The sequence below is a fragment of the Silene latifolia genome, chromosome 11 (genome assembly GCF_048544455.1).
Source record: "Silene latifolia isolate original U9 population chromosome 11, ASM4854445v1, whole genome shotgun sequence".
Classification (NCBI taxonomy): Eukaryota; Viridiplantae; Streptophyta; class Magnoliopsida; order Caryophyllales; family Caryophyllaceae; genus Silene; species Silene latifolia.
This window is the reverse complement of record NC_133536.1, coordinates 28,432,562-28,504,650: the sequence shown is the minus strand read 5'-3', so window position 1 is coordinate 28,504,650 and position 72,089 is coordinate 28,432,562. Positions and strand designations below refer to the sequence as shown.

The 72,089-nt window shown below is 36.9% G+C and overlaps 4 protein-coding genes across 4 annotated transcripts; 3 read left to right on the top strand and 1 right to left on the bottom strand.

Annotated features, from left to right (window-relative positions):
• Positions 1–29,111: 29,111 nt before the first annotated feature.
• LOC141611463 (uncharacterized protein At4g15970-like) lies at positions 29,112–33,825 on the top strand. Its single transcript, XM_074429995.1, has 3 exons — positions 29,112–29,360; positions 31,210–31,584; positions 33,193–33,825. The coding sequence occupies exons 1-3, from the start codon at positions 29,154–29,156 to the stop codon at positions 33,664–33,666; spliced, it is 1,056 nt and encodes a 351-aa protein (XP_074286096.1). The 5' UTR covers positions 29,112–29,153; the 3' UTR covers positions 33,667–33,825.
• Positions 33,821–38,372, bottom strand: LOC141611464 (cysteine-rich receptor-like protein kinase 43). Its single transcript, XM_074429996.1, has 6 exons — positions 38,102–38,372; positions 36,819–37,016; positions 35,412–35,541; positions 35,037–35,164; positions 34,565–34,661; positions 33,821–34,266 (listed from the first exon to the last, which is right to left on the bottom strand). Exons 2-6 carry the CDS (start codon positions 37,011–37,013, stop codon positions 33,956–33,958), a joined length of 861 nt encoding a protein of 286 aa, XP_074286097.1. The 5' UTR covers positions 37,014–37,016; positions 38,102–38,372; the 3' UTR covers positions 33,821–33,955.
• Positions 38,373–45,622: 7,250 nt separating this feature from the next.
• Positions 45,623–52,335, top strand: LOC141611462 (BRAP2 RING ZnF UBP domain-containing protein 2). The gene is made up of 12 exons (XM_074429994.1): positions 45,623–45,868; positions 48,062–48,177; positions 48,266–48,374; positions 48,474–48,588; positions 48,698–48,795; positions 49,451–49,557; positions 49,906–50,155; positions 50,355–50,408; positions 50,531–50,674; positions 50,836–50,900; positions 51,157–51,211; positions 51,289–52,335. The coding sequence occupies exons 1-12, from the start codon at positions 45,686–45,688 to the stop codon at positions 51,445–51,447; spliced, it is 1,455 nt and encodes a 484-aa protein (XP_074286095.1). The 5' UTR covers positions 45,623–45,685; the 3' UTR covers positions 51,448–52,335.
• A 768-nt stretch (positions 52,336–53,103) lies between these two features.
• On the top strand, positions 53,104–55,483 carry LOC141611460 (flotillin-like protein 6). Its single transcript, XM_074429993.1, has 3 exons — positions 53,104–53,749; positions 54,338–54,733; positions 54,814–55,483. Exons 1-3 carry the CDS (start codon positions 53,204–53,206, stop codon positions 55,339–55,341), a joined length of 1,470 nt encoding a protein of 489 aa, XP_074286094.1. The 5' UTR covers positions 53,104–53,203; the 3' UTR covers positions 55,342–55,483.
• Positions 55,484–72,089: the final 16,606 nt, after the last annotated feature.

Genomic DNA, 72,089 nt, shown 5'->3' with positions numbered 1-72,089 from the left:
GTATTTCTAAACAGCATGGAAATTTTGTGTAGGGGACAAAAAAGACGGATAAGCCTAAGTCCCCAGTCATACCTGCTACTACTGCCTCATTATTGAAAGAGCAGGTTGATGAGATATTTAGTTAAGTACTCTTTTATTTTTATTACTCCAACTAGCTAGCTAGGATATGTTACCTTTGGATTTTTTATTATTTTAATTATCTACATGTATAGGCTGGTGGTAGTAGCACAAAATCAGAGAAGCATTATTTCCCCGCACTGAAAGATGTTAGGAGTATAAACTCCACACAATATTCTGGTAAGGATTTCATGCTAAAAGTAAGAACGGAGATGATGAGGAAACTGTATTCATCGGAGGCTAGCAATCGCATAGCAAATGAGCAATTGATAATTATTCCACTCGAGGAGCATATTTTAGGGGTTGAGCGCGAAGCAATTCTGTCATGGGAGATGCTAGCCATTTGGGCTGGCCTAAACGAGATTGATGTTCAACACCTATTTGTTTGGATGAAGTAAGTTTCTTAATAAATTATTTCATATTCTAATATTCTGACTACTAGATAGTATTTTAAATACCGGAATTAATACCGTAATAATGTAGGATATTGAAATTGAGGGTGATCCCCGAGAACAAGATTCCATGTGATCAATACGGATTTATGTGCCCCTATGTTTTATCTATGCATATCACGATTTTTTCGTTCGAAGATCGGGTAGATTATATTGCTCAGCAATTGGCGACACCCAAGAAGCTGGTTTTTGCCCCTTATAATGAAAACGGGTAATAAACAAATTAATATTACGTTTCCCCCTACAATTGCATTTTCATAACTAATATATGTACTTGTTAATAATGATGATGTCTCTTGATGTAGGAGTCATTGGGTGCTAGCAGCCATCATGCCGACAAAGAAGAAAGTTTTTTGGTTGGACTCTTTGCATAGACAACCAAGCGAGACTTTTAAGGGCTTGATTATTAAGTAAGTTTATAATACTGATTTATTTATAATAACATTAAGTTTCAATTTTTATTTATAGCAAAAAGCTCATTTTTGCCCCAAAAATATGAGTTTCTGCCTCTTTTTTTTTTTTTTAAAAAAAAGGGTCTTTGAGAAGAAAAGAGCTACCGAGCAGGATCAACCCACGAAAGATTCTGATGATGCCCCTACTTTTATTACGATAACAGGGGTACGTGCTCAAATACAATACCTTAAGTGCAAAAATCTGTCTTTAATAATAATACAATACCTAAAGTGCAAGATTATGATGTGGGGCTTCTCTCGTCTCTTCGTTTTTTATGTAATAATAGGTCCCTCTCCAGCCGGATAGCATACAATGTGGATACTACGTTTGTCGGTTCATGTTGGAGATTATTATGCTAAGATATATCTTTATTCCAGAAAAGATTAGTAATTTAATAATGTGTTTATTACCTTTTTTAAATTAGAGCTGATGTTGTCTTGTTTGCTGCTATACCATGATGTTGCTATGCTGAATGATGTATGTTGTTATAATAATGTCTTGTCTTTGTTTTTTCCGCAGTATGTAATCAGCGCGCCACAAGAACTTCAGCATTACAAATGGCACCAAATAGACGAGGTAAGGGACATGTTGGGCAAATACGTCTTAGAACATAGCAATGCTGAAGGCTAAATGCATGATACTCATAACTTAGGTCAACTTAGTAAATTTTTGTTGAAGTTAGGGAATGATCTTAGTTCATGTAAAGTGATCAAATTGTAAGTATATATGATGCTGTTGTTGTGGTTGAATTGAATCTATTGAGTTCTGATAAACCCAGCTGTGATTTATCTTGGTCTTTGATATATCTTTAGTCTTTGATATATGCAGGATTTTGAATGGCATGAAACAAATTTAATTTTTAAAAAAATTAGGAGTTTGTAATAAAAACGGTTACTAAAACAAAAACCGTTGTAAATACCTTTCACAAATACCCGCCATAATATTCAACAACAGGTTTTAAATGAAAAACCGTTGTTACTAACAATTTCAACAACGGTTATGTGACACGTATACACGTTGTCAAAAGTCGTCACAATTTTGGTGGGAAAGATATAACAACGGGTTTTTATATTATAACCGTTGTTATATTATTCCCACCAAAATTTTGACAAACTTTCCACAACGACTTACTCGCAACAACAACGACTTTTAACCGTTGTGAATAATTTCCACAACGGTTTTATTAAATAACATAACCGTTGTAAATACCTTTTACAACGGCCGCTTTAACAATGTCCGCTTTTTGTTTTTACAACGGTTTTTACCCGTTGTTGTAGCCTGTATCTGTAGTAGTGTTCTCACTCTAAAAACTAGTAGACACATTTTTTTTATCTTGAGTCGGAAATGGGTGACGATAACCCATTTTTCCGATACATGTGTGAATCGTATACTAATGAAAATTACGATGGAAAGCAATTCGAAAATGATTGGAATGCTGAACAACATTATCGATATTACAATGAGTATGATAGTTATGATCGAGGCGAGGGAAGTGGTTATATTTACGATGATAACAACACGGGTAACACGGAAAGGGGAAGCGGATTTGGTTACGATTACAACAACACGGAGGATAAGGTATTAATCTTGTATTTTAATTTAAATCACGTTTTTTTATGTTGATTAGCAAAAAAAATTGAATTCGGTCAAATATATGATTCTGCCCAGGCAAACACGTGTGAAAAACACGTTAAAACCCAGGCAAAATTGTGTAAAACACACGAATTGGCCCAGGCCTGAACGTGTGGATCACACGAAACTGGCCAGGCCTAAACGTGTGATCTACATGATTTAGCCCAGGCGGTTTCGTGTTTTTCACATGTTTTGGCCCAAGCATATCCGTGTTTTTTTACATGTTTTGGCCCATGCCATTTCTTGTTTTTTACACGTATAGGCCATTTTTTTATTCATTCGTTATTTATTTAAAATTTAGGAAAATGATGAGGAAGCTGATGGAGACGGTATTGATTATAATGATAAATTTGTCTTTGATTATACGTTTCATACATTCGAAGAAGCATTTGATCATATTAATGAGGTTGCTTATGGGTTGGGTTTTCACTTGATAAAATTTAAGTATCACATGGAAAAAAGTCCTCCGTATAAAATTGTTGCACGTGAGCGTAGTAAACCTTACAAAAGTAATGCAAAGGATCCTGAAAAACCGCAAAGAAAGTCAAAAACAAAGAGATTAAAGTGTCCATTTGCAGTAAGGGTGATAAATAGAAGAGTTGGTGAGTGGGAAGTAGTTCCTAAGTGCGGATTTCATAATCATAATTTTGGAAAGTATCTTGAAGGTCACTACAACGAAAACGCGGGAAACTGACGGAAAAATTAAGGCCATACTGACGGCTTTTCCGTCGGTATTTCAATTTCCTGACGGAAATTCCGTCAGGAATCAGGGTCAGCTTATTTCGTCAGTAAAAAACCTGTCCTGACGGAATTTCCGTCGGTTTATCAAAAAACTGACGGATATGTGACGGGAAATCCGTCTTTATTTTCAGCTCAAAAGTGACGGAATTTCCGTCAGTTTTTTGCATTAGTGACGGAAATTCCGTCGGTGGCCTCTGACACGTGGATTTTTATGTGATTTCAGGGAAAATGGGGATGATAGCTAGTGACGGAATTTCCGTCAGTTTTCTCACTTTACTGACGGAATTTCCGTCAGTTCTATGGACACGTGGCACTTTCCTCTTGAAACTCGAAAAATGGAGAGGGACAGCAGTGACGGAAATTCCGTCGGTATTTTAAAATTACTGACGGAATTTCCGTCAGATTTATTAAATAACAGGCCTGGAAACAAAGCTGACTTGCGCCCCCAGCCCACGATGCGTTTTTGCATCGTTTCAAATACAGCCACGATGCCTATTTGCATCGTTTCCAATATAACCAAAACCTGCAAAACACATCCAATCGTCGACCGCCAAGCGGGAATCCATTTTCACGTCGACCGCTAATGCGGGAATCAATAGACAACAAAAGAGAAGGGGACGCAAATTGTTTTACATAAAAAGATAGTCAAATTTGTACATTGTCTTACAAATTAAACACGAAAGAGAATTGTCTTACCATGTTTTTCATACTCCCTACTAGACGACAATACTAACCAACCTAAAGGCTCTAACTTATTATAGGCTCAATAAAACTACCACTACCTCCAAACCCGTCATCACCACCCCCAAAGTCATCCCGTCTATATGGAGGAAATTGTGAACACGTGTTTGGGGGTTGAGATGCTTGCATATCAGCCCAAGCCTTTTTCATTGCCGCCATTTGTTCAGCCTGTTCACGAACCTGTCTTTCAAGAGCAACTCGAGCGGCTCGCTCATCATTCATTTGGGTGGAAAGCTGTGAAATCATGCTAGGAGCATAAGACAAAGACCGTCGGCCAGCTTTGTTAGGAGGAAGATCATACCATATTTGGGCCCCTGTATCTCCGGTCCCAAACATCCGGTTCTTCTCGTCAAAGCCTCCTACAGCCATGTAGTAGGCCCGAATCTCGTCGGGAGACTGTCCAGGTGGCAATGGTTGACTCATCTCCGCTTGGAAATCACGCTGAAAAAATAGAAAATCGTCATAAATGATATATATATACCTATCTTTATAAGAAAGAGATTATCGTTCTTTGTAATAAAAATAAATATTAAATTAAATACAAGAATTTACCTCAATATCAGCCGCTCGAGGGTTAACCCACTCGCCCTTCTTATTTTTCTTCGTCTTCATGAACATCTTGTGGGGGGTGGCCTCTTGACCCTGAAATTAGTATGGAAACAAGTAAAATCAAGAATATATTTGTCAATCATATATATTAACCACTTTTTAAAAGCAATATAAACAATACTTACCAATTCCTTGAAAGCATCGGAGCAACTCTTCCGACCAAGAGTGTGGGTGCCCAATGCTTTCCCATCTTTCCCACCCGACTTCCTATTTGCCGTGTTGATTTTCGAATGTTTGGCAAAAGTAGGATCATTTGGCCTATTCCTAAGGTTCTCCAACCAAGTAGCAGGCACCCACTTTGGCGGTTTCTTGTTATATTTTAGTCCATTAATAAGAGTGGTAATCCGCCTCGTTACCCTCGCCTGCCACTCAGGCACAGGATCATACTCAGGATCGATGGATCTTACATGACTCTGTTTCAAAAACAAGTGTGAAATTAGTTATATAAAACTTATGAAAATTCTTATAAACTTAAGAAAATTATTATAAACTTAAGAAAATTATTATTGAAAAACATAATTACCGCAAAGTAATTCCACATCTTAAATATTTGTGCGTTACTTGCTTCACCCCACTTAGTGAAGTAATCATCTCCTGTGTTACGGGTGAACGACCAAGTAACATATTTCTTGATTGGTTCGTCATCCCACCTGAAAAACACATAAATATTTGAAATTAAAACTGTAAATGTTAAGTTTTTTAAAAATTAAAAAATTAACATAAACTTACCAAAAATGATCTGGCCGAGCACGGGCCGCTGAGAGAGTCACCTGCATGTTCTTCTGTCTTCGTGATGGAGGATCAGGATCTTCCTCATTCTCAACCTCGTTGATACCCGTCGTTGTGAGTACCAAAGATAAAATTTATAATTCCTATTAAAACTAACCTAGGCTAGTGGTAACAGGGTCGATCCGCAAGGAGGCAGTTGTAAACTTTAGTTGTCTAATGATTAGTCTGAGGTAACTAATATGGGGGTTGATTTGAATTGTTCTATAGCTAATGGCAATAAAAGGAAAATAAACTAAAATACGAATTTAAACAGATAAGAGAAGGGTACTAGGATGATCGGGTCATTATAGCTTCGGCGGCAGCAAACTAAGACGGTCTAAATCAAACACAAGTAAGGCGGGAAATAAGAGGTCCTCTCGGTCCACTCCTAACAAATAGCATCTCTCGATCTCGCTATAGGTCCCTAATGCCACTAATACTAACTTTCGTTCTGAAAAGCGACTAATGGTCTAAACTATACCTATCTCTCGATCTTAGCACAGTTTAGTCGATTTAATTGACGGTCAAGCAACCTACCCTACCTTTCGGTCTAATGGGTCAGTCACAAAATAGGTATCTAACTGGTCGCATGCATTCGATTCATTAAATACAAGATTAAAAACAATTAAAACGAAGGTAACCTTACAAGGTCAGTCGATCGACCAACAATGTCAGTCGATCGACTGACACGCGGGTTCAGTCCGTGATCAATCTAATGCCGCCTAGCCATAAATCGCCTACATCCTAGCACTAACTATTTAGCTACTCATGGCAAAGGTAAAAACAGCAATAAAACTCATGACTATTACGGAATTCATACTAAAAATAAATAACAATGATGGTGAAGCGATAATTGGCTTGGGAATGCTAACTATCCATTCTATGCTAACAATAAAAGTAAAACAAATAAAACTGAAATTAAACAGGAACAATACCGAATTGCAGGGGAAAGATTGATTATTAAGAACCGAATTCCGATGCTTACAAATAACCCAAACCCTAATTATTCGATAAGGAACTTGAATGAAAACTTAATACTAAAACTTGATTTGAAATTCTGAATAAAAGACTTGATGATAAAACTTCGATCCTAAACTGATGGTTTGATGCTACGTTATATAGGAAATATACGCAGCAACTTATTCCAAAACCTAAACACAATGGGCCTTAGTTCTCGATCTTTTAATTCTCGTCTGAAACAGCGATGTGGTCGATCGACTGGGTCTCAGCTACAGTAGCTTCTGGATCCCGATAGATGGTCGATCGACTGGCAAGGCTGGTCGATCGACTGGATGAGCTGCTACTTGACTTCTCTAAACTCGTGGACTTGTCTTTTGGGCCTTGGATTGCGCACCAAGCTCGCTCCTTAAGTGATTCTTTTACGTCATTTGCAATGCAGATCACTCGGGGGCGGATTTGGCCTGATTTCCCGTCGAATTCTTCACATTTCTGCAATAAAGTACAAAATACGGAAGTAGACGGAAAATAGAGAAATAGGGGCATATATAGCACATTTGAGCTCTGAAATGCGTGTAAAAAGAGATGTAAAACATCATATAAATGACACGCATCACTCGTCGTCCTCCCGATTCTGTTGAGATGCATTTGCATTACTATTGCTCCCAAAAACACGGCGAAAAATGTTCGGCATAATCACTGCATGAAAACAATTCAAATTGTTAGTTCAAAAAAAAATCGTTAGTTCAAAACAACCATTTCTGCAGGGTAATTACAATTGAAACAAACACTAACTATGGAAAACTGTGAACTAATTACCACTTGCCTCTTCTTTAATGCATTTTATTGGCTGAATTGAGAGGTTTCTTATAACCAAACCTTGGAAATTGAAACATACTATTGATGTTAAGCTAAAACGACATGTATAAAACAAAAAACCAAATAGCCTAGAACGACAAGTAATAAAAAACGGAGGGCAAATTTTATTGAATGTTTAATAATTGTACAATTACAACTAGTCCTCCTCACTATCACAATCACTAAAAATCAAAACAGGTTCATCTTCTGAAAAAAGAACTCCTACTTCTTCCTCTGATTCCTCATTTTCGTATCTAATAAGTTCTTCAACTTCATCTTCATCCCCTTCTTCTCCGACGTCTATGTCATATTCCCCTTGACCTTTTTCCACTGTCACTTCGTATACATCTTCATCCTCTATATCTTCCAACAAAATCGGTGAAATTGAGTGATCATTCACAACCACATCTTCTTGAAAGACACTTTCTTCAATAGGAGTATCAACTTGTGATCTTGCCTTGATTTTAAAAACCGCGGACCACTGAATACCTTGATTACCTTTCTTAATGGTTGGATAAGGAGCATAACAAACTTGATCGACTTGAAAAGCTGCCACAAATGGGTTATGTCCACGAAGTTTCTTTTTCTCGTTTACATCTACAAGTCCATAAACCTTATGGATACTAAGTCCTTGTGGGGAATTATCAAGTCAATCACATTTAAACAATATAACCCTATAAACCCTTTGCTCGGCATAATAAGAAAGCTCAATTACTTCATTTAGGGTTCCATAGTAGTCCAACCCTTCAGTTGAATTCACAGAAACCCCATTGCTTAACGTAGACTTTGAAACATCAACTCCCTCCTTAAAAGCTCGAAACTTATAGCCGTTGATGGAATACCGTCTCCAAGACTTCACCATGTTACTAGGACCCAATGCTAAAGCTATTATTAGACGATCCTTCAATCTATGAACCTATGAATAAAAAAATGTTAATTAAGTTGTTATATTTTTTTCAATATCTAATAATAAATCTAAATGTATAGTTCAATTTCAAAGAAAATGTATCATCACTTACTTGATGATTTCGGAACCATTTCGGAAAACTTTTGTCATGTGATGCCCAAACATCATCAGAGGATGTGACATCAGGAAAATTGATTTTGATATGTGCCTCAAATTCCCTATAAGTAGGGAAAGCATGTTTTAGTTATGTACTAATTACCTATAAATTCGATCTAATTTCATAATTAAAAAACAATTGAGTAATGATGAAGTATTAACTTACTTTTCATAAGTCTCTAAAAAATCTCCACAGTTCCTTAGCACATAACAATGAGCTTCTTCATACTCTTTCTCAGTTAAGTACCTTTGTATACATTTCCCGGTTGTAGTTCCCATGTCATCATTGAACAACTTAGGTAACTTAGATTTCAACTGGTCATCGGAATTTACACCAACATCTAAGTCTTTTGCTTTTGTGTCAATGCGATCTTCGAAATAAAAAGAACAGAAATTTGAAATTTCCTCTAACAAAAAAGCGTTGCATATTGAACCCTCCACCCGAGCTTTGTTGCCAATCTTTTTTTTTTTATATGATTAAGAAATCTCTCAAATGGATACATCCATCGATATTGAACAGGTCCTCCAACTTTCGCTTCATAAGGTAGGTGAAGAGGCAAAATGCTCCATGGAATTGCAAAAAGACGGGGGAAATATCTTCTCTAACTTGCATATTATCTCCGCAATGTTTGACTCCAGACGTTCCATAGAATCAACTCTAATCGTAGAAGTACACAGGTCTCTAAAAAATTGGTTTATCTAAGTTATTGCATTCCAAGGACCTGTCGGGAGCAACTCTGTCAAGGCAACGGGGAGTAGTCGTTCCATAAAGACATGACAATCATGACTTTTCATGGAATGTAACACCATCTTTTTATGGTCAACACACCGACTCAAATCTGAAGCATAACCATCCGGAAATTTTAAGTTAGCAACCCAGTCACATAGAGCCTTTTTCTTCGCGGTTGATAAAACAAACCTAGATGATGTGGTCCGTTTATAGCAAAGTTCATTAAAGTCTTCATTACCCTTAGGGTCAAATTTAGTTTTACCTGGTACATCCATGATGGTGTTGATAAGTTGTTCAAAAAAAATTTTCTCAATGTGCATAACATCCAAGTTGTGTCGAATCAAAGAACGTTTTCCAAAGAGGGAAGTTCCCAGAATATGCTTTGTTTCCACGAACCTTCATTCTGATCTTTCAATCTTTTCAATTCTTTATCAGAAGCATCAACTATTTTAGGCAAGTCTTTTACGGATTCCCACACTTCATCACCCGTTAGTTTCGATGCGGCTATGCGATTCTCAGTTTTTCTGTTTTTAAGAAAATGCTTACAATTGTCGCGGAAAGGATGATCAGGTCTTAAGAACTCACGGTGACAATCAAACCAACAAACCTTTTTGCTATTTTTAAGCCAAAAAGATCTATGATCATTTTCTGGACAATAAGGACAGGCACGATATCCACTTGTGGACCAACCAGAAAGCATGTCATATGCCGGGAAATCGTTGATCGTCCACATTAATGCAGCCTTTAATTGAAAATTTTGTTTCTTAGAGACATCATAGGTGTCCACGCCGGTTTTCCAAAGTTGTTTCAACTCTTTGATCAACGGTTGGAGGAAAACATCTAAATTTGACTTCGGGTTCTTAGGACCGGAACTAGTCTGAGATAAGAACATAAATTGTCTCTTCATGCATAACCAAGGAGGTAAGTTGTACGGAGTCACAATCACGGGCCAACAAGAGTATTTCGTCCCAAACTGCCCAAAAGGTTGAAATCCATCCGTACACAAACCTAGCCTAACATTCCGGGGTTCACTTGCAAAATCTGGATGCTCTCTATCGAAATGCTTCCACGCTTCTCCATCACTTGGATGTGCCATTGTCCCCCTTTCTCTTAATCGAGAGTTTTTGTAGTGCCAACTCATCTCACCTGCTATGTGCTTGGTTGCATATAGTCGTTGTAACCTTGGCGCAAGCGGGAAATAAGTTACTGGTTTACTTGGAATTCGCCTCCCACTTGAATTCGTTTTAGCTTTATACCGAGATGCACGACACTTTGTACATTCTTCAAGATTAGAATTTTCCTCCCAGAAAAGCATGCATCCATTGAGACATGCATCAATCTTTTCATGGGGTAGTTGGAGTCCCTTCATAACTTTTTTAATCTCATTAAAATTGCGCTCCATTTGATTTTCCTTTGGAATTATGTCACCAACGAACGACACAAAACCATTAGCGCATCTAAGAGATATGTTGTTCTCACATTTGAGTGATAACAACCTAGCAGCTGCTTGCAACAAACTCATATCACTTCCCTCAAACACCGGCTGTTCGGTTTGCTCTAACATTTTAAAGAACGAAGAAACTTGGGGGTTCGGGGTTTCATAACGCACTTCTTCATCGTTAAGGTCATCAGGATTAAGTCGATCCTCCAAAATTTGGTCAACAGTATCATGCAATGCATTTTCCACGAACTCACGGTAAGGATTCTCACTAGCATTTATACTAGGTAGTTTCTCACCGTGATATGTCCATACATAATAATTATCGGCGAAACCATACGACCAAAGATGAATTTGAACATCTGTTTTCCTTTTAAAACCTAGGTTTTTGCATTTCTTACACGGACACCTCATTTCACCTAAATTCTTGAACTCACTACTTCCTTCTGCGAATTTAATAAACTCTTTAACCCCCTCTACAAATGCTTTCTTGGGTTTCTTTTTTTCGTCTAATCTTTCATACATCCACTGCCGTTCTAATCTTTTCATGTTATTATGTATCTACACTGTTCCGAGTGTAATTTCGGAGCAGTGTTGTTACCACGTGAGCTTGTTGAATGATGTCGTTGCTTGACTCTTCCTTTCGCTCTTTCCTGTTTAAGATAAACAAACTGAGGACTCGGCTTGGGGCCAAGTGTACTCACTCCGACGCTCAAGTCAGTAAACTTAGAGAGATAAGTTGTATGTTACTTGGCGAAGTATATTTTAGAGAGTTAAGGGAGTTTTATACCAGATTATGTGGTTTTAGGTTTGATTTGTGATAGATTTCGGATCCTTTTCTCGTTGAGAGAAGTGGAGTATTTATAGACTTTCACCTTTTGTCACGTAATGGCCAATTGGCCAAGTGGCAGAGCAGGTGGAAAGACCGTTCTAACCTCGGTCGGGTGACTCATGGCAGGCCGGCAGGCCTGGTTGACTTCATGCCAAGGGAACTGGATGTGAGTACACGGATATGTCTCTCGGCTGGCTAGTTGCCGGGGCTGAGACCCAAGTGACAGGCCGGCATGCCTCGTCGGCTAGGCCGTCCTTCTTGTTGACTTGTTGTCTTTTATCTTTGACCTTGGTCAATATGTTGACTCGGTCAGTGGGTGCAGAATATGCCCCATCAATTTGCCCTCAGCGTAGTCTATGACGTGGTATGGGCTCCGATGCGTGTTTGAGCGTATATTCTGCGCATGTTTGAACTTCTCCATCGGCTTCTTCTTCTTCGGTTTTGTTGGGGCTGGTGTCCTTTACAGTTAGTGCAAGGACTTACAAATCTCTAAAAGGATCAAAGGGTATACTTTTGTATTATAATCAGTTGGTCCACGTTTATCAATAACGGTTGGCTTGCTAGATAAGTTTGACGTTATTGTCATACAGATGGCGGTGATCAACTGGTCCCTAAAAGTCACACCTATAGGATACGTTTGAGAGATGTGACAAGATGAAAATACGATCATGTTGATGCCAAATTTGACTAACCAGTTAGTCCGAGTTATTTGACTAATAATTAGTCAAAATGTGATGTTGAGATATTTTATTTAATACGGATTAAATAATAACGGCTAAGGCGAATTAAGCAATTAATTCGTAAATTGAATATAAACGATTTATATTTGATTAATGTATATTGAATAAATTAATTATACAATATTGTCTTTGTCGGACATGTATTAACATTTCAACTAATCCGTGTTATTAGTTAATGTTATAATTACCGATAACCGATGACAATTTATAATTAAAAACCCGTCGTATACGTTTTAGCCATTCAAGTCGGATCACGAGTTTAATAAGGAGGAAGTGGGAAGCCCACCCCCTCCCTATTGAAACCCACGGTCCGAATGGGTAGAACAAAAAGGAGAGTTTCTTCTCCTTTCTAACCTAATTTCATTTGCAAAACTAAATTAGGGTTTTGAGAGACATTTTTCCTCTCGAAATTCAGATCTCACATCTAAAGAAAACTCACATCAAGTTCTCTCAATATTGCAAGGCAATTAGAGAACACATTTCTAGCACAAGGGCATATTCTCAGACGATCTTGGGTGCAACAATTAGGAGGAGATCTACTTTGATCTCTCATTGCCGAATTGCACTAGGACCGAAGGTTAATTCTTGTGCTTTATCGTTTTTCATTGTTTTTCGTTTATGACAATAAATCACGTATTAAATTTGCGTTATAGTCCTATAATTTAAGGGTTTTATACGGATATTACCCCACAAGTGGTATCAAAGCGAGGCCACGTAAATTTTTCTATGTGTTTTTCATTAAACGAATTTGAATCGATAAATTTTGGCATAAAAAAAATTGTAAACCGTGTGGTTTTTGGTCTCGGCATTTTTTTTTGTTTGTCACGGCCTGTTTTTTTTTATGCTTTGGAAATCGTGCTTTTGTTTTCCGTCTGATCAGACGATGTTTTGTTTTCAATCATTCTTTGCATATTGTTATTGTAATCGATATTCATAGCAATATGTTAAAGATTCACCAATTGTAGTTTCAATTCTATACGGATTAGATTAAATTGCAATTGGTTTTAACAAATCGACCTTGGTTTTGTTTGTTGAGGCTCTCGGTTTTCATGTGTACCGTTTGTTTTTTTTTGTTTTTCTTTGTTTTTTGAGCTCTCGGCATTTCAGCTCCAAAATAAAAAAAAAAAAAAAAATTTTACTGGTACTGTTCACGGCAGACGTGAAGAAAAAAAAATTTGAGTTTTAATTTTTTTTTTTTGGCCTTAACATGTGCATAATACGGATTTATGCATTCGCTTGATAGTGAAACGGTTCACTCACGTACCATTTAGTTATTTTAAAACGATTTAAAGTAACGGATTATCACGGATTAAAATTAAACTGATAGAAGCGGTTTTATCACATGATTTTAATTATCTTTGGTGGTTTGGATAAATTTAACATAATTACGGAATTATGTCACGAATAAATTTTATTTTTAGTTGATGCATTTTTTCGTTATTGTTGAATGCCTTGAATGCTTTTTATTACGTATTTATTCAATTTTACAAACAGTTGTAACTTAGTGTGGCCTTAGTAGAACGTGTTACCGTAATGATGGAACACGGTCTTGGTTGTATTTTGAGATCTCGTATCTCCATTTTGGATTTTTCACTTGTAATTACAGTTTTTGGATTTAGAATGTAAATAGGTTTATATTTGTAAATTTTAAATTGTAATTTTTGAGAAGACCAAAGATGGAGACCGGATGCTCACTCCCGCTACATGGATCAAGATGGAACATCAAGACAAGCTTCTCGGGTCCAACGGTGGATTCCAAAGTTGTTTTATGTTCTTTTTATTAGGATAGACCACACTAGGAATTTTTATTTACGTATTGCATTCTTTTATTTATTTTTCGTAACGATAATATGCATCATATTCCGCCTAAAAAACAAACCACCTAATATTTGCATGAAAACCGTCTCATGTAGAGGTCACGCGTTAGTTTTCTATGACATTCTTATGTCACACGATCATTTTAAGCCATCACCCAAATTAATTCATTCACGCAGTTGCTAGATTTTTCGTTCACTTAAAATGAATTAAAACTAAGTTGATGGGATCTTCCTCGTATAAACAAAATTGAGAACAGTCTTTATAGGTCAAACTCCAATGAGTCCCTTCTTCGTCGGTAGGCATAATATGACCCCTTCTACGTCGGGTAAGTTGGAACTGATTGACCTATTTTATCTCAACACTATGGTCACTCGTACGATCCTGTGATCATGGTGGACTATAGATAGGATTTACGGAAATCTATCGACCAAGAATTCTTACGGAAGAATTAGCTAAACAGTTGGCTTATCAATTTACAGAAATTGAGTCTTGGGATCACTTGTATTATTCTTGAGGGAGATCAATTATGCAAGTGCAATGAGTCTACACGTTAAAATGAATTTTAAATAGACTTAAATCACCTCGATGAGTTGCTTATTTCGTTTTTGTTTTTCTTTCTTTTTCAGTGTAGAACACGATCTATTTAACTGCTATAACGAAATGGCTGGTCCTACTAACGACCCAATGCCAAGTGCCACATTGGACCGTGAGTCCTGGCTTCGGATCTTCATGAATCGGATGAATCGGTCTACTCGATCGAAGAATGATGGATCAAACTTCGCGGATCGGGAGGCGGCATTACGGAATGCCGCGTTGTGACGGAAGCTCAAATATCTAATAGAGCCCATCCCGCCAAACCCAGGTCCCACGGCTAGAGCTAATGAGATCGCCAAGTTTAACGATTTCTGTATGGAAGCGGGTGCGATTAAAAACGTACTCATTTTTGCAATGGAACCCAATTTGCAGAAACGCTTCATAGCCCATGGTGCAAACAAGATTTTCACCACGCTCACTAAGGAATTCTCGAAAGCACCGAGAATCGTGACCTATGAGCATACCACTCGCTTCTTTGATGTGAGACTCCAGAAGGGCCAACCAGTTAGCCCTCACATTCTCAGCATGATTGAGAATGTCGAGAAGCTGGAGACGTTTGATTGTAAAATCAGCGAGAACATTGTGATTGACCGCATGCTTCATTCACTCCACGATGGTTTTGCGCTCTTTAGAGCGAATTACTATATGAATGATTTGAAGAAAAGTCCCCATGAACGGCACTCCCTTCTCGTACATGCACCGAGAAGGACATGAAGTTCGGTGGGAGCATGAAACAGGATGTTCTCGTTGTGTCAAACAAGGGCAAGGGTAAGGGCAAAGCTAAAGCAGACCTAGCAAAGAGGTAAGGCGAAGTTCAAGAAGTCGAGGTTCGGGTAAGAGTGGTCCTGGTGAGTCGAGCAACTCATCAGGCGCGACAAAGAGCAAGGATGGTAACATGGAGTGTCACCATTGCCACAAGACTGGGCATTGGAGGCGTACATGTCCCGTATACCATGAGGACATAAAGGCAGGTCGCGTTAAACCTGTTGGTATGTTTTCTTCCTCTTCTACTTTTATTCATATGATTGAGATTAACCACGCAAGTTACGGAACTTGGGTACTAGATACTGGTTGTGGTTCTCATCTGTGTAATCATGTGCAGGGGCTCCGAAACATCGAACCCCTCGTAAAGGGTGAGGTGGACCTGCGTGTCGGGAATGGAGCACGAGTGGCTGCCGTCTCGAGGGGAACATATGTGATCCAGCTTCCTAGCGGATTTGAGTTATTTTTATATAACTGCTATTATGTACCCAGTCTTTCTAAGAACATTATTTCAGTTTCTGCACTTGATAAACTTGGTTTTTCATTTGTAATAGAGAATAATACTTGCATTTTCTCATTACACGATATGATTTACGGCAAGGCAGTCTCCATGAATGGAATTTAAGTTTTAGATCAGACCACCGAAATATTACACGTAATGAATAAAAAGTTAAAGGTTGGTGACAAAGATCAAACGTATCTATGGCACTGCCGAATGGGACACATTAATGAGAAACGCGTTAAACAGCTCATACAGAATGGAGCCATCTCGGCCTTTGATTTTCAATCATTTGGCACGTGTGAATCATGTCTCATCGGTAAGATGACTCGTATTTCTTTCAAAGGTGTTGGAATGCGCGCTGCTGACCTATTAGGACTCATACACACGGATGTATGTGGTCCTATGTCAATCACCGCACGAGAAGGCTATAGGTATTTCATCACTTTCACGGACGATTTAAGTAGATATGGCTATGTCTACTTAATGAAGCACAAAAGTGAATCCTTTGAGAAATTCAAAGAATACCAAAAAAGGGGTCCTTAACCCTTGGGTAGAAAGATTAAAAAAACAGTTCAGATCGTGGTGGCGAGTATCTTTCTCACGAGTTTGATCAACACCTTAAGGACTGTGGGATTGCCTTACAGTTAACTCCACCTGGAACACCTCAGTTAAATGGTGTGTCCGAACGGAGAAATCGAACACTACTTGATATGGTTCGATCCATGATGAGTCACACCGTGTTGCCTGACTCGTTATGGGGTTATGCTCTTTTGTCAGCCGCTCTAATACTTAACCGAAGTCCGTCTAAAGCTGTTGACAAGACTCCATATGAACTATGGAAGGGAACGATCCCTAACTTGTCCTTTATATGGGTTTGGGGCTGCGAGGCTTATGTCAAGTGGAGACACGAGGATAAGCTCGGCCCGCGATCGGTCAAGACATACTTTATAGGTTATCCTAAAGGAACATTTGGTCATTACTTCTATTCGCCAACCGAACAACGTGTTTTTGTTGCGGCTAGTGCGACATTTTTAGAGAAGCAATTTCTCGAGAATGCAAAGAGTGATAGAACCTTCGAACTGTCGGAGATTCCAGAACCAAGTACCGAGCAACCATTGGAGGAACCAGTTCCTTCAATCCCGGCTGCGGTTAATATTCCTGAGGAACCTAGGAGGTCGGGAAGAGTCTCTATTCCTCCGGACAGATACATTGGTATGGTCGAGGAACATGACATAGATGACATTCTACTCTTAACGAGTAGTGAACCCGCAACCTATAAAGGTGCCATGACTAGTTCTGACTCAAAGCTATGGCTTGAGGCCATGCAATCCGAGATGGACTCCATGTATGAGAACAACGTATGGGATCTTGTTGACTTACCTGCTAAGGTTCGTCCCCTTCAATGCAAATGGCTTTACAAGATAAAGCATTTTGTGGAAGGTCAACAAGATATCTATAAAGCACGACTAGTTGCTAAAGGTTTCACCCAAGTGCCAGGTCTGCACTACGATGAAATTTTTGCACCCGTAGTCATGCTGCGATCCATTCGGATTATCTTAGCGATTGCCGCTTTTCATGACTATGAAATTTGGCAGATGGATGTGAAAACCGCCTTCTTAAACGGCTTTTTGGAGGAAGAGTTGTACATGGTACAACCCGAAGGTTTCATCGATCCTCAACATCCTAAGAAAGTATGCAAGCTTAAGCGTTCCATTTATGGACTTAAGCAAGCATCTCGGAGTTGGAATCATCGCTTCGACCAAGTGATTAAAGAAAATGGATTTACTCGATCGGTCGAGGAACCATGTCTTTATATCAAGTCGAGTGGGAGCAAGATTGTCTTCCTAATATTGTATGTCGATGACATACTCCTGATTGGGAATGACATACCTCTCTTAACTTCGGTGAAAGTATGGTTGAAAAACCATTTCCAGATGAAAGATCTGGGTGAGGCACAAAGAATTTTGGGCATCCGTATCTATCGAGATAGATCGCGTCGGATGTTATCTCTCAGTCAGGAGTCTTATATAGACAAGGTCCTAGAGAGATTCAGCATGACTAACTCCAAAAAGGGGTTTCTTCCTATGGCTCCAGGGGTGCATTTGAGCAAGTCTCAGGCACCAGAGACACCGGAAGAGAAAGAGCGCATGACACGGATTCCTTATGCTTCGGCTATAGGATCAATCATGTATGCCATGATATGCACACGTCCGGACGTGGCATATGCATTGAGTATGACAAGTCGATTCCAACAGCATCCAGGTGATTCACATTGGATGGTTGTCAAGAACATTCTTAAGTACCTACGGAGGACTAAATATTGGGCATTGACTTATGGAGGCGATCAAAAGCTATGCGCAACCGGTTACGCAGATGCTAGCTTCCAAACGGATCGAGATGACTCGAAATCTCAGTCTGGATTCGTTTTTACTCTTAATGGCACCTATGATCACCTGGAAGAGTTCCAAACAAAGTGTTACAAACAGATTCTACGACCGAGTCCGAGTACTATGCCGCGTCTGAAGCTGCAAAGGAAGCGATATGGATGCGTCAATTCTTACAAGGACTATCTGTAGTGCCTAGTTCGAATGATCCGATCACCATCTATTGTGACAATAGAGGTGCCATCTTCCAGGCTAAGGAGCCCAAGTCTAGCAACAAATCTAGGCATGTACAACGGAAAGCTCATCTAATCCGAGATTACGTGGAGCAAAACGAAGTAGTGATAGAAAAGATTGCTACAGATGATAATATAGCAGATCCTCTCACTAAACCATTACGACAAGATAAGCATGAAGGGCATGTTAATTCCATGGGAATTAAACGTGTTCCTGAGTTGTAGTACTCTTTTATGGATTAGATTCATTCCCTTTTGTACTCTGTATGACATCATCGTTTTGATATTTATATATTTTGTTTTTCATGTGGAATTGTACGACAATTTTGAACACCACAAAGTGAACTGAACAAACATTATATTTTTCAGTCCTTAATTGCCCACATGAGCTGATAACTCTGGCAATTATTTTGTGACGTTGGTTGATGGTGGGTTCAACGAGCCATAAGTCAACCGGTTGACTGACCAATCACAAAGGCGAGTTATACGGATATCTCGTAGGACACAACTGTGACATCGACGTGGAGTCCTAAATGTTTTATAACATTCGGTGCCAGGTCGTGGATAGGACCTCCATGGTGATCCTAAGAGTCGATTCTTTTTACTATCGACTGTCTCTTGAGACTAAGGCAGATTTTGGGTGACTTTGGTTTCTTTCTCACGGTCATCCGTAACAGGGGGCCAAGTAGATTTTTTCTGGGTCATTTCATGCTGTGCTTAGATCGGAAGGAGTCGAGTTGTAGGAAATATTCAGCCTTTATCAGGTACTCGATATTTCTCAGGGCCACTCGAGGAGCTGTAACTGAAATGCATGGCCATGCTCGGATACGGATTCGTTTTATTAGTTAAGTTACTCTCTAGTCGGGGAAACCACTCTTGATCCAGATCGATTGTAAAATACGACCTTTGCGGATCCAGATCTGCAAATTGTTTTACATTGAGTGGGAGAAATTTTAAATGAATATGAGAATCGGTTATCGCACATACACTTGTACGGACAAGTGGGAGTTTGTTGGAGGTGGTGTCCTCCAGTTAGTGCGGATAACGTCATTGCACATACACTTGTACGGACAAGTGGGAGCTTGTTGGTGCTGGTGTCCTTTACAGTTAGTGCAAGGACTTACAAATCTCTAAAAGGATCAAAGGGTATACTTTTGTATTATAATCAGTTGGTCCACGTTTATCAATAACGGTTGGCTTGCTAGATAAGTTTGACGTTATTGTCATACAGATGGCGGTGATCAACTGGTCCCTAAAAGTCACACCTATAGGATACGTTTGAGAGATGTGACAAAGTATGAAAATACAAATCATGTTGATGCCAAATTTGACTAACCGGTTAGTCCGAGTTATTTGACTAATAATTAGTCAAAATGTGATGTTGAGATATTTTATTTAATACGGATTAAATAATAACGGCTAAGGCGAATTAAGCAATTAATTCGTAAATTGAATATAAACGATTTATATTTGATTAATGTATATTGAATAAATTAATTATACAATATTGTCTTTGTCGGACATGTATTAACATTTCAACTAATCCGTGTTATTAGTTAATGTTATAATTACCGATAACCGATGACAATTTATAATTAAAAACCCGTCGTATACGTTTTAGCCATTCAAGTCGGATCACGAGTTTAATAAGGAGGAAGTGGAAAGCCCACCCCCTCCCTATTGAAACCCACGGACCGAATGGGTAGAACAAAAAGGAGAGTTTCTTCTCCTTTCTAACCTAATTTCATTTGCAAAACTAAATTAGGGTTTTGAGAGACATTTTTCCTCTCGAAATTCAGATCTCACATCTAAAGAAAACTCACATCAAGTTCTCTCAATATTGCAAGGCAATTAGAGAACACATTTCTAGCACAAGGGCATATTCTCAGACGATCTTGGGTGCAACAATTAGGAGGAGATCTACTTTGATCTCTCATTGCCGAATTGCACTAGGACCGAAGGTTAATTCTTGTGCTTTATCGTTTTTCATTGTTTTTCGTTTATGACAATAAATCACGTATTAAATTTGCGTTATAGTCCTATAATTTAAGGGTTTTATACGGATATTACCCCACAAGTGGTATCAGAGCGAGGCCACGTAAATTTTTCTATGTGTTTTTCATTAAACGAATTTGAATCGATAAATTTTGGCATAAAAAAAAATTGTAAACCGTGTGGTTTTTGGTCTCGGCATTTTTTTTTGTTTGTCACGGCCTGTTTTTTTTTTATGCTTTGGAAATCGTGCTTTTGTTTTCCGTCTGATCAGACGATGTTTTGTTTTCAATCGTTCTTTGCATATTGTTATTGTAATCGATATTCATAGCAATATGTTAAAGATTCACCAATTGTAGTTTCAATTCTATACGGATTAGATTAAATTGCAATTGGTTTTAACAAATTGACCTTGGTTTTGTTTGTTGAGGCTCTCGGTTTTCATGTGTACCGTTTGTTTTTTTTTTTTCTTTGTTTTTTGAGCTCTCGGCATTTCAGCTCCAAAATAAAAAAAAAAAAAATTTTACGGGTACTGTTCACGGCAGACGTGAAGAAAAAAAAAATGAGTTTTAATTTTTTTTTTTTTGGCCTTAACATGTGCATAATACGGATTTATGCATTCGCTTGATAGTGAAACGGTTCACTCACGTACCATTTAGTTATTTTAAAACGATTTAAAGTAACGGATTATCACGGATTAAAATTAAACTGATAGAAGCGGTTTTATCACATGATTTTAATTATCTTTGGTGGTTTGGATAAATTTAACATAATTACGGAATTATGTCACGAATAAATTTTATTTTTAGTTGATGCATTTTTTCGTTATTGTTGAATGCCTTGAATGCTTTTTATTACGTATTTATTCAATTTTACAAACAGTTGTAACTTAGTGTGGCCTTAGTAGAACGTGTTACCGTAATGATGGAACACGGTCTTGGTTGTATTTTGAGATCTCGTATCTCCGTTTTGGATTTTTCACTTGTAATTACAGTTTTTGGATTTAGAATGTAAATAGGTTTATATTTGTAAATTTTAAATTGTAATTTTTGAGAAGACCAAAGATGGAGACCGGATGCTCACTCCCGCTACATGGATCAAGATGGAACATCAAGACAAGCTTCTCGGGTCCAACGGTGGATTCCAAAGTTGTTTTATGTTCTTTTTATTAGGATAGGCCACACTAGGAATTTTTATTTACGTATTGCATTCTTTTATTTATTTTTCGTAACGATAATATGCATCATATTCCGCCTAAAAACCAAACCACCTAATATTTGCATGAAAACTGTCTCATGTAGAGGTCACGCGTTAGTTTTCTATGACATTCTTATGTCACACGATCATTTTAAGCCATCACCCAAATTAATTCATTCACGCAGTTGCTAGATTTTTCGTTCACTTAAAATGAATTAAAACTAAGTTGATGGGATCTTCCTCGTATAAACAAAATTGAGAACAGTCTTTATAGGTCAAACTCCAATGAGTCCCTTCTTCGTCGGTGGGCATAATATGACCCCTTCTACGTCGGGTAAGTTGGAACTGATTGACCTATTTTATCTCAACACTATGGTCACTCGTACGATCCTGTGATCATGGTGGACTATAGATAGGATTTACGGAAATCTATCGACCAAGAATTCTTACGGAAGAATTAGATGCATACAATAAAACCGTCACAACATACATTTAAACAAAATTGGCTTCTATCCTAAGTCAACATGCATCAACATCAACAATAATTCAACAATAATTAAAACAATAACTAATATTCTAATTCAATTAAGATAATTAAACAAAAAACAATTAAAAGAGAAAATACCTAATTAGTTCAACAAAGAAAAAAATGAAAAAGAAGGATGAGAAAGAGGGAAGTGGCGGCAGGGGGCGGCGGTAAGGGCGGCGACAGGAGGCGGCAGTAGTGGCGGTGGGAGGCTATGGAGAAAAAAAATTAAAAACAATTAAAGAATAAGGAAAAAGAGAAAGGAGAAAAGAAGAAAAACAAATAAAATTACCTTATAGTGATGGCGACGGCGTGGTGGTGTTGTTGGTGGTGGTGGCGGCGCCGGAAGTGGAGGAGGGTGGTGGTGGTGTCGGGTTTTAAGGTGGTGGAGGAGGGTTTGGCGATTTTTAATTTGGGGGAAAAAATTGGTAAAGTGATACGGGATGTTCCCGTGGTTGAGATAAAAGGAGCCACTGACGGAATATCCGTCAGTATAAAAAAAAACTGACGGAATATCCGTCAGTATATTAAAAAGACTGACGGAATATCCGTCACTGAGACCTTTATCAAGACAATAATGCAGAAACTTTACACGTCACACTATATGGACAAGTGACGGAATTTCCGTCAGTTTTATCCAATTACTGACGGAATATCCGTCAGTGCCTTAATTATTGTGCCAGCCTGTCACAACAGAATCAAAATAATTATTGACCCACTGACGGAATATCCGTCAGTTTTATCTAAATACTGACGGAAATTCCGTCAGTTGTACTAAATACTTTCCAGCTGTACTCCAATTTTGCGTGTGAAACCCACTGACGGATATTCCGTCAGTATTAAGGAATTACTGACGGGATATCCGTCACAGCTTTTTTGGCGCCTTTGACTTGGTCAACACGCCAATAGATACTGACGAGATATCCGTCAGGAAACGTTACTGACGGAAATTCCGTCACAAATCCGTCAGTATCCCGTGTTTTCTGACGGTCTCTTTTTTCCGTCGGTAGGGCCGTCACTAACCCGCGTTTTTTTTGTAGTGGGTCATACACGTAAAGCAAAGTTAACTGATGAGCATAAAGAATTTATTAAGCAACAGCGACAGTCTCATGTGAAACCTGGGATGGTTAGACATGCATTTACTCTTAGGTTTCCTGATCAGCCGACTCCAATTTTGAAACAAATTTACAATGAGAATGCCCGGTTGAGTGCAAAGGATAAGGACGGGAGGAATATTGTGCACTATATGTTACATCTAGTGAACAAATCTAATTATCTCAGTGAATACGTGGTGGAGGGGGAAGAAAAGGTTCTTACACATGTTTGGTTTGCTCATCCTGAGGGTGTAGAGATGTTAAAAGCGTGGCCCGATGTTATTCTTATCGACTGTACATACAAGACGAACAAGTACGACCTTATATTGGTTCAATGTGTAGGCGTTACACTTGTTGGAAAATTTTTTTTAATAGGTTACGCGTTAATTAAGACGGAAAGTAGTGATGGTTAGATTTGGGTTCTGAGAAGGTTGGAGTCATTGTTGGGACCAGATGTGAAACCAACGGTCTTTGTCACTGATCACGAGCGTGGTCTAATTTCTGCACTCCCCGTAATATTTCGCACGTCCTATCATTTTTTGTGCCTATTTCACATTTACAATGCAGTTGAGGCCAAAGCAACAATCATGGAAAAGAATGGTAATTTTGGGAAAGCGGTAGCACATGGCGCTTGGAGAAAAGTTATTGAAGCTAAAACGTTTGATGAATGTAAGTTGGAGTGGAATGAGCTGAAAATGAAATATGCCCAGGCACGAACATGTGGAAAACACGTTTCAGCCCAGGCACGAACATGTGATTTACACGTTTCAGCCCAGGCACGAACATGTAAACCACGTGTTTCCTCCCAGGCCCGAACGTGTAAAACACATGTTCCTGCCCAGGCCCAAACGTGTAAATCACATGTTTCTGCCAGGCCATTTTCGTGTAATTCACACATTGGGGCCAAAATCGATTTTTTTTTCCCGGGTTCAAATCGACAGTTTTCGTAGATCTATGCAAATTTGGCTCTAATCTCGTCACATATTACCTATCCTAAGTCACCCTATAAACTAATCTACACTAATTTAACAAAATTAAAAAAATTGCAAAAATTAAAGAAACAAACATACCTTATTGTTAAATTGGTTGTTGTTGTTGATAATAAATTGTTGTTGATGATGAATTGGGTTTAGGGTTTAATGTTGATGTTGTTGTTGATAAATTGGTGGGTGGGTTTTGTTGTTGCTGCTGCTGTCCCGTTTTTCTTGTTTTTTCAAGCGGATTTGAATTTCTTGTTTTTTTGAAGCGGGTTTTGAAGCGGAAATAGTTTGAACACGGAAATGAAAATAAAGGGAGTGATGGTGTATAAAGTAGCAAAGGGCAAAATAGTAAAATTAGGGGCGGCTTTTAGCAAAACTAGGGGCGACGTTTACAGGGGCGAAGCTAGTAGGTCAGTAGGTGGCAAGGGGTAGCCGCCGCTACCCCCAAACAAACAAAAAATCAGTTTGAACGACGATACTTTGCTACCCCTAATCTGAGTATTTAGGAATAAATAGAATAAAACGCATATAATTAATGGTGAAATTGGTGTGTCTCAGTGGTAGGATGAGTGGTACACTGGTACTCCAACTAGTTGACAAGGGTTCGAGCCTTGCCAGACTCATAATGGCGTCTTTTTTTTCCTTTTTTTTTTCTTTTTCAAATGCCTCATCAAATGATTCTTTTAATGGATGGTCGAGTAATCTCAAATAAATTTCGTTAAACCCTGCCAACTTTACGGTAACAATTTAATAATTAGCTTCTCGCCTTTGATTAATTTCTTATTTTTTGCAATATCGTTGATGTCCATTCTATTTGTGTAATCGGGACTTTGTTTTCTATTTTACTTAAAAGATTATGTTTGTTATATTTGTCTAGATCGTAAAGTATTAAAATTGTATAAAAAAATAAAATGAAGATAAGCTGTCAATTATATGGTGAAGATTTGAAGTCATTACGTAGCAATGGTTACGCGTTTTATGTGTCGGAAAGCTATATAATCCGAATTATAAGCGAACAATAAAGTATTTTAAATTTTTTTATGTTATGCAACAAATTTTTTTCGTGAATCCCATTTTTTCTTAACAATATTTTTTTGCTACCCCATACATAAAATCCTAGCTTTGCCACTGGACGTTTACCAAACCCCTAAACTTTACCCACATTAAAATAGATAACAATACTAATTGACTTAAAAGTAAATACTATGAAAAACTTAAGCTAGGATATGACTCATTTTAGGGAAAAAGAAGTGTTGGACGTTCTTCCTTGTACGTCTTTTTTTCTCAATCAACGATCATCATAACAGTCCTAGTATTACCTTTGGAATTTGTAGGCCATAGGCCCCGTATTAAGTATGTATAGTAGTTGGGCTTAGTATAATCCCAACCTTAATTACTGTATGTATTATAAATACGTTATGAAATGAATGGAAGAGGCAGAACTTTATATCATACACACTTTAAGGTCCTATTCTTTCTGGCTTATTTTCGGCTCACTTCAGTTCAGCTCAGCTCTATTCATTTCAGTTCAGTTCAGTTCAGCTCAGCTTTATTCAGTTCAGTTCAGCTCAGCTCAGCTCCATTCATTTCAGCTCAGCTCAACTCAGCTCACTTCAGTTCAGCTCCACTAAATTCAGCCAATTTCAATTTTGCAAATCTTAAAATTAATAATTTTATTAATATTATATTATTATTATTATTATTATTATTATTATTATTATTATGGTTATTAAAATCAATAATCTTCATATGAATACAATTAATACTATTACTAATATTATTATTAATAAGAATATGAATATTAATTAATAATAATACTAGTTTAGATCCCGCGCAATGAATGTGCGATATTTATAGAGTTACTAATATAGACCTTGTGCAATATATGCATGGTATTTATAGAATTTTATTTTTTAGTGTATTATTTATAGAATTTAAATTGACAATTCACTTATTTTTCATGTTTCTCCTTATTGTATTTTGATTAGAGAAATAAATATAAATTTAAATCGTAAGAAGTAATAAAATGAGTATTTTTTTATTTTATTTTTTTAGTTTTATTACTGAGAAATTAATGATGTTAATTTACAAATATTTACTAATAACATATTTTTTAGCTGCAAATTTTTATCATAAAAGTCAATGAATTTTAACAAATATTTACTAATACCATATTTTTTAGACGCAAATTTTTATCGTAAAAGTCAATGAATTTTAACAAATATGTACTAATACCATATTTTTTAGCCGCAACTTCTTATCATAAAAAAGTAACTAAATTTTTATCAATAAGTTTATTAAAAGAAAAACATCCTTATCTTAAAAAAATCGGAGATAAATTTGTCAGAATGTGAAATATTAAATGTTATAAATATTTAAATACGGAGTATAAAAGATTATATCCATTTATAACTTATCATGTCTACACATATAGTATATGCTAAAAATGCCAAGCAATATTCTAGGAAATATGTTTAGGCGGAAAAAGTTAGAGTTTCGCTTATTCATTTAGTAATTATTCATAACATTATAATTTTAATAGTACTATTATTAATACATAATACCTAATTATTATTTTCATATACAAATTGTGCTCTTTCACATACACTTTATCATAATGTTCTATTTTGTACCCTTTTCACCTAAAACTGAACCAAGTGAACTCTTAAATCAATATTTTTCCCTAAAACTTAATTTAATTGCTCAAATTACTTAAAACTTACAAGATGGATTCTAATTTATCAAATAATAAATTAATTTACTTGTTATCAATTATTAATATTATTTGTTGAGTTTTAATTAATCAACCAAATTTTATTTATTTGTTAAAGATGAAATTAGGGCCTGTCAATTTTTATTTATCTAATTAATTAAATTAGGATTGTTAGTGCTTCATGGTGGCTACATAATCAATCAAATTAGGATGATAAACGACTAGACTTTGAATATCAATCTAGCAAATCGGTGCTCCATTATTTCACCTAATTAGATTGATGGTGAACCGTGGTTTATGGTGGCTACCTAGTTAATCACTCGGATTAATATAATTACTAGTATTAATATTTTTCTTCTTCTTCTTCTTCTTCTTCTTCTTCTTCTTCTTCTTCTGCTGTTGCTGCTAATAATAATAATAATAATAATAATAATAATAATAATAATAATAATGCCTTCTCATTTCTTTTTTTCCCTATATGGACGAATACAAATGAGTTTAACTTTCTTGCAAAAAAAAAAAATAATAATAATAATAATAATAATAATAATAATAATAATAATTATTATTATTATTATTATTATTATTATTATTATTATTATTATTTCAGTTCAATTCAGCTCCAATCAGCTTAGTTCAGTTCAACTTTATTCAGTTTAGTTCAGTTCAGCTCAGCTCAGTTCAGTTCAGTTCAACTCAGCTCAGTTCAGTTCAGTTCAACTCCATTCAGTTCAGCTCAGTTCAGTTCAGCTCTAAAAAAGCTAGAAAGAACAGGGCCTAACACATCACTATCTTTTTGGGCGATTATCTGAATAGTTATTGATGAGACTATTAATTACTTAGAAGCTGATCTTCACGGCAGAAGTTCACACGCGATAAATTAGTAACATGGACAAGCAATTTGGGAAGGGATATGATAAATCCCGCGCACATTTTTACTTAATCCCGCGCATTTTTACGCCCTATTCCGAGTCTACCCCCTCCATTTCACACATCACCAAAGAGACACAAATCAAAAACCCCAAAAATATCCCCATTGGACCACCGGATTCCTTACCTGAAACTGACCGGCGATGAGACAGGGAAGGGAACGTCGGCATCGGGAGGTCGACGGCGATGGTGGTTGACGGCAAAACATGATTGGGTCGTTGAAATTGTGTCGAAGATAAGGGGAAATGGGATTGCGTGAATTTGATTAGATTTTACTGATTTCCATATGTTAATTGAAATGTCAAGAATTCCATTAATGCTAAGAGATGGGTTGCTGTGTTTTTCTATCAATGATGATACTCGCCTGCATATCACGCTCTATCCATTTCATTGTTATACTGACTGAATTGCAAATTACCAGAAACAATCAAACCCTAATTGTATAATTTGTTTTCTCTTTTTTATTAAAAAACACATTCATTATATCGATTAAGCGATTTTTATTAATAAAATTGTTGATAAAACATTGAAATTACTTTCGACATATGCGAATTAAGATTCATAATCTACGAATTACTAATGAATTAGTTTGGTTTTCATAGGGGAGAAGGTTTAGAACATTTTTAATTTGTTTTTTAAGAAGAAGGGTAAGATTGGAATAACAGGGGTAAAGTGCGCGTGATTTAGTAAAACCTTGCGCGGGATTTAGCAAATACGTTTGGGAATATGAATGGTGCGAGCTTGTTCCAACCTTGATAAAAGAGCTCTCATTTCAGCTCGCATACAATTACAAACTCCGCAAGAGAAAGGGAAAGTAGAGACGAAATTGCCGAAGTCGTCTCGAAATATTCCACCACACCCAACATCACCCAATTTAATGATTGGAATAAAAGAGCTCTTATCACTTAAACTAACTCTTGTTCTCGCCCAGCAACACACAAATTAAAAAGCTAGTTTTCTACTATAGTAAAATCTACTTACTATTTTTCGATTTAGTTAAAGCGTTTGTAACCTCCCTTTTTAACGACCGGTGTGTGATGTCAAATGATGTATTAATAATGGAATGAATATCTTATTTATGATGGAGATATAGTATTTGTATTATGATATCATAATATTTACGTTATTTACAAGTTGTTTGACTTTAAAACTTGTTGAAAGAAATCAATGACATGATAACCTACCATATATAAGAATATTAATCTCTTGTCTTAAGTAACCCAAATTAGAGGATACCTAAACTACTAATCCATTATAAACACACGAAAAAGAAAGCAACAAGGAACACAAAACAAAAATGAGCATGTTGAAAACTACTTCATTAATAAAATCCCTTGATTTTGCAAAGACTTCAAAGGTTTTGGTTTCATTTTCAACTGTTGTTGTTGCCTTTGGATTCATTTATTGTGTTTTATTCAACAATTATGGAGGGTTTCTACCTTCTTTTAACTCCTCTTGTATCAATGGCAATGGCATAGCTACTTCATCATCTCGAGTCGATACGGTGAGTTTCATAAGTTTATTTCATTTATTCTTATGTTTTTGCTCTAATTATGTGGAGAATTTGAATAATTAACGTAACATTATTGAATGATTTAGGTAACTTTATTTTGTCAACGATAGCAATAAGATTACTACTCCATGCATGCAATTAGATACACAAAAATGTTTGATACACCGATCAATTATAATTAGATACAACGATCAAGGAGTGAGAGGAGAGGACCATTTGTGAATTGTGATTGTAGTTAAATGGATGACAAATAGACAATAGAGTGGGGATGATCAAATTACACATAAAAAACCTTCTTCATATAGAAAGGTAAACAAATTAATAAATTAAAGCACCGTAAAATGAAATTGATCGACAAACAAATAACTGGGACTGAGGGAGTACTATCAAACATTTCTTGTAAGTAGTTATGTACGTTAATTCATTAATTATTTTTGATGATTGATATTCTGTAAAATCGCTATGACATTATGTAATAATTATTATATCATTAAATTATTATCATTAAATTGGATATATGCCTATATGGTACACGTACATTACTACAAGTTGTAAGAAATAAGGTCATTGTAGATCATATACAATTGCAATAATGACAGCAATCTTAGTTTAATTTGATTTTTCTTCTTTGTTGAAATTAAAATTCAATGTATACTGGTACGCACCAATCGGAAATTGTTGACCTAGCTGTGAATTGTACAGTCATACAAGATTCTTCGTTGCATGAATTTTTAATAAGCAGAAGACTAGTCGGCCAAGGTGGAAGCGTTTAGAATGAGTAGAACAATCAATAATTCAAGATAATAGGTCCCAAATACGATTCCCTCTTCCCCGATATTGTATAGTCCATTTGACTCATTTGATACAAAAAAATTAGTAAAACAGTTAGCCATTATTTTTAAATTTTTACTTTTTTAAAATATTGTCCGGTCTTTCTAACTTTAAACAATTAAACTTAACAATAGTAAGGATTTTCGTGTGTCAGAAATATTTGAGATTTTAAGTTCCTATTTAGTAAATAGGACATATTGCCTAAAAATTAGTACATTTATTTAAGATAACAAGTAGATTGATCAATCATCATGTATGTTTATTACATGTGTTTGATAACTAGTAAATTTTGATAGTAAATTGATGCAAATTTACTATTTTCAAAATAACGTCATTAATCGTATATATTTACCAAGTACGTTTTCTTTATTGCATATAAAACGTGAATACGTGATCATCAAACCTGTTATTGAAATATTTCTAATCATAATTTTACGACCGTTATATATTCTACCTAAATGCAACTTCCATCGATGGCCAAATAGGGTCTTGCTCTCCATGTTTATGTCAAAATTTAGAATTAGTCACATTTGGAAATTAATCAACATTTAGAATATGATGTCATATTACTAATGTTCAAACTTCAAAGGTATACGTAACTGTACACAAGTACAATTATTCAATTAATTAATGATTACGTATTAAGGAGTATAGTGCCAACCATTGCATATACGTTAAAACGCTCTTACAAAGTTACATGTAAGTCACATGATTTCATAGCTTTATTTCTTCTGTCGTAAATCATATACTCGTATATTCCTTGTCCATACTGAAGATGTCTTTGTCTAGTGGTTAAGACGGATGTATTATAGACAATAGGTACTAGATTCGACTCACTCCTCCCCTCTATTATAATGCCACTAAGTGCGCGTTTCGTTAGACAAAACAAAATCATATACTCCGTTGTTATTAACATTAAATACTTGTAATTAATACTCTATATGTCCCAGCTACTATATATTGATCAGAAAGGAAGGAGTATCTAATTAATATAAACCACGTATATCAGGTAATTCCAGATGAGTATTACGAGCTAAGAAAAGTTTTAAAGGCAGCCGCGACAAAAGATAACACGGTAATTCTAGCGACTTTGAATGAGGCATGGGCGGCACCAAATTCCATATTTGACCTCTTCCTTGAGAGCTTCAGAATAGGAAATAACACGGCCAGGCTCCTTGACCATCTACTTGTCATTGCCGTCGACGACAAAGCCTATAACCGGTGCCGGTCATCGGTGTCTCATTGTTATTTTCTTAAAACTAATCACTCATCTGAAAATGCTGGTCAAGCTGATTTTATGAGTCCACATTATTTGGACATTATATGGCAAAGGCTTGCCTTCTCGCACACCATTTTAACTCTGGGTTACAACTTTATCAACACGGTAATATTCTATCACTCTCCTTTCAAATGAATTTTATACGTTTTATTAAAATATGTGTCACGCATGTTAAACAAACGAAAGTACTCCGTATTAGCTTATATTTTCATGAATACTTTGTAAGAAACATCTAATTAGTTATTCATGAAATACGATAATGTGGTAGTTCTTACTCAACTTATAATCATTAGTAAGACGGGTGTTTCTTTTATCAATGTATTAATAAGAGAATGTTATTATTTGAACAAAACTTTCTCTTGTTAATATGCAATGTAACAAAATGTTACAACTTAATAAAAATGTTTTTAGATTTGTTATTAGAATGAAATGGTTATAATTTAAAGGGTAAGTTTCACTCTTATTTAACCATGATGGGAGGATAATATTATTATGTTGTGTGCTCTCCCTTTGCTTATAAACTTACAACATAATATTAACCTTCTATCAAGGTTAATTAAGAGTGAAACTCACCCTTTAAATTGTTACCGTTTTGTTTTAATAACAAATCAATTTGAAAACATGTTTTATTAAGTTGTAACATTTTAACATTACATTGCATATTATCTTCAAATAATAACATTCTCTTGTTAATACATTAATAAAAAATAAAAATAAAAAAACTTTCTTACTAATGATCATAAGTTAATTAGTAAAAACTAAAACATCTTATTTCATGAATAACTAATGAGTTTTCTACGTGGTATCCTTATGTTTCTTCTAATTCTACTTGGTACAATGGTACCCCTCATTTTTTAAAAACACTAGTGGTATTCCTAAACTTAGTAAGTTAGTAAATACGGAGTAGTTCTTAAATTACCGAATTTACTAAAAAACGAGTTTTCAAATAGTTAAATTTTGTAAAGAAAATAGGGATAATTCTCATGGTACTCTGTGTTTTGAACTTTTTCAAGTGCTACCCAAGTTTTTAAGAATGTGCTCGTGGTATCGCCCAACTTTCAAAACTGTGCACCATCTATCCTTAGGTCATAACTCTGTAATATTTTAACGGTAAACAATTTAATTGACTTCTTGACTTGTTTGGGGGAAAATTAATTAGAGTAACTACTTTTTGAAGCTCTACAACTAACTATTACTTGCACGGTTGCACCAAATAATTCTGAGGTTACAAGTATCAGTTGAGGGGTACCATAAGCACATTCTTAAAAACTTGAGTACCACGTGAAAAAGTTCAAAACCCAGGGGTATCAAGAGAATTATCCCATTAAAATATATCTACACGATTTAAACGATATTTATGTTAATAAGAACATGACAACGTTTTAAAAGAGGGAGATTACTGCCTTTTGGGTATTTTGAGAAGTTTTCATCAAGTTTCAGGGTACCAGCAGTGATGTTTTTGGAAAATCGAATGTTACCACGTAGAATTCGAAAAAATATGAGGGTACCATATAGAAAACCCATGACTAATTAGATGTTTCTTACATACTTCAACATTTGTTATAATTGTACAAGTAATTAAACTGATTTCAGATAGAGAAAATTATTTTTATCAAGAATTCATGTTCTCCTTTGACAATAGTCTTATAACTTTGCTTCTCTGTTCGATCTTTTTTAAAAAAAATTAAATAATATTTATTTTACGTTGTCTAGGATACAGATGTAATGTGGTTTCGAGATCCATTACCGATTTTCACACAAGAATTTGACTTCCAATTATCATGCGACAGCTTCAACGGCAAGGAGAACGATTTTAAAAACCATCCCAATGTAGGATTAATGTATATAAAATCCAACAATCGTACAATCAAATTTTACGATTTCTGGGTAAAAGCACGACCCTATTTTCCTAAAAGGCACGAGCAAGATGTGTTCAATGTTCTTAAACATGGCCAATATATAAAGGAAATTGGATTAAAAGTAAGGTTCATGGATACAAATTATTTCGGAGGGTTTTGCACACCCAGCAAAGATTTCAACAAGGTTTGCACCATGCATGCGAATTGTCGAGTCGGATTGCCAAGGAAAATTGCTGATCTTAATACTACACTTGAAGATTGGAAGAACTACACTTTATCGTCGAATAAAACATCGACACGATTCAAATGGAGGATCGAAAATGCATAGCATGTGTTTTGCTGGTTTTGTATTTTACTTCTTTCTTACGCACTTTTTCGGCCGTTGTCATCATCGTTGTACATTTGTACCTTTCTTCCTTGTAAACACTTGTCATTTCAATTATATTGTTCGACAATGTACCTCTTGTCTTTACGCTTGTTCGTTTCAGCTAAATATCTGTACTGTTCAGCGGAATTCAAGCAACCAAATTCGAACAACTTGTTGATCTAAATACAACAAGAAGCTCTAACTTACGATACATATGTACAGAAGGCAGCGAATTAACATCAACTATTAGTTAACATCGGGTAGCTAAGCTTAATAAAATTAAGTCTTTGTGGAAACTTTTCAGGTCGAGTTGAGAATCCTTCTTCAGACAATTGAAGATCATTTCCGTCAACTTTCCTGATTCCCTTTTTTGCCCATATGATGCATGGACAAGATTCTTCTTTTCCTTAAACAGAGGAACGTATAAATCGAGGATGTGGTGAAGAGAAACGGATTGACCTTCCCCTTCTTCCATGGCAAAAGCGGTCCTGCCGTCCTTGGTGATAAGCTGTAGAGCAAGAAGTCCGAATGCAAACACATCAGCTTGTACAGTAGCCACACCTGTTGGTCAAGAATGAATGAGAGGCGAGTCATGACACTGGCGACATGGAAAAATGATTTGTGTCAAACTGTGTACTAGCAGCTTAGGAGAAGAAAATATACTCGTTGCCAACACACAACATAAGTTGAGTACTGAGTACTGCAAAAAGCAAAAGAATACTCGATATCCATTGCCATAAAAGTTTGAAGGTTACTATGACCTCATATTAAGGTGGTATTGGCCGCATTTACTGCACTAGGATTGAAATTAGGTCGGACCAAGTGACCAACTAATGTATACAAACACAGAATAACATACCTTCTTGTTTTGCAGTATAATATCTCGGATTAGAGTTGATGCTTCTTTCGCCTTCCACTACGCATTGCCTAAAATCAATGACTTTAGGCACAAAATCCTGTAAAATGCTTACCACTGCTTGTATCAGTTGAATCAAATGGCAGTAGAGATACAAGAAAGAGACACAAGACAAAAAAATTCTGAAACCATTTTTTTTTTTCCAGAATCTTTGGCTCCATTGGAAATATGGAATAAAGCAAAATGGCTCGCTAAAGTGGTTGCTCTTCTTTCTCTTGTGAAGTAGTGGTCCTTCGATGCAGTTCTCGACGCAATTTTCATATTGGGTCATTCGGAAACAACCTCTTTGTGTTGTTAACACAAGGGTAAGGCTGTGTACATCCGACCCCCCCCCCCCTTACCCCACAATTTGTGGGAGCCATTGAGGCACTGGGGTAATGTTGTTGTTGTTGTTGTAAAGAGTACAATAAAGTACCTCAGTCACTAATACATTGTTGGTGCTGATATTAGAATGCACAAATGGTCCTTCTGGATGACTATGAAGAAACGCCAGTGCAGAAACAGTTCCTTTGAGAATCTTAACAGCTTGTTCCCATGTCAAGCCTGTTTGATCAAGAGTAATTTAAAAATTTTATTTGTCTGCCAAGAAAATCGTATCTTGGTTATCTTAGAAAACTGGAAAGTACTGGAAAAGACTGATACAAAGTGAATAACAGACGGAGAGAGGCAAGATAAACAAAATCCATGAATTGAATATGTCAAAGAGCATATCAAAATATTACACGAAACGCAATAGGATCGAGCTAGAATCACAGATATACAAAATAGTAGTAGTAAAAACTCAACTAACCTTCAACAAGTTTTGATAACGGCTTTGCCTGGAACATCTCATAGACAAGGTAAAAGTTCTCCTTCGTCTCACAGTACCCAACCAAATCAATGATATTTCGGTGTTTAAGAGAACGCAATTTCAACTCATTCTGCAGTTTAAATTTATAAATATATAAGTATAACTACAAGAGAACAATGGTGGAAAACATGTTAACTGAATTCACTCAACGCCAGTGACCAGATTCACGCTTATAGTGTACGACACACGCGTATCCGTATCGCTGATTCATACAGTTGTTTTTTATTAATATCTATGCATACTGCGAATTAGGCAATCTTTGTGAAGATGCTACGATAAAGAGCACGGTAATGATGCATCATCAAAATTATCCGACAAGGCTACTGAAAAAAAAAAAAAAAAAAAAAAAAAAACTAAATTCGAGTATCACAAATAACCGCGAGCTTCAATAATTACAAAGAAACTAAGTTAATAAGACTTGATTGATCATGGTAAACAAATTTGTTAGAGAACCTCAGCTATTAGTTGTCCTAACAGAAAAAAATTAAGCAATGTACTGTAAAAGAGAAAGAAATTAGGTTAGTAATTACGATTTACGAACTCCCCTTCTATGCTAATTAACCCCGTGAGAACTGTAGCGCCCTCTTTCGTCAGCTGAAAAAAGATTGGACCAGTTTCATGGTTTCACCTTCCTATTAGCAGTAAAAAATCTCAACCAAAGACGGGGCGAGAAAGCTGGCAAGTAAAAACAAACGCCACTCAAATTGAGATATATATTTCAGTTAAGAAACATTTTGAGGGATGGAAATAATTAAGAGAGTATATGCCATTATGTTGTTGATAAAGGGAAGCAGAAAGCTATAAAAGATTGACAATTGCAATCAATTAGGGTAGACAAGGGACGAAAATTTAGACATGATCAGCACACAAAAAGAACTTGATATGATAGCAGGGACTCAGGGAGTAGACAAGATCAAAGAAGTTAAAAGACAAAAGTAAAAGGCTGAAAACTCGGCAGTAAACACTAACAAGTGACATCATATTGGCTGCTCTAGGTTTAAGCTTTTCAGATCGTACTCAGGTTTGGAAAAGAGAAAATTTGGTACCGCAAAAAGGATATAAGAGCAAAGGATATCAAGATAAAAAGGAGCTATGGTATTCATGTAGCAGAGCACCAGTTAGGTAATCACTTGGAGAAAATAGTGTATGCGAATATGTGATGATTAAAGTTCAGTCTACAATTGAAGTGATTAATGTCTATGCCGAACTTGAATTTATACTACATTGATTTTTTTCCTAGGAATTGCAAATTTTATACTGCTATGCTGCCAACAGGTAGAAGTTAATTGAACAACTTCAGGCATAAACTACTCAAAGCCGAAAGCATGATTATAACTCTTAACATACTTTGAATTGCAAATGAAGACTTTCTTCTTGGTCTCCTCCATGAGGCTGTGACACTCTAATTGCAACCTCCATCTCTTTGAGACCGTAAGAATTGTTTGCTGGAATGCGACGTAGGAATATGTCACCAAATGCATCTACATTGCCAATTGGTTTCTGACTAAGAAATGCTTGAACATCTTCAAATTTGAACTCCATATTCTGCGCACCCATAAAAAAAAAAGCACAGTTCATTGTGAAATGTGAATAATATAAACTAGCAGTGCTCAATGCTCATCAATGCAAGAAAAAGCACAGTTCATTGTGAATAATATAAGCTAACAGTGCTCATCAATTCAATTATTCAGTTTTCAGATCAACATTCACTTCATACAAAATCAATAAAAATATTTTGAAATCAACCAAATCCGAATTACTTTACATGTAAAATTATTACTCTAATAATCATCAACAATGTAAGAAATCTCAAATATGGAAATTCATATGAACTAGTTAAATAAAAGATCAGTCCTTTTTACCAATCAACAACTACACATCAATTCAAACACCATCATTTGCTCTTCTCTAAAACCATGACGACTCATTCATCAACATTTATACAAAGTAAATCAACGGATGAAAAGGATGAAGGCAATCGAAATACTAACAATTAGTAAAAAAAAAAAATTGTAAAGAAAAGGTCCAGATTTTGCCAACTATTAACACAAGGCCAAGAGGGTAAAGGCGTAAGGTTGCGTACATCTAACCCCACCCCTCTATCGTGACAGCTATTCAGGCGGGGTTATGGTGTTGTTGTATGAGGACAATCAGGTATTGGGTAAGGGCGTAAAGCTGCGCACATCCAACCCCCTTACCCCGCAATTTGCGGGAGCCATAGGTACTGGGGTAATGTTGTTTTACTAGGAAAATCAAGTTCTGGATAGTAATCAACATGAACGAGAAGGTAAACTACAAGTTAATCAAAACCAACTTCCGAATATCATCACCAATGCAAAAAAACTCAAATATGAAATTAATCTATGAACACTATAAATAAAAATTCAGTGTTTCTAATCAATTCAAACAAAATCATAAAAACCATGATTACTCCACATTCTTATTGATGGATTAATACACGGATATCAATTAAGAAACCCAAATTGCAAATTATGTGAAAAATCAAGTATTGGGTAGTAATCAACAAGAAAGAAACGAGTTAACAATCTTAACAATTGAATATAAATCAATCATCAATCAATAGTCAATAGTTAGATTTAAAGGTAAATATAGGAGTAAAACTGACGTACCTTGAGTATAAATCGAGAGGGAAGATCGGTGATTACGAGCTTATAATCAGTAGTAAGCTTGGTTACGAATTGCAAATTATTCCCGTAACGGTGCCTTTGTGTAGCTCGAGTTCGAGTATCTAAGGACTGATTAAGGGGTTACGGAGTATCTATCGATAGCTTGGACAATCTTTCGAGTAGAGATGTTAGATGTATAGTCAAAAACTCAATTCTATCAAATTTGGATTTCAGTGAACCAAAGGCTACCCGTGTCAATATGATTAGAATGGAAATTGGTCGATACTTGAGATGACCTTTTACTCATTAATGAGTTAATTTGATAATAACTCGATTATGAATTAGCTTTAATAGTTACTCGATCATGAATCATTTAAACCGATAAATTAAAGCGGTTTAAATGATTCATTGAATTCAAAAAGGCTCCTCCTCCTCTCTAAAATTTTAGAGAGAGGGTAAGCTACCTAAAAGTCTTCTTTCCCGGTCTTTTTTTCTTGTTTCATTTTTTACCTTTTTTAAGATGTGATTGTTTTACTCTCCATTTTTAGCTCCGTAAAGTTATTTACAATTAATATATCTTTAGTATGAAGGTTAATAATAAACAAAAATGTGTACAAAAAAACTTCATGAGTTTAAACTCGTGATTTGATTTTAGCGAAACTCAATCAAAAATGGTGTTGGAAGTATTTGTTTTTTTTTTGTTTCTTTAACTTCGGTGTTGGTTTGGAATACAGATCTGAATCTTTAGGCCTCCGGTATTGATGATCACCGAAAGGTTGTGATGTCTTTATTTGGGCATTAGCAATAGATGAACCTCTAAGAGGTTTATTCCCATGCCACATAAGCTAATTTACAAACTCATTTACCTACAAACTTCATATCAACAACAAATAAACCTCTATAAGGTTCATATTATGGTTCACTTTACTTTTTCTCCTCTCACATTCTCTCTCCACAAACATGGTTACTAATTTGTAACCCCTCTCATCGATGAACCTTAACACTCATCACCAACAATAGAAGGTTTGTTGACAAACCTCTAAAATGATGGACATGTCATCCTACAAACCTCTTGATGAACCTCTATTGCTAATGCCCTTAGTTGCAACATTTTGAGAATGGAAATTAATGTGCTTTCCTCTTAGTGTCTCCATTCTTGCTTTCTTGCTGTGTGACTCAATTTATTTTTTTCTTTGGGTTTGCAAGACTTTCTTGGAGTACTGAGAAACATAACATGGAAAATAGAAATTAAATCACTCCCTCCCCCATCATGAGGTCTCTCTAAAGTTGTGTTCTTGGAGAGTTTTAATTAGTACCATTTGCTCCCCTTTTTTTTCTAATGATTTGGGTAATCTAAAGTTTGTTTTACTTTCGATTATCGCTCTCATTCGCAAGGATGTTAATATGTTATGGGTCGATTACAATTAACCTAGTTTTCTTTCCTTATCAAAAGAAAACTAGTTTTGTGACCCGTGAAATTCACGGGTTGTTGTGTTTCTAGTGTAATACTTTAATGATTTAATACAATAACATACTACGATCAATTCAATTTACGGTTTTCATGTTTTAAGGGTTGTATAAATTCAATTAGTCTTTTATACAACAGTTTATCAGAAATTAAAATTTCATACATTAGATATACTAAGATACACCTATCAAAACTAAAGTAACTCAATGTAAGCTAAAATGAATTAATAATATAAGTATTCATATAATCAAATTAAACAAAACTATATTATCAAACAAAGATCCCCAAAGATAGAGCACCCTCGCAAATTAGATATCAAAATTTCATCAACAATTCTGAAAATAACATAAAACACACAATTAGAAATGTTATGACAAAACTAACATTTCATACCCTCATAAAATTGAAGCTAATACAATAATAAATTGCGGAACTAAAAATTTCAAAGCAGCAACAACTTGAACAACAATTGGATCATTATTGCCGAATACTTCACCTATTAAACAATATTATACAAAAAATGCTATGTGATCCCCTCAAATTTTCCACCTTTTAGCCATATATTTCAACAGTAGGTCTCATGAGAGACCGTCTCCCACTAATTTAGTGGGAGACATAATAGGGAAAAAAGAAATTCGATGGGTTCCTCACCCCATCATGTGAGAGGTCTCTCAATAACGCTATTGAGAGACCGTCTCTCCGGAGTTTTTGTGATATTTCAAAATATATATAATAAATGCTCAAAAAATTATTAATCATCCACGATTCCACGTTGATGTCACCAATCTTTAGTTTGTATGTAAAATATAGTTGTTTAAGCAATCTTAGTATTTCACTTCTCCTTATAATCTTCTTTCTTCAATAAATCATACCTATTAAAAAAAAGTAACACAATAATGGTGGAATTTTTTTTATGCAATATTATCGTTATTAACTTAGTTTCACCTTAAGTAATGAAAAAAAGAGGGAATGATAATCAAGTCGTAGAGATGTAAGTATATTTACCTTGGAAGAGCTTAACACAATAAATAATCTTGATAACACCTAAATGAGAACAAAACAAATACATACGCGAAATTTAAAATGTGATGAACACTTCATAACCCAATGAAACTTCCAATAAAAAAATAAAAAAATTAGTTAATAATATCGGTGACACATACCATTTTACTAACGATAGAGATAAGAAATTTTTTGCTTACAAATTTTGTCTTCCATAAAAAATATATAAACAATTGAGGATGCGTTTTATGGCTATTAAATATTATTTTTTCATTATTATCGAATTTAATATAGGTATAAATAAATATCAATTTCATGACTTTTGAGCATCCATTTTTCATTATTATGAAGTTTAATATAAACATAAATATGGGAAAATGAGAAATGGTATGTAAAAGGTTTGCATTATTATTATTATTATTATTATTATTATTATTATTATTATTACTACTATTATTATTATTATTACTATTATTATTATTATTGTTGTTGTTGTTGTTATTATTGTTATTATTGTTATTATTATTATCATTATTATTATTATCATTATTATTATTATTAATTTTTTTTCTTACAAACTCCATTTTACATGAAAGTCATTTAAAAAGTTATCTTGTATATGTAATTAAAATATGACATATTGATGATGATAGATATTTTGGTTTTCCTTTTAATTATACTAGTTGGAAAACCCGTGCGATGCACGGGGCTCTCATTAGGATTATCTTTAAAATATATGCTTAAGTTGATAAAAAAAAAGGTCTAACTATATTGAATCATTTGATGAAATAAAATTTCGTGGTTTGTTGTAGTTGATCACCTATGTTGCTTTTAGCACGAAAGGTTTGCTGTTTAATTAGTAGTAATCATATCATTTGTAAAACATCAAGCGACATAGGTATAGTACGTCGCTACTACAGGTACCATCAGTTTTTAATTAAATACAAAACCATGTCCATAAACATGGTGCAAATTACCTAAATGAACCCTATTTAACTGAAACATACCTTTATGAATTTTCCAAATTATTTTAACCTTCAACAACTAAGTAAAACTAAACGGTGTTACGTAAAACAATAGGTGTCATAATTATACTCCTTGTATCTATCATATGTGACAACATTAGTTATTAGTTTATAACTTCATTAAAATCGTTGGGTGATTGAATAATTATAGTGTTACCGTTCTTATCGCACTCACTATCTGTTTTTAAGCGAAGTAGTCTTTGATTATTTACAATAAGACTACTTATCCTTAAAAACTCTACACAAAATATATGGAGTAATATGAAATATAGTTTAATAAATTTGTGATTTTTTTTTTTGTAAATAATGTTTTTCGTGTGGCTTTGATACATGAGAAAAAAACATTAAAATGAAATAAATTTGATATTAGAAAGTTTAGGGGATCATGAAAAAATCTAATATTTAAGCCTTGTTTGCAAAGCAAATAAGCTTAAGCTCATTCTTACAAAAAAAATCATTTACTTTATTTTTTTATAAGTATTTGTCATTTGGTAAGTAACTTATTTACCAGAATAAAAGTAGCATGCGAGAAGAAATAAACTTACCTGTTTTTTTTTTTTTCTACCCTTCAATTTATAATATTTCTTTAATTATTTCTTTATTTAGACTCCTAATGTGTACCCTTAGGGAAGACATTAGAAAAATCTATATTAAATATGGAGTACTTATTATGTCTTTCTATGCTATTTACCAATAATCAGCTACCTGTTAGTTTGCCAAACATTTTTTAGTGAACCAGCTAATTTATCAGATCCTAATTTTCAGTTCCTTATAAACTACTCACTTTGTCCCGGTCATTTGTTTGCCTTTTTCATTTATGGGCGTTGTCTCATTCATTGTTTTACCTTTCTAAACTGGGACTATTTTTTAAGGATAATTTCATCATCTACATAACCTATTGTCCACTTGTAGATGTGAAATGTATTTTTGAGTGAATTACGGTCAAACTTTTCAAACTTTGATTTAGAAAAACCAAATGAGGAGTTTTGTGTGAATTGGAGGGAGTAGGATATTAGGATACTACTCTTAAACTCGATTAGTTTAAGATTAATTTTATTAAAATTATAACTCAATTTTGTTTATTTGAAATGTCATTTATTAACAAAATCAAGTCTCATTATCTTACATTGTTATTGACTCTTTATTTATAATAACAAAATGAGCAAATTTAAAAGAGTTTCAATTTTAAGAAACTGACTTCAAATTACTAAATATATATGTACAATCGTTTCACTTCTTAACCAATATATATGCAATTAGTTGTTTTTATCGTAACGTCAAACTTATAAGTTTGACCTAATTTATTACACTAAGGAGTACCTTATATTCAACTAATTAAATCCATATGAGATACCTCATGGTTACCATTTACAAAAAAAGATGTATTTCCACTTTGGTGGCCTGAGGTTTGGCCTAATTCCACTTTAGTGCCTCGAGGTTTGCATAACTCCACTTTGGTGCCTTGAGATTTTGACAATCCACTTTAGTGACCTATACATAACATTCTTAGTATTTTATATGGAATACTTTAAAAAATATGTTGAACATAACAAATCAACCAATTTTTTTTTTTTTTGCAATATTATGTTGATTATTCTATTTTGTATGTAGTTTAATCTCCAATTTGCACCTTATTTCACTGAAAATGTAATTAATTAAAATTAAAGTTGACTATTAAATATTTTAGGTCACCGGAATGTAATTAATTAAGATTAAACTTGACTATTAAATGGTCGTTCAATTGGTTTTTAATCTTATGTGAATATTATTGGTAATCTAATCATACACATTTGATACGTCATAGAAAGTCGGATTTAAACTATTTATGCCATCGTTGTAGTTGTTTATTTCTAATACGGATACTTCACGTGGTACCCTTAAGGTTTGCCACTTTGCACGAAATACCCAAATTTTTTATCCGAAAATCTTAAAGAGGTCATAACTTGTGTTTACGAGTTCCAAAAGTGACGATTTTTTTCCCAAATCGCTCATCTTTCCGAGAACTACAATTTGAAAAAAAAAATTGTCGCATTTGAATTCCGGTATTAGGAGTTATTGTGCGTCAACGTTTTTCCGACCGAACAAACATTGAGTGAGCATATCTCCTGGTCATGAGTTCCAAACTCGTCAAACGTTTTTTTCAAATCGTAGTACTCGGAAAGATTATCGATTTGAAAAAAAATCTTCACTTTCTGAGTTCGTAAACACGAGTTATGACCTCTTTAAGTTTTTCGGATCAAAAATTGGGTATTTTGTGCAAAGTGGCCAACTTTAAGGGTACCGCGTGAATTATCCGTTTCTAATATAGTCATTATAAAAATTATTCTCATTCCACCGCCATTGTATAAGCCAAATGCTAAGTAAATGTCATTCTTTACTTCTTTTTTCTAATATGACATGTTACTATTTCCTGAATTATTTTCTAAAAATAAAAATCAGCTTTTTTTTAAAGTTTTTGTAAAAGATAATTACGTGTTTGGTTATAATTAACAAATCCAATCTTTGTAAATCTTTTAAATATTCAAAAAAGTTTTAAAATATAATTATCTTTATTACAATACGGGTTTCCCTAAGTAGTTAAAATCGAACAACTTAGATTTTTGACAATATTTTATATTTGTAAAAAATTAGGATCTTTTTTTTTTTCTCACAAAGAGTAATTCTATGTTTATAAAATGTAGGCAATTTTAACACTTTTATACGTTTATTAAATGACATTTTGCCATATAAATATTTCTAAAATAAATATTCTTTATAAAGTTATTTTCCTATTATTAGATCCAGTCCTATTAGTATTATTTTTCTCATAAATAACGGATCTATTTCTAGTAGGATTATTTTCTCATAAATTATTAGATCTACTCCGATTAGGATAATTTTCTCATAAATTATTAAGAGAAAAAAGCTAGATCTACACTTATTAGGATAATGATAATAATTTTATATAAAACTTATTTTATATATAGGAATTCCCAAAAAAGTTGGACTCTCTAATATCGCTCGAAAAGTTTCTGCTTTATATATATGTATTGATTGATTTATAAATTTGTAGATATTAGTAGATTTATAATCTAAATTATTAGATTTTTTATTTAGTACATATCAGACCTTTTAGCTACTATCTTTATGGTTAAGGAGGAGTTAGATGAACAAATTGAATGATTTAAATGATGAGAGTAAATTCTTAATTTATTTTTATAATTTAAATCATGATCTTATGGTTTTCACACAAAAATAAATATTACTAAACCTTATAATGAGTTTTAATAAATTTATTAAAGTAGCTTTAATATTAACAATATAAATTAATAGAATTTAATTATGATAATCCTACATGGCAAAAAATTAAATGTATTAATTTGCCTTTTAACTATATAGTTAAAATATGACATATTGATGATGATAGATATTTTGGTTTTCCTTTTAATTATATTTATAAATTTGTAGATATTATTAGCTTTATAATCCAAATTACTAGATTTTTTATTTACTATATAAGACCTTTTAGCTACTATATTTATGGTTAAGGAGGAGTTAGATGAACAAATTGAATGATTTAAATGATGAGACTAAATTCTTAATTTATTTTTATAATTTAAATCATGATCTTATAGTTTCCACACAAAAAAATTATTAGTAAACCTTGTAATGAATTTTAATAAATTTATTAAAGTAGCCTTAATATTAACAATATAAATTAATAGAATTTAATTATGATAATCCTACATGGCAAAAAATTAAATGTATTAAGTTGCCTTTTAACTATATAATATAGATTATATAGATTTATAGATGTGACATTCGTAATGCACGCGTGTCTTTTTTCTTCGCCTATGTGGCTTTGTCTACGTGGCCTTTTAAGGTTACCCTTTTAATATAGTTTTATAGATAGAAAAAAAGTCTATACCGGTTTGACTTTCTGGCAAACCAATTAACCGGTCAGTTGAATCGGTTTGATTGACCGAACCAGTGAATCCATGACCCATGAAAAATGGACCAATTATGTTGAGTGTATGAATACGTTCCATTTTTGACAAAGCAAATTACACATTCAAGAAAACAGAACAAATTCTCAAGCCCCAATCAGCACTAATGTCAGAGTCAACGTCAACACCGCCGGAAAACCGCACATCATCACCGGCTGCCATGGATTCCGACGAAATATCGACAAAAGCACTACCGTTCTCATCCGGAAACCCTAGAATTGAAGAAACTCGTGGTCTCCTCCATTATTTCTCTCACTCTCTCCATCTTCCTTCTTCTTCACACCTCCCTGTAATTCCTACTTCTCTCTTTTTTCCTTTTTTTTTTAATCTTTGCTGCAATATATCGTATATAACATATAATTACACGTCTCATTCATTTGTTTACTTTTTTTTAGCGAGAGGTAGTTTAATGGAAGGTAAACAAATGATGGTATTATACTTTTGGTTCCGCTCAGTGGACTCTTGAATTTCTGGGGAAAGTATAATGCAATTAGGCGTTTGAATGGTTGTGGAGTAATAGTTTTCGTTGTGCGAGGATTAGTTTCTGATTAACCTTGGACTATAATGTTCTTTAAGCACCATTAACCTTGGACTCTAAAGTTTTTAGGTTTAGTTCAGGGGATCGGAAGTTCCAGACATGTAGAGTTGCAATTAGTTTGCAAGAATTTAGTTTGACATGTATGGCATGTGTGATATACTCCCTCCTTCCCAGTCATTTGTTTACCTTTGATTTTGACACAAAGACCAAGGAAAGAAGGAGAGGCCAATTATTGGATGATAAGTGAACCAAATTGAGTGTGTAGGATCAAATTGCCCATCAATGACATTTTTAAAATAGAAAGGTAAACAATTGACCGAGACACCCAAAAATGGAATAGGTAAACAAATGACTGAGACGGAGGGAGTAATGTTTAGGACACATCTCAAAGATGGTGGGATAATACGCGTTGTGTTCTGCAAAACTGATTATTGATATGGTCCTATTTTGCTATTGATTGCATTTTTGGTTGATCATGGCCACTTTTATAGTTTGAACTACTGTGCAAGTGCTAATTTAAAATCTAAAATAAAAGATGAACTATTACTGCCAAATGATAGAAGTGGTTACCAATTTTTTAGCAACTAGCAAAATGGAAAACTAAGATGGGATGGAAGGCTGGCGGTAGAAACTTGGATTAGGAAAGAGTTTGATGGCTAAACGTACTCTTTGGACTGTTTGAACTGTTGTTTTGTGTTGGAGTTATTGATCTACTGTATTTTTTAGGCTACTTATGTCAGGAAGAAGTGTCTCGAAGAATGATGTTCTATAGATTTGTATGGCTAAACTTGGGTACAGTCGTAGAGATAAGGCCTGTGTATAGAATATAGATTTGTATGGCTAGATAGTTTGCCCTATGTATTGAGATGACCTATGTATAGAGTACGTGAACCAGTGGTGTAGCTTGGTTGGGTAGCTCTTAACAGTCTCCCTGCTGCTAATTGCTAGCATTGAATGAATGGATGGCAAAGAAAAGAATAGAATGAGAATGAGAGGTTGTTTCTTCGCTGTCTTCATGGTGGGGTTTATTTTGGCATTATGGTGCGAATGAAGCATTTGACTTACATGTTGTTGGAAGAAATTTGTGGTATTATGTTTACACTATGTAACCATGACAATGATGATAATTTTTGGTGGTCATACCATGTAACCATGACGATGATGATGATTTTGGGTGGTTATTTGAGTTTTGCGTAATGTTGGAAAAAAATTAAAACTCGGATGATCAGAGATGCGGTGCTTGGGATTTTGAGGCGTGTTTGGACAACATTTGAGGAGGGAAGGAGACGGGAGGTGGATGGAAGGGAAGGGAAGGGAGGGGAAGGGTGTAAGGTAGTTTTTTTACTACTTTTTTCTCCAGATCTTCTCAATGGTGGAAGGGTTTCGATTTGGCTTGGAGGAGGAAAAATAGTTCCCTTAATTTTCCTCTGTAGGCGTTTTGCTAACCAGTAACTGAGAATTGATATTTCTCTCTGCCCCCTTCCTCCCTTTACCTCCAATTCCCTCTATCCAAACAAGTCTAGGTGGAGCTTACGAGTCTCTGAAGGAAGATCATCTTTTTACTTTGATGTCTGTCTCAAACCATGTGTTGCGTACTTGCGTACAACTGTGAATTGGGCCTCAAGTAGCTCACCTATGTGACAATTTTACGTCCGCCGTTCTCGCTTCCTTTGACATCTAAGAAATTGGCTTTGTCTATAAGTGGTTATAACTTATAAGTGGTGGTTTTAGCTTCTTTACAGATCTCAGAGATGATTACCAAGCGTGTTAGCTTTATCATGTAATTTATTTCTTTTTCTTATCTCCTTTGAAATTTGTTGCCCCTAAATTCTTCTCTCTTTTAAATGTTGGTATATTAAGGTTCTCAAGATGCTTATTTATTGAGTTAAATCACTGAGTTCTATACTGGTAGGAGTCTAAACTAACCATTTTGATGACCTATAGGTGGAGAGGAAGCCTCTTGTATGTGTTATTGGAGTGCCAAATCACATGACATATGCAGATTTTTGCCAGTTCTGTGGTTCTTTTGTTCAGCACATGCTTGAAATGCGAATTGTGAGGTTAGGATGTTGTGTCTTTGTTTGAGCGAAAAGACTGGTGATCCCTTTGTATTTTGAATGAGCCACTGACTTGTATTACTGTGTCCAGGAATGATGAAATGGAGGATAAATATATTGTTCTCATCAGGTTTGACAGCCAGGGCACTACAGATGAATTCCACAAGCATTTCAATGGGCAAAACTTTTCCTCTCTTGAGGTTGTATTCTCCAATTATGGTATTATATTACCATGATTGTTTCTATCACGTATAATGATTATCATTGATTAATAGAAACCTAACTGGGTTTTTATGTAGTCAGAGTTGTGTGACGTGCTTTTCACGATAGATGTGCAATACACTGGCTCAATCGAACATGCACAACCTTCTCTTCTGAACTCAAGTGAGCAGCCGACATGTCCAGTTTGCTTGGGTATGCTTCTCAAAATTATTTGACTCTCTTGTCATAATTTTTGGTGATTTACTGCATTTTTTTGGGTATGAAACTACTGTGTTTTATGGCCATCCTACCTGTTTTGCAGAGAGGTTAGATCAAGAGACAGGAGGAATCCTCACAACCATCTGCAATCATTCTTTCCACTGCTCCTGCATCTCAAAATGGACAGATTCTTCTTGTCCTGTAAGTTTCCAATTTCTGTTTCATCGTGGTGCAATAGGCCATGAGCATAAGCTTGATATTGTAAGATAAAGAATACCCCACGGCTCACACACACACACACACAAAAATAAAAATAAAAATAAAAACAAAACTTGTTTAAGATTGATGATACATTTATATTAAGTTTCAAGGTCCATACCAGAACTTGTGTAATAAATGAAAGTTGAAACAAGATAGTGAACTCAGGATTTGTTGTGTAGACATAGTGCTGGAGCTAAAATTCAATGCTGGAGGCCTAAAATGTAGAGTATAGGTGGTGGGATATTAAATATGTATGGGAAATAGACAAAGTTAGAAGAGGTGATTTAAATTAAACACAATTTTTATTTGTGGTGGTGATTGAGGAGGGGGGCTTTTCTAGTCCCACTTGCTCCACTGCTAGGTGGACATTGGGTGTGTCATGACCTTGATGTATGTTAAAGTGAAACAACCTGGTATTTGCTGACTGGTTGAAAAGGCAGTGTGCAACCCTTATTGACTTGTCATCAAACGATGGACCATGTAGATGCCTCAACTTGCTGTTACAGATACTGATTTATAGTAGGCTTGATATACCCTATTGGAAATTAATATGCTTACATGCTTGTCTTATAAATTTAGTTTGTGTTCTGTACAGGTTTGTCGTTATTGCCAGCAGCAGCCTGAGAAATCGATATGTTTCATTTGCCAGACCTCAGAAAATTTATGGATATGTGTTATCTGTGGATTTGTAGGTTGTGGAAGGTAACTAGTTTATTCCTTTTATTTGAGCAAAAGACACACTCAAGTTTCATGTCCTAACTTAAAAGGGATAGGATACGGCAAAATCAACAGTATTATAACTAAGTTCCCGCAAGGAGCAACTTGGTGCCTCAAAGCCTCTTGCTAATGTACACAGCCTTGCCCATGTGGTGCCACTTACCAGCATTAAATATCTGGAGATTCCATTATTATGCATTTATGCCTGAATGCCATCTCCCTACATAGTTAAACATTCATAGCAGAATCTCATGCATAATAGCAGTTGTCAAGAAGGTTGAAACTTGAAACTCTAGTTATCTAAATTCCCTAACCAGGAAAAGTTTGATTCAGATATAAAGAGGGCCATGCGATAATGCACTGGAAGGAGACACAGCACTGCTATTCCCTAGAGGTGGAAACTCAGCGGGTGTGGGATTATGTTGGTGACAATTATGTCCACCGTTTAATACAGTCAAAAACTGATGGGAAATTAGTTGAGCTGAATGCTCCTTGCTCACATGCTATGAACGATTGTGGAAGTTGCGAATACAGTGGAGATATTGGAATTAATGAGGCCATCTTAAATAGTAAAGTTGATGCGGTATGGCGGTTTTTTTCAGTACTCCTTATTTTAATCTATTACTACCTCTGCTTTTCCGAACTTTTCCCACTTTCAAATTATCCCTCACATAATTTGAGAAGTGGGAAGAAAAAAAAAAAAACGAAGGGAGTAGTTTATAAGACACGTCTTAGAAAGTGTTTTTTTTTTGCGACTAATTCCTAATATGTTCGCTGCGCAGATTAGGAATGAATACAATGAACTTCTATCCACGCAGCTTGAGAATCAAAAGCTGGTAAGCCGTTCATCTAATGGAATATTTTTGCAACCATATTCATTATCTGTGGAGAAAGGTATAGCTGGGCTATGACTTCAAGGGTATTCATCTTTCAATTGTTTACTCTGCTTGTTCTGCAGTATTTTGAGTCATTATTGCAAGAGGTTAAAGAAGAAACTGAAAGAGGAATCGCGGAAGCTGTGGACAAGACTGTGGCCCTGAAATTGCAGAAAATGCAAGCAAAGTTGGATAGATGCATTAAAGAGAAGAAGTTCCTTGATGATGTATGTGTCTGATTTTGTTACTCTGTCATGGAGCAAAAGCGTTAAATTTCTAACAATCATAATGCTATTTCCTGTTATTTATTAGAAAAGAGTATACCTAGGCAAAAGGTCCAGTTTTCTTGGAATCAAGTCGGCTATTAATGTTCCATTGTTTCCTGTAGATCAATGAAAATTTGTTGAAAAACCAAGAGATATGGAAAGCAAAGATACAAGAGGCTGAAGAGCGGTATGATAATTTCCATCTTTAGTCTTTAGCTGCTTTGTGATATATACTGTCATCTGGCATATGTATGTTCTGGATATTGGGATCCAATCAAATAACGACATTTACCAAAGAATGAGACCATCAGACCATATCTAAGGTTGTCAACTAATTACACAAACTATTTGCCCTATATAATTAAATGCGACCATAGTTTCAATTTACAAAATTAATAATTTTCTCACTAGATGCTTTTTTATGTTTTTTTTTTTCTCCTCAGGGAGAAGAAAACTCTAAGATTGACAGATGATAAAATACGCAACCTTGAAGAACAGGTTTGTGAATTTCATGACATTGTTTGTCGATTATCTATTTCAGTATCATTGGTGCTGATCTTTTTAAACACTTGCAGCTCAAAGACCTGATGTTGCACCTTGAAGCAACGGAGGCTGTAGAGAAGGCATCAATGTCAGATGAAGTAAAAGATGGTGATGTTCTGAAGATAGGAGGTGAATACTCTGCTAGTTCTCGGTCAAAAACTACAAAATCCAGTAATCGAAAAAAGAGGTAGAAATGACTATGCAAACATGTAGCTGTGTTGCGTACATACTGTTCATACTTTGATTGGAACTTGGAAGTCAGTGGGTTGGGGTTGTGAATATTTCTGGTTGGTTCGACTAAAGAAAGCATCTTGACATGTTACCTGAAGTATGATAAATTAGTCATGTTTTTGCTTCTGCGAAGTTGTTCTTAGATGATGGGCATCAATTTAGCTTGGTATATTAGCCAAAATTGCAAGTAAACAAGGGCAGCTGCGATCTGTTCTGGTCTGAAGACCCTTCAAATCGGAATGCCAAGGCCTGAAATTGCGAATCTATTGTTCATAAGAAGCTTAGCTCAAGACGAGACTTAAACAAGTAAAAAACCCAAACTAATGGGTCAAAAATTATTAAATCTTGGTTTAGCCTGAATCTGCACTACATTTGTGATCATTTGCACTTTCAAGCGGATCTAGATTCCAAAAAAAAGGGTCCGTATCCAGCTCTGCTTTGTTGTCAACGGATTGGGATACTCCGGGTCCAAACACAGAATCAACAGCCGCTTGTCAGCATTGGGTTGAGTTGACTAGTATCGGGCCTATCGGCTATTTAGGTATGGTCTAGATTGTAGTTTTGATTGGTGCCTTTCTCATTCAACCTGGGATTATAGTTGACAAAAGTTACATTTTCTACATCACTTATTTCACTTTATACGAGGGTTTGTACCTCTTATCCATAATTCCTGTCAATTTAATAAGGTGTTTTGTAAAGATCGCCTTCATCGTCTAGTTTGCTTTGAGGGCCAAGGTTGCATGTTTTTGAGAAAAAAGGATTATACATTTATACATATCAAATGTACTACATCAGACTCGAGAACGGATGTTTTTGTTTGGGAACATCTGTTCTCTCTGATTTTCGTATTTTGTTCGTTGTCTTATTTTTTAAAATTAATTAGTTTGCAATAGTCTCGCGTAATACTCCTAAAATACTACTTGCAAGTTAACTAAGGGCTCAAATAACACCATCAATCCACCATACACAGAAACTTGATGTTTTCCATTTTCATACAAGAAAAAAGTTGCAATCACCAAAATTCATACAAGCCAAAAACCACCTAAAAAGGGAAAAACCAAACCTTCACGGAAAATTCCAAGAAACAACCTTAAAGTCTCTTGAGAACAACCTTCCCCTAGGGGCGTTCAGCCGTTCATGGTTAACCGAACCATGAAAACCGAACCGAAAAAACCAAAAACCATCATTTTTTATTTATTTAATTTACCGAACCGAAAAGTCAAAACGGTCCGGTTTACCGAACCGGTTTTAATTCATCTAAATCGGTTCGGTTTTGGTTCGTGTTTTAAAAATTTCGGTTAACCAAAACCGACGAACTGAAGGTTATATAGTTTGGGATACGAATCCTCAGATTTTTCTGTTCGGTTTTTAGGGTTAAAATAAACAATTTTGAGATTTCTCGTTTTAGTTTTAAGTATGAATACGGGATACCCTAGACCTAGCAAAATTGACCATGCTGAATGATGACCCGTTTGCTACGTCTACTTTAAACCATACCCCTACACAACTAACCATACTCTAGTGAATCCCATTACTAAACAACATATACTTGTACCAAACTTGAGCTATTTTCATGGAATTCTCCTTAAAAGCCTCCCTCATTATTGAACTTGTATAACAAACTACAACACTATCTCCTTCATCAAATTGTACACCTGAAAACCCTACGCAAAACACATTAAAAGACAGTAAAAAGTAACAATAACCAGTAAAAAAATGTCACCAATACCAAGGTACAAAGTAGCAGGACCATCAGAGTACTTAGCCATAACAGGATTCCAAATTACTGACATTAAACTCTCCAAAAAGGCTCTCATTCTTCCCGGCCAACGCTATGTCCGTGTCAATGTCTCCCCGGTGAACTACACATTCGAAGTGCAGGCAATGTCGGCCGAGAAACTCCCTTTCCTACTGCCTGCAGTTTTCACCATTGGGCCTAAAGTTGATGATGAGGATTCGCTTGTGTTGTACGCGAAGCTCATGTCGCCTCATGAAATGAGCTCGAACCATGTTAATGAGCTTGTGCAGGGGATCATTGAGGGTGAGACGCGTGTGCTTGCGGCTTCTATGACAATGGAGGAGATATTTAAGGGTACTAAGGATTTTAAGAAGGAGGTTTTTGATAAAGTTCAGTTGGAGTTGAATCAGTTTGGTTTGATCATTTATAATGCTAATGTTAAGCAGCTTGTTGATGTTCGCGGTCATGAGTATTTTTCTTACTTGGGTCAGAAGACTCAGATGGAGGCTGCTAATCAAGCCAAGGTATTTTCATTAATCTTCATGTTTTAATATTTTCATTTCATTATGAATTTTGTGAACTTCTACATCCGACTCCCCCCTTACTCCGCAATTCGCAGGAGCCTTTGAGGGCTTGAGGCACTGCAGTAATGTTGTTGTTGTTGTACTACATTATACAGTAGTTTTGAATTTGATGTCGCGTTTGTTTGCTTATTTTCTGATAAAGGTAATATAGATTGATACATTTGTTGTTTGGTTTTTGAAATTTTGACGTTAATGAAGAGTAGTTTGAATTTGATTAAAAAAATTGTAATGTTTGAAATGCATGTAGAAAAAGTATTGATCTTGTATTAAGAACTTTTGAAGGCCATTTTTTTTGGGATATTATGTGTCTGAATGAATCATCTTTGAATGGAATTTTTATTTTTTTATGAAAGAATTGTATGCATATGATAATTCTGCGAGTGTCATTCGAGTTGGATTATGGATGTTTGAACAAAACTGAAATTTGGAAAGAGTGATGATTTTTTAAATGGATTCCAAAGATGATTGCTTTCTTGGATTTCGTCATGTTCAATTTCTCACTGATTTCTGGAATGTGTATCTCCTTAGGTTGATGTAGCCGAGGCTAGAATGAAAGGTGAGATTGGAGCAAAGCTCAGGGAAGGCCAAACAACACAAAATGCAGCAAAAATCGACGCTGAGACCAAAATCATAACTACACAAAGGCAAGGAGAAGGCAAGAAGGAAGAAATCAAGGTGCAGAGTGAAATCAAGATATTTCAGAATCAAAAAGAGGCTGATGTGGCAAAGGCAAATGCCGAGCTATTGGCCATGAAGGCTGGATGGAGCCAGTCAGCTCAGCTTGCTGAGGTGGAAGCCAATAAGGCGGTGGCCATCCGAGAGGCAGAGCTTCAGAGTGAGGTTGAGAAGAAGAATGCTCTTTCCAGGACTGAGAAACTTAGGGCTGACCTCCTCAGTAAGGCCACTGTTGAGTATGACATTAAGGTCCGTAATAATTAACTCTGGCATCTTGTCGATTTCTGAAATGAAAGCAACTAACCATTGTTGTTGGAGTAACTTAACAGGTCCAAGAAGCCAACAGAAATCTATACAACAACCAAAAGGAAGCAGATGCAAATCTGTACGAAAAACAACAGCAGGCTGAGGCAACCAAGGCAGAGGCAGAAGCGGCCTTCTATGCACGTCAGCAAGCAGCGGATGCTGACGTGTATGCCAAAAAGAAGGAAGCCGAGGGAATCGTAGCCATGGCTCAAGCCCAAGGATTTTACCTAAATACTGTCTTAAAGTCTCTTGATGGAAACTATGCTGCACTAAGGGACTACATGATGATCAACTCAGGGGTATATCAAGAGATGGCAAGGATCAATGCTAATGCTATCCAGGGTCTGCAGCCTAAGATCAGTATCTGGTCATCAGGGTCTGGTGGGCCCGGATTGGAAAGCGGAAGCGCTTCTGGTGGGTCCATGAGGGATATTGCTGATGTCTATAGCATGCTTCCTCCTCTTATGAAGACAGTCCATGAGCAGACAGGAATGCTTCCACCAGCTTGGATCGGTACTCTGACCGACAATGATGCTCCTGTTGCAAAATGATCTCTTTAGGTGTTTGAGACTTTATTTACAAGAATTGTCAGTTAATATAGTATTGGTCCTTAATGTTAGGTGTTTGAAGTATTTAATTCTTCTATGGTTTTGGGTTTAGGGAATTTTGCTTAAATAAAGGATGCTGCAACCTAATCTGTCATGAATGTGGTATTAGGAAAAGCTTGTCTTACATTATGCTTGAGTAGATTTTTAATGAATGTGTCCCGGTAAGGTAAAAATATGGTTGCTAATAAGTGACGTATTAACCGATAAGGCGAAGATTATTACAGTAGTTGCTATTAAGCCAGTACTATTAACAGTATTCCAAGCATATACTCTCAATCTTCAGAAATCCTGCAAACAAGGCAACAATATCAAGCCAATCAATCTACATAATTCATTCACACTGTAATTAGAGAAAGTATATATTTCTTGTGTAAAAAGGCTCCACCTACTAACCCTATTTAGCTCTTCTCATTCACTATATATACACTGTAAAGCTAACACATCAATGTATCATTCATTCTCATAAATACAATAAAGTCTCATATGGTATCAAGAAGTCATAAGAGATCCACAAACCCTCTGTCACCACGCCTAGCAACCTTCAAACGCTCCGCACTTTCCACCCTCACTGTAAGCACACCCTCTATCCTCATGTCGACCTCTGAAACAACCATTCCCAACTCTCATGACAACACCAAACCACTCGTCTCACTCAACCTTAGCCACTGTGTTAAGTTGAACCCACTCAACTATGTTTCATGGAGGTTCCAACTCATGACCATTCTCTTTGTTTACAGCCTTTTTGGCTTCGTTGACGGATCGAACCCGTCGCCACCACCCACCATTACTGGTGACGACAAACTCGACAAACCCAACCCCGCCTACCTATCTTGGCTAAAACAAGATGGTCTAATTTTAGGGGCCCTTATGGGTACTCTGAGTTCGACCATCCAAGCACTCATTGTACGGGCAACCACGTCCAAGGAAGCTTGGGACATCTTGGCACACACATATGCCAACCCGTCAAGAGCACATATCCTACAACTTAAAGATCGTCTCGATTCGATAGTAAAAACCACAGATCAGTCCATAGCTGATTATATGAATGCTATTAAATCATGTATAGACCAATTAGCCTTATTAGGCAAGACCCTTGACCCGGAGGACATCGTCTCAAAAGTCCTCAAAGGACTTGATTACAACCTATACAAACCAGTCATGGATACGGTCCGTGCCCGTAACAACCCGATTTCTTTTGAAGCATTACATGAAAAGTTGCTCCATCATGAACTGCTTCTAAAACAACAAACACCCACTGACATTTTTCAACCCACTGCAAACCCATCCTATCGCCACAACACCAATTACCGTGGCCACAACAACCGCCAATACCAACCCCACACTGCCAACCCGACACCACAATTCCCACAACCCACTGTCCCCTCATCCTCGGCCACCAACTCCAACCCTCGACCCTTTAAGGGGCGCTGTCAGTGGTGCCGACAAACTGGCCATGTAATTGCCAACTGCCCTTATTTTCGAAAGCTGTTTCCGAACATCGCTTTTCCTGAACCACCCACACGCAACCATAACAACCCACCCCAGGCCCATTCTGCCACTCACGACAACCCTGCCACCCACGGCAACCCTACCACCTACGACAACTCTGCCCCCAACCCGAATTACCTCCTTGACAGTGGGACATCCCATCATGTCACTCATGATTTGGATACTCTCGCTCTCCATTCTCCTTACCTTGGCCCTGACAACCTGATTATCGGAGACGGTTCTGCACTTGATATTGCCAACATAGGTTCTTTTCGATTACCCTTCTCTTCAATTAAGTTAAATAACGTGTTACATGTGCCGCGAATTTCTTGCAATATTTTATGTATTTCTCAACTGTGTCAAGATAACGATGCTTATGTTATTTTTTCCTAATCTTGTTTTATTGTAAAGGCAATTTCGACGGGTGCGATACTCCTCAAGGGCAAGGCTAAGAATGGAATTTACGAGTTGAGCTCAGTCCAACCAAGCGCAAATCCGGCCCAAAAATGCTCAACTCCTCTTTCATGGCATCAGAAATTAGGCCATCCTACTTTTGATGTAATGAAACTCATTAATAAAAATGCACCTTTTCCGATTTCAGAATTTTCCTTTTGCGAGTCGTGTCATATTAGCAAAAGTAAGAAACTACCATTTGCGAATTCAACATTTAAAACCACAGCACCACTCGATTTAATTTATTCCGACCTATGGACAAGCCCCATCCTATCGCGTGAAAATTACAAGTACTACGTAATATTTGTCGACCACTATAGTAAATATATATGGCTATTTCCACTAAAACTAAAATCCGAAACCACACAAGTATTTCTTAGATTTAAAGCATTGGTGGAAAAATATTTTCAACGACCTATTCGACAATTTTTCTCCGACAATGGCGGAGAATTTCAAAAATTAAACCCATCATTACTTGACAACGGCATTAGCCACTTCACTTCTCCACCTCATACTCCCGAACATAATGGTTATGCCGAACGAAGACACCGTCACATTGTTGAAACCGGTCTCGCTCTCCTATCTCACGCCAACTTACCCACCAAAATTTGGCCATTTGCCTTTAGTACGGCAACATATCTTATTAACCGACTCCCTACTAAATCACTAAATGGCCATACACCATATTTCAAAATGCATAATACACAACCTGACTACAAAAAATTGCACAATTTCGGTTGTTTATGTTACCCATGGCTACGACCATATACAAAACACAAACTTGATTATCGCTCCACTCCCTGCATTTTTGTTGGATACTTATCCACTCAAAGTGCATTTCACTGCCTCGACCCCAAAACAAATCGCTTATATACCTCGCGCCATGTCAAGTTCATTGAGGACGAATTTGCCTATTATCGCTTACTTCAAACCACACCATCACCTTCCACTGATATTAACCCCGATGATTGGTGTCATCTTATCCTTCCCATTCTTTCAAACCCACCTTCAACTTCCCTACCTCCAAATCCTCAATCCGCCATTCAATCTCGCCATCCTATCACCTCCACCTACACTCGCCGTGATCACACTACCCAACCTACCTCTACCACCACTAACGCCACTACCACTGACTTGCCTGCTACCACCACTAACGCCACTACCTCTACCACCACTAACTCCTGTGACCCTACACCCTCTGCCACGCCCAACGACCCACCCACAACCTCCACGGTACAATCTACCCCTTTGTCTAGAAGAACTGTTGTTACAAGACTTGATCACAATATCCGTAAACCCAATCCTAAATATGCAAACCTAGCACATCACTCTAATGCTAACACCACTCTACCCAATACGGTCAAACAAGCTCTTGTTCTTCCCCATTGGCGTCATGCTATGCAAGATGAATTTCACGCTCTTGAGAAAAATAAAACCTGGACCTTAGTCCCTCGTCACCCTTCTCAAAACATCATCGGCTGCAAATGGGTCTATAGAATTAAATATAATCCTGATGGCTCACTTAAGCAACACAAAGCTCGTTTAGTTGCTAAAGGTTTTCATCAACGCCCCGGGATAGACTTTACTGAAACCTTTAGCCCCGTTGTAAAACCAACCACAGTTCGTCTAATACTCTCTCTCGCTGTCACCAAAGCTTGGCCATTACGTCAGCTTGATGTTAACAATGCTTTCCTCCAAGGAACGTCAACTGATGACGTATACATGGCTCAACCTCAAGGCTTCGTTGACACCGCCAAACCTGATTTTGTTTGCAAACTAAACAAGGCTATTTACGGCTTAAAACAAGCTCCTCGAGCTTGGTACACCGAACTAAAAACTCACCTTGTTCACTACGGTTTCAAACAATCAATTTATGATTCCTCGCTTTTTCTTCTACACACTAAAACTACCTGTATTTATATGCTCGTCTATGTTGACGACATTATAATTACTGGTCCAAACCATCATCAGTTACAACAATATATTACCAATCTAGCTACACGATTCTCGCTCAAGGATCTCGGACTTCTATCGTATTTCTTAGGCATTGAGGTCCAACCTAACAACCTTGGGCTCCACCTAAACCAATCAAAATACATACATGATTTACTTGTAAAATACAAAATGCCGGATGCTAAACCCAACACCACACCCGTAGCTACTGACATTCACCTCATTCGTGAAGACAATAAACCAATACAAGACCACCATGATTATCGTGCCATTGTTAGGAGCTTACAATACCTCTCCCTCACCCGACCAGATATTGCCTTCACTGTCAATCGCCTAGCTCAATTTCTCCATCATCCTACCACCACACATTGGACAGCACTTAAACACCTCCTTCGCTACCTTCAAGGCACTCAGAACCATGGCCTTCAACTATATCGTAACTCTCCCCTATGTCTTCATGCGTTCTGTGATGCAGACTTTGCAGGTGATAAAGACAACTACATCTCCACCACCGGATATATTCTCTATCTTGGCCGTAACTCCATCTCTTGGTCGTCAAAGAAGCAACGTGGACTAGCTCTTTCCACAACTGAAGCAGAATTTCGAGCCCTCGCCGCTGTAACTACAGAGACGTTATGGCTTCGTAACTTGCTCGCTGAACTCAAAATTACCACCACCAAACCTCCGGCAATATATTGTGACAATATGTCGGCAACACTATATGCAAAGAATCCCGTCTTCCACTCAAGAATGAAACATATGGCACTCTCTTTTCACTTCGTCAAAGAAAAGCTACAGCTCGATCACATTCGTATCCAACACATTGTCGGCAAAGATCAGTTAGCTGATGCTCTCACCAAGCCTCTTCACAAAATTCGATTCCAAGAACTACGAGACAAGATTGGCCTTCTCCCTTGGACGTCCATCTTGAGGGGGCGTATTAACATTATTCCAAGCATATACTCTCAATCTTCAGAAATCCTGCAAACAAGGCAACAATATCAAGCCAATCAATCTACATAATTCATTCACACTGTAATTAGAGAAAGTATATATTTCTTGTGTAAAAAGGCTCCACCTACTAACCCTATTTAGCTCTTCTCGTTCACTATATATACATTATAAAGCTAACACATCAATGTATCATTCATTCTCATAAATACAATAAGTCTCATAAGTACAACATAATTTGCTGCAGAGTAACAAATTGTTATGAACTTTGTCACCATGGTTGGTCAGAAAATGCGCAAAAAGATGGGGAGTTAGACGGAGATGTGGCTCACAGAATTAAAGCAGGATGGTTGAAATGGAAGAGTGCTTCAGGGTTTCTATGCGATAAAGATATGCCCCAAAGATTAAAGGGAAAATTTTATCGCACGACAATTAGGCCTGCCTTACTTTACGGTTCCGAGTGTTGGGCCGTGAAACATTGTCACATTCAAAAGATGAGTGTGGCGGAGATGCGCATGTTGAGGTGGATGTGCGGACATACAAGGAAAGATCGGTTAAGGAATGAGGTGATTAGGGAAAAGGTAAAAGTGGCGCCAATAGAGGACAAGATGATGGAAAACCGACTAAGATGGTTTGGCCATGGGAGAAGGACACCTATGGACGCACCAGTTAGGAAGCTGGAGACTAGGAGAACAGAAAAGGTCCCTAAAGGTAGAGGAAGACCGAGAAAGACATGGTTGAGAGTGATAGAGCTCGATATGAGATTTCTGGGGCTTGAGGAGAGTATGGTGACGGAGAGGGCATAATGGAGGGAAATGATACATGTGGATTTTTAGTATTTGATGTTTTTTTACATATTTAGTGTTTTTTTATTTAATTTAAAGAAATTAAATTATTTATTCTTCTCTCCTTTATTACACTTTTTTACCAACCACTTTCTTATAGATTTTACTTGGTTCATTCCGGATCCTTAATTCTATTTCGGTTTTTAAAAATCACTTTAATCTTTTCTCTCGATTTAAATTTTAAGTTTTTATAAAAAAAATCCGGAATTCGATTTTAAAACCCCTAAGTTAACCTTGACTTTCCATTACATTTTCGTTCTTCCTTTTTGTTTTTCATTTTCCCTTTTTATTCGCATTTTGAGGCGTGCGTTCATCCATGGACGGTTCGAAAGTATAACACCCCCATATCCAGAGGAGCCTTAACTAGGCCTTCCTTAGCATATAAGGGCATTACCATCTCGGTTACCCGAGGACAGCAATAATCAAATGTCGATAAAAGAACTATTATGTTATATTACAAGTGATTTAAAACCAACTGACGATATAAAAGATACAACTCAAAGGCTACTCGCTATTACTATCAAATCTCGTGAAGACTCATCCCTACCCGGACTCCAGCTATCAACGATATCAATACCTGCTAAGACAGACTGCTCACCATAAGGGATCACGGCAGACACATAAAATAACAAGACAACCACACAAGGTCAGTACTGAGATAAGACACAACAATGCCAACAACACCTAACAATACAATACAACACAATCGGTCACACACAAGCACACCCACACCGATCAATCTCCGTCACCGACTGTCCACTGGACCAGCCCTGCCAGTGGGGGACCGCAGCCGTACCCACCAAATCCCCGCTCATCATACCGAGCGATAACCCTGTCCCATTAATGTACACATCCCCTCCCGTGGCGGGTTCCACGGAGGGCGAAACTAGGGCGTGAAGCCACTCCCGCAAGTGACTCCACTCAGCCGAGAACGCATCTCGAGAACCAGAGACAAACAATCACAACTCACTGCAATACAACAACAACCAACAATCGTATACACGCTGCCACACAAATTCAACCACAACACAACAACAACGACACCACAATCGACACACTAGACTATCTACAGAAACTGAGTAGGCGAACCTATCTTTAAGCAACTGCAACCAATCCATGCCGACCTACGACATATCCGGCAAACAAGCAATGCCTATAACCACAACACAATCATCTATTACTATCAAGCAAACCCTAACTGCAAAGACAAGGATACGGATGATGATGACGACATACCTACAAGGAGAAACCCGGAAAAAGACCGCTATCTGACTCAAGCTATGCTCTCCTAAGGCACAAGGACCTTCAAAAGGCTTCCATGGAGGTTTTATGGTGAAGGGAAGGGAAAGAGGCGACTAAAGGATAGAAGGAATGAGGCGGAAATGATTTGCGGATTTAACAAAACGCGATTAAAAACCCTCGCTGAAAACCTGGTACTCGATCGAGTGTCCCACATACTCGATCGAGTGACCCTCTACTCGATCGAGTAACCACGCTACTCAATCGAGTAGTCTCTACTCTATCGAGTATCACGCACAACTCACAACCCAAGTTAACTTTGGCACGCATTTCTAAGGACTATTACCGCTCCCAAGGTCAGTCAACGCTGGTCAAAGGGTCTCTAAAAGGGCGGGTATTACAGTCTTCCCTCTAAAAAGAACTTCGTCCCCGAAGTTCAACTCACCTAACTCAAAGCACAAGACACGAGAACACAACGACATCGCTACTCTTCGACACAGGTCACTATTCCCCCGAAATGCCATCCCCATGTCATCATCATCACTGTCTAACACTCTATATAGTTCAACTCTTACAAGACATTACTTGAAATACTTAACACCCACGAACCTACACTTTCACTTAGCAAAAACCAACAACGCGAAACACATCTCATATCAACATGTCGCATGACCATACCCGCATGTGACTCAACAACGCGATTCCATTACAACACATGCCGCCATAACTGTCTCTTTATGACCGTCTTTTAAAACATACTATTAATTTTCACTTCAACGTATGAATTACTCAACGAACTAAAGTAACCAATTACAAACTTCATACAAGCAACGTGACCAAAGTAATAGAGAACATTGTAAATAAACAAAAAAACATTTTAAACGAACAACAACATAATTTCAAAATCAGTCTTTTTATTTTGCGACATTAGTCTTCCCTTCTAAAAAGGAACTTCGTCCCCGAAGTTCACCACCAAATTACCACACATGTTGCTTATTACTTGCATCGGAACATAAATTAAAACCATATTATTTATTATAGACATTACTCACTAATCATATATCCATTAAATTAGGAAACATACACAACCCACCCGAATAACTAGCCGCCGTCAAGAAAGCATATTAATATCATATGCACAGGTGTAAGAAAAGATGTAATTCCGATGAATAGATAGTACATATGGCGGATGTAATGTTAAAGCAACAAGAAACAATCACCACTTCACTACTTGTTACAAATATGCCTATAAAATCCAAGCGCAACTTCTAACATATAAAATTAACGGTTCAAAGGTGTTACTAAGCATCAATAACCATGGTAAACATCGAACATACAATTATGTAACCATTAAACAATTTTTATTTTCGAAAAGTTCCTGTAACAGTGCTACTCGATCGAGTAACTAGTTGTACTCGATCGAGTAGCCCTGAGATCAGAATGCCTCAAATCTGCCACACCTGTAGCTACTCGACCGAGTATGAGGTACTCTGTCGAGTACCTACAGGTCAAAATCTTGGGAAACCTGTCATAACCAACACACATATATATATAAAATCGTCACATAACTTGAGTCGGAATGACCTCCCGACTCACAAAATCCTGCAACAAAGTCAACTAGCAAATCCGGCCTTATGGCCAAGCATACAAATCCGAGAATAAAAGTTCTAACTACTAACAACTACCAACATCCAATACCAACGATCATAAACAGGGATAAAGAAATCGGAGTATCACTCCTGCTGCTGCTGCTGCTCCTCCTCCTCCATCACCTCATCACCACCACCATCGCCTCCTGATGTGCCCGCTCCAGATGTCCCAACAACCGCATCAACCCCCGCTCTAGCTCCAGGACTCACGTACCACGGGGTCAAGCCGCCAAAGGCAAAGGACTGAGGCGTCCCCCAAGCTGACTGATCCACCCCGTAAGAGTGGAAAACCCCACTATAATCCCCAACTCCACTCCACCATACCGGATGCGGTCCCTCTGTCCCAATCCCCTGAGTGTACGCCATCTCGTGCATATTCCTGAGTGTCAAAGTAGATGACACTCTCTCTGCCAAGTAACTCGATCGCGTCTCTGGGGTGTCAAGGTAGGGGTAGCACGGAAAAGGGGTCTTTCTTTGTGGTGGTGCTACCGGCCGTGGTCTAGTCTCAGCGGTCCTCTCTCTCACTCGACGGGGTCCTCTCCCCAACCTGGGCCTCTCCTCCACTACCGCCGCGTTCTCCCCTTTCTTCGGCTCGGGCATCACTTGGAGAATCGTGTCATCAATGAGGTAGGTATGCAACTGGCGGGGCACGTCATCATCCTCCTCCTCCTCGTCGGAGTCAACAGCATTCACCACCGGCTCTAACGGCTCGGTCGGTGGAAGGTGCTCTGGAGCCGGGATCTCCATCCAACTCATCCCCCACACTCTCCAGGCTAGGCTACCGTCAGCCAAAGTTCTCAACCATTTCAGGTCGAGATAGTAGTCACGGTCCATCGTAGGCACCGGTGTAGCCAGAGGCACATACTCCGAAGAAGCCTCAAAGGAGGTTAGCTTTTCAGCTAACCGAGTGGCGATGGCGCCACAACTCAGGTACCGGGAAGTGGCAGTAGCCATCAAAGCAAGGCTAGCACAGACGATGGCAGGAGCATTGAAGACCACTTTCCTGGCCCGCTCCGGGTTCAAGTAAGACATCAGAAGCAACGCCTCATGATTGTTCGCCATCGATATCCGGTCTATCATAAAGGAGGTTCGAGAGAGAACGAAGAAAGATCCTCAATGTAACATGCTGAACATCATTAATCAACATGTTGCTTGAGGTGGGAGGTGGTTTCCCGGTAAGACAAGGCATTAGGCGGAAGCCACCGCACTCAGCAGGAATATCAGTGATAAAATCCTTGGGAGGCTTGGCCAACCCAAGGTGAGAAGCGAAAAGATCCATAGTAAGCAGGAAACTTGTGTTCATCAACCGAAACTCAACGGTTTGGGCAGCTGGGTCATAACTAAAGGAGCTCATAAACTCCAAGGTAAGAAACGGGTAGGAATGTTTCCTCAGCCGGTACAACCCCGTAAAGCCCAAGGTCTCAAATATGTGACGCACATCCGTCTCTATCCCCAAATCAGTCAGAAGTGGGGTATCCACACACCTCGTTGGCCTCATTTTGCGTTTTTGCAAAGCTACAAAACGCTCCCTTTGTTTAAAATCTACAAACACAACCGAAGGGTACTCCGGTACCGCGGGTACCACGAGTCCACTCCCTTCCCCAGTCTCAGGCTGTGAAGCCCCCCCCCCCCTTTTGCTTTGTCGGGTCCCTATGTTCAGTCTCGGCATCTGTTTCAGCACATAACTTAAACCAAACTTGTATAGACATGTAGAGCACATAATTCTTACAATTGAACTTTGAATGCGAAGCTAAGTACACACGTCACCAGCAAGTTCCCAATTTGATATGCATATTCAGTTTATAGCAACTCACATTCAATAGTTGTGAAAGGTTTAGCATGGTAACCATAACATACCCAACCAATTTCCAACATCCTAGCATGATTCAATGTTATTCTATATGTACACCTAATAACATGTGAGGTATCATACATACTCATAGAAAAGTAATTTAGAATATATCATCATCAACCTTCAATATTAGAAACAAACGACTCACTTAGACTTGTCAGACGGTCTCTACAGCTGTAACAATTTGACATATTCACCATCAATTCGCATCACCATTATCATATTTGAAGTTTACCCTTACTTAAACATTCATATTCAATACCAAATTTCAAATATAGAAGACGAATTTCGATTTGGGGCACTTTTAAGACGGAGTTTTAAGGCAAGTTTTAAGACGAAAATCACCAAAATCCAACTTCCAACAAGGTATACACAACATGTAGTACTCAATTTCTTCATCAAACATGTAGAAAACAATCAATCGAAACTTTGATTTTTGTAACCCTAGAAAATTTCGGCCCCCAAATCGACAGTTTCTAGTCTATTATACAGCAATTAATCACCAACATTCATGAAAGGGAAGCATGTGAATCATATTTCAGCAATTAAAAGCAACAAATTGATCATATGAATCAAAATTTCAGATTAGACAATCATCCCAACAATTTTAAAGGCATAAAAACATGTAAATAGGGAAGAAATCATACCTTGATTAAGTAGTAAAGTAAAAGAATGCAAACAAATAAGAAGAAACAACCTAAATCCGTCACCATACTGCCAAGATATGAGAGCTTATGAGGGTTTTGAGAGCTTAGGTTTCGAAATAAGAGGAAGGAATGAGAAGAATAGGAAGAATTAGGGGTTTTAAGAAACCCGTAAGAATTCACTGTACAGTAACCTACTCGATCGAGTGTCTAGGGTACTCGATCGAGTGCCCTCTACTCGATCGACTAGGCGCTATTTCGTCAAGTATCTGCAGAAAATTTCCAAATCCCGACGTCATAGCTTCCTAACTAGATCGGGTGAGGTCTACTCGGTCTAGTAAGCACTCGCACTCGGTCAAGTATAGTTAAGTACTCGGTCTGAAATACGAAGTAAATAGATGGTTCATGCAAAAACAATATTGCGTGTCGATTCCAAACTAAGTTCGGAATTCGCCACTAGTTATCATACTCGTTCACGTATTACCATTATTACTCAAGCATACCATATCGTCTCAATAATTAAGGCTTATGTCATACTATGCTACAACAAATTACCCAACTCGGTTTACCTGCTACCGAGTCATTCATAAGCGTAATCACGTCATCATACCTTACTTAAACTTATCTTACCACATTACTACCAAACTCGTGTTCACATCAACATGAAACATATAATTAACGATAATTCATTCTTTCATATGTCATAAAGATATAATGTATACTCTACATAGCAATTTAAAACTTATCATGTTCAAACTCAACATAAACAAAGTTTTACTACACAAATCGATCGTCACGCAGCGAAAAGTTTCAACTAATAAACAAGGCATATACGCATTACTATATGCTATGTCTCACATTATAACTCATATATGATTACCGTTATTAACAACCTAAAGCAAACATTAACATGATCACCTTCATATCACGGCATACACTTTCACATTTTCACGCATTTCTATCGAATAAACTCTTGTCACATTTCTCATAGTCATCGTATAAGCTCACTAATCATGCCAATCCCTCACCATACACCATCCAATCACAACTACTATGCCCATCTCTACGTTAGCAAAGACTCAACCACAAATAACTCCGACACAACTAACATATACATCACATATATACACACGGACTCCACATTCCCATACCCTGTGACTGGCTTAAGTATCATGGGGCCAAGATTTTGAAATGAGGGCGCCTACTCACCCAAAACCTAGCATCAGCTGGGGCTCCCATTATACATACACCAGGTTCATTTTATTAGACCCACTATGTTCATTAAGTTTATTTGTTACAAGTTCCAAAATCGTCGCTCTGATACCACTTTGTAACACCCCCATATCCAGAGGAGCCTTAACTAGGCCTTCCTTAGCATATAAGGGCATTACCATCTCGGTTACCCGAGGACAGCAATAATCAAATGTCGATAAAAGAACTATTATGTTATATTACAAGTGATTTAAAACCAACTGACGATATAAAAGATACAACTCAAAGGCTACTCGCTATTACTATCAAATCTCGTGAAGACTCATCCCTACCCGGACTCTAGCTATCAACGATATCAATACCTGCTAAGACATACTGCTCACCATAAGGGATCACGGCAGACACATAAAATAACAAGACAACCACACAAGGTCAGTACTGAGATAAGACACAACAATGCCAACAACACCTAACAATACAATACAACACAATCGGTCACACACAAGCACACCCACACCGATCAATCTCCGTCACCGACTGTCCACTGGACCAGCCCTGCCAGTGGAGGACCGCAGCCGTACCCACCAAATCCCCGCTCATCATACCGAGCGATAACCCTATCCCATTAATGTACACATCCCCTCCCGTGGCGGGTTCCACGGAGGGGGAAACTAGGGCGTGAAGCCACTCCCGCAAGTGACTCCACTCAGCCGAGAACGCATCTCGAGAACCAGAGATAAACAATCACAACTCACTGCAATACAACAACAACCAACAATCGTATACACACTGCCACACAAATTCAACCACAACACAACAACAACGACACCACAATCGACACACTAGACTATCTACAGAAACTGAGTAGGCGAACCTATCTTTAAACAACTGCAACCAATCCATGCCGACCTACGACATATCCAGCAAACAAGCAATGCCTATAACCATAACACAATCATCTATTACTATCAAGCAAACCCTAACTGCAAAGACAAGGATACGGATGATGATGACGACATACCTACAAGGAAAAACCCGGCAAAAGACCGCTATCCGACTCAAGCTATGCTCTCCTAAGGCACAAGGACCTTCAAAAGGCTTCCATGGAGGTTTTATGGTGAAGGGAAGGGAAAGAGGCGACTAAAGGATAGAAGGAATGAGGCGTAAATGATTTGCGGATTTAACAAAACGCGATTAAAAACCCTCGCTGAAAACCCGGTACTTGATCGAGTGTCCCACATACTCGATCGAGTGACCCCCTACTCGATCGAGTAACCACGCTACTCGATTGAGTAGTCTCTACTCTATCGAGTATCACGCACAACTCACAACCCAAGTTAACTTTGGCACGCATTTCTAAGGACTATTACCGCTCCCAAGGTTAGTCAACGCTGGTCAAAGGGTCTCTAAAAGAGCGGGTATTACAGAAAGGATGATTCATATCAGCCGACCCCAAATCATTTTGGGATTAAGGCTCTGATGTTGTTGTTGTTGTTGGGGTGGACAGGCGGTGCTAAAGTCCGGTGTTATCTGATTACTGAAAGCCACCACCTTTGGATATGTTGCTTTAAAATATGAAAAGTCTCTATTCTCTAACCAAAGGTCGATGAGACCACTGGTTTTAACTTTTAAGTCTTGTATAAAATGGTTGTACGTCAGTATGAAACTATTTATACAACCGAGTCATGAGCCCTATTTTAAATTGAGGGATGTAGGGCAGTAAATGGTTTGTCTGTACACTGTTGTATGCATACAATCGTCTAAGGTTTTGTAAATAAATGCTCGTATTCACTTTGAGCAAGTTTTTTGTAAAACGGGGGGTTTTTACCCATGTATTTTCGCTTTTCTTTTCCATGAAGATGTTCTGAATTCGGAAAACTAGGAACGGATTCTGATATTGTCCACTGGAATAGTGAATAACTCGGAATAATGAGTTGGGCAATGCTCTTCACTTGATGATTTGTTACATCTGCCATAATTTTTTGTCAAAAAATTGTGCTTTGGAACAGTCAGGAAAGTTGTAAAAAAAAAAAGATAATGAAAAGCCGATTCCTTTCTTTCAGCAAGTCTGCAAGTCTCCCTTTTGACGGGCATATCAGTTACAAGTTTGCGACGGTCGACGAGTCAGGTACTATCCAAGTTGGTAGATACGACAAAACAGATTGCTACTTACCTAGACGCCCTATTTTTTGTCTTATCTACTCGCATGGGTAGCACTTGACGGTCACAATCTTGCGACAGATATGTTGTCAGAAATGAGAATTTGTGCCTTTCTTTTTCAAAATTGATCAAACTCTGGGAACCATTATCAGATCAAGGCCCGATTCTCACAACAATGAATGTGGAGATATTATGGGAGGTTTTGTAAGGAGTGGTTCACAAAGGGAGTTGATAAATTCGCGGGACCAAACGACTAAAACACGGGATATGTCATCAGCAGACTGTTTCACCCTTTGGCCTTTACACGTGTTAGACAATAGTTTATCTACTTTCCTACAACTATCTTCACTTGCAACTTGTTATTATGGAACTCTCCACTTTTCTTTTCTTTTTCTTTTCAACTCCGTATTTTTTATTTTGATTTGAGGTATTAATGTACCCAAAATACAGGCACTCTCCATAATAAGCTGAAGATAGATAGCGCCTCTCTCCTAATATGCAAGTGTTATTATTTATGGAGTGTTCCATTTTCCCCCACTTGTCATTCCACTTGCCTTATTGTGAGAGGTATTATCCGTCTTCACCTTGTGACGAATAGTATCCATCACAAGCAAGACCAACCGATTAATGTATTATCATGACCCTCTTAATCATTTTCTTTCTCGTGGTAAGCTGTAAATTAATAAATAAACGAGTTAAAAAAATTGGTTCAATATTTCATAAACATGAAAACACAAAAACACAAAAGTCCCAACTTGAATTAATCCGAAATGACCAAGTCATCTAACATGAAGCCGAAAGGACTCGAACTCGAAATGATCCGAAATTAGTGCACTTGAATAGATCGGTATCCGAACTAACCCGGCCCAAATTAACCCGGTATGTACTCGACTCGACCGGCGTTTTCCGGATTTATTTTGTCATTGCCTTGAAAATAACTGACCCAAAATAACTTACCCCACTTGACTCGAAAATGACACAACCAATTAACCCAAAACAAACCTGAAACTCGAAAGGACCTGACTTGACCCGACCCAAGTTAGCCCGATAATTTGATAAACCCGAATTAACCCAACTCAAACTGGTCTGTACTCCCTTTATTTTATTGTTTTCTTTCTTAAATGGTAAATATTTAATAATAATATATAGTAATATATAATCATTTATTATATTTTTTAAAGATTACAGTTAAAATATTGAAATAATTACTAAAATATGCATCGAATAGTCTTTGTGTATAATCGAAAAGAGTAAATCCTCTCCATTTCCTAAAAAGAAATGGAGAGACCATTTCTTTTGAACGGTCCAGATTATAAAGAAGATGATTATAAGTGAAATTGTTGTGTTAATCGATTACTGAGATACATGCTAATATTTATACAAAAGTCAGACTAACAATCTAACCTAGAAGCTATCCTAGAATTAAGCTAACAGAACTATAAACAAGGGATTGTTACAACTTGAATTGACTAGGATAAACATCATAATAAACACATGTGCATTGACTAAAACAAACTCCTAAGTTTAGGAAAGTTGTTGAGCAAGTGCAGTAGCATTTGTATTGTTAATATTCCCGCTCAAGATGGACGGTCGAAGACGAAGACCAATCTTGGATGATAATTCGAGAAATCGAGGCTTGTGCAACGGTTTTGTTAGGGCGTCAGCTAGTTGGTACGTGCCATTAATATGCTGTATTCGAATTGTACCAAGACGGACATGTTCTTTGACGAAGTGAAAAGCAATGGCAAGATGCTTCATTCGAGAATGAAACACCGGGTTGGCGGAGTAATGTGTTGCACTTAAGTTATCACAATAAATAGATGGAGCAGCAACAGTAGTGACACCAAGCTCTTGAAGAAGGGAATTAAGCCATAATAATTCGGTAGTGGTGGCGGCAATGGCACGGAACTCCGCTTCCGTGGATGATTGAGAAATAGCACGTTGCTTTTTGGATGACCAAGAGATAGGATTTCCACCTAAGTAGACAAGATAGCCAGTTGTGGAGACGTAATCCGAAGGATCACCGCCCCAGTCGGCATCACAATAAGCATGAAGACGGAGTGGGGAAGAATGACTTAGGTGAATTCCAAGGTGTAGAGTGCCATGTAAATAACGTAAGAGCCGTTTCAATGCTATCCAGTGGTTATTTGTGGGGTGAGTTAAAAATTGAGCTAGTTTGTTAACCGGAAATGCAATGTCGGGTCGAGTTAACGAAAGATATTGGAGGCTGCCAATTATAGCCCGA

What these genes read in the sequence shown, in the direction of transcription:
- LOC141611464 (XM_074429996.1), bottom strand. Translation starts at nt 37,013, where the DNA reads ATGGAGTTCAAATTTGAAGATGTTCAAGCATTTCTTAGTCAGAAACCA. An exon ending in GTTATCAAAACTTGTTGAAG is followed by an intron (nt 35,165 to 35,411) that starts GTTAGTTGAGTT and finishes TTGATCAAACAG; the next exon opens with GCTTGACATGGGAACAAGCT. An exon ending in TTATACTGCAAAACAAGAAG is followed by an intron (nt 34,267 to 34,564) that starts GTATGTTATTCT and finishes CTTGACCAACAG; the next exon opens with GTGTGGCTACTGTACAAGCT.
- LOC141611462 (XM_074429994.1), top strand. Translation starts at nt 45,686, where the DNA reads ATGTCAGAGTCAACGTCAACACCGCCGGAAAACCGCACATCATCACCG. An exon ending in GACATGTCCAGTTTGCTTGG is followed by an intron (nt 48,589 to 48,697) that starts GTATGCTTCTCA and finishes CCTGTTTTGCAG; the next exon opens with AGAGGTTAGATCAAGAGACA. An exon ending in AGAAGAAGTTCCTTGATGAT is followed by an intron (nt 50,675 to 50,835) that starts GTATGTGTCTGA and finishes TGTTTCCTGTAG; the next exon opens with ATCAATGAAAATTTGTTGAA.
- LOC141611463 (XM_074429995.1), top strand. Translation starts at nt 29,154, where the DNA reads ATGAGCATGTTGAAAACTACTTCATTAATAAAATCCCTTGATTTTGCA. An exon ending in CATCATCTCGAGTCGATACG is followed by an intron (nt 29,361 to 31,209) that starts GTGAGTTTCATA and finishes CACGTATATCAG; the next exon opens with GTAATTCCAGATGAGTATTA. An exon ending in GTTACAACTTTATCAACACG is followed by an intron (nt 31,585 to 33,192) that starts GTAATATTCTAT and finishes TACGTTGTCTAG; the next exon opens with GATACAGATGTAATGTGGTT.
- LOC141611460 (XM_074429993.1), top strand. Translation starts at nt 53,204, where the DNA reads ATGTCACCAATACCAAGGTACAAAGTAGCAGGACCATCAGAGTACTTA. An exon ending in AGGCTGCTAATCAAGCCAAG is followed by an intron (nt 53,750 to 54,337) that starts GTATTTTCATTA and finishes GTATCTCCTTAG; the next exon opens with GTTGATGTAGCCGAGGCTAG. An exon ending in CTGTTGAGTATGACATTAAG is followed by an intron (nt 54,734 to 54,813) that starts GTCCGTAATAAT and finishes GTAACTTAACAG; the next exon opens with GTCCAAGAAGCCAACAGAAA.